At 50.3% G+C, this 71,400-nt stretch overlaps 2 long non-coding RNA genes across 2 annotated transcripts; both read left to right on the forward strand.

The window, feature by feature from the left end:
• Nucleotides 1-12,551: 12,551 nt before the first annotated feature.
• Nucleotides 12,552-15,463, forward strand: LOC130542443 (uncharacterized). The gene is made up of 2 exons (XR_008956996.1): nucleotides 12,552-12,692; nucleotides 13,326-15,463. It is a non-coding gene; the product is annotated as an uncharacterized LOC130542443 (long non-coding RNA).
• Nucleotides 15,464-19,892: 4,429 nt separating this feature from the next.
• LOC125281352 (uncharacterized) lies at nucleotides 19,893-25,064 on the forward strand. The gene is made up of 2 exons (XR_008956998.1): nucleotides 19,893-23,694; nucleotides 24,134-25,064. It is a non-coding gene; the product is annotated as an uncharacterized LOC125281352 (long non-coding RNA).
• Nucleotides 25,065-71,400: the final 46,336 nt, after the last annotated feature.

A 71,400-nucleotide genomic window follows, 5' to 3' on the forward strand; every position in this document is an offset into this window, starting at 1 on the left:
AATTTCAAACATTTTAGGTTCTTTTTGCACTTGGAAGGGTTTTTGGTGGTGGTGGTAGTGGTGAGTTTTTGTCAATTTCATAGCCAATAATCCATTTGCAAAGACATTTCATGCGACATTTCATCCACCCTGGAGAATGATGTCTACTTGGAATCCATCTTGGGCATTTTACAGGGCCCCCCTCTTTTTTAAAGATTATTTATATATTTATTAGAGAGAGAGAGCGAGAGAGAGCGCACGCATGAACAAAGGAGAAGAACAGAGAGAGAAGGAGAAGCAGACTCCCCACAGAGCAGGGAGCCCAATGCGGCAATCCGAGGACCCCAAGATCATGACCTGAGCCAAAGGCAGGCGCTTAACCAACTGAGACACCCAGGCCCCCCCGGAGCTCCCTCCTTATGGGCTCACAGAAGCTGTCTTTGAAGGGAGTGTGCATGTGGTGTCCCTTCGAAAGGACACGGTCCAGCGGATGTCCCAGCCAGGTCCAGCTGCCAGAGTGGCTGCCAGGGAGACCGTGTGGTAGAATAGTTTTCATATGACTCACGAAGATTTCACTGATGGTAGCTTTGCTTGTTTGTAGCTGAGGATAAACATTGATCCTCTTAGTATCTTTCAAGAGGATTTTGAAACCTTGTGACTTTTGGGGACTATGAGCCAGGGAGTGGGGAGGTGGCTTGTGGCCTCCATTCATTTTCCCTCTGGACAGCGAGGGACCCTTGACAACCGTTCTGCTGAGACTCATGCCTGGGAGATGTGAATTACTCGTTCAGAAAGCCCTGTGGGGAGGAGTGTCTCCCACCAGGTTCCGTTTACTCTCTTGCTGCTGGTGCTCTGTTCACACGGGGGCACAAACTACACCAAGCATGAACACCCATCCTTCACCGTTCACTCCAGCATCCAGCATCCAGCATCCCCGGGAATTTGGCAAGTGCCCTGAATCCCAGACCTGTCTGCTAAACCCTAAATCCTCCTCGGTAGAAACACTCTGCTGGGTTGCCTTCCAGGGGAATTGACCAACGTCTGAGCTATGCTGCTGATTTCCAACGAGCTTGGGGTCCACGCACGCCAGCGCGCAGGTCCGTCTGGACTCCTGTAAGAGCTAAAGACATATTTGACTCTTTCTCCTCTCCTCCTGACATGCAGGAGAAGTTTGGGTTTCCCACTCAGATGGTCCTAGAAATAAGTTGTTTCCCAGCTTCTTAACTCCGATAGACCCCATGACATCTTCCTCTACCTGTTGCTATTTATTTTTTATCAGTGATCATGTTTATCCTGGGCAGTGTTGCCAGGAAAAATATTATTTCATTGATTTTAACATCTGTTCACATGAAATCTGATCTTCGAATTCACCAGGTCCTGTTCTCCGACAGCCAATACGTGTTCCTGTGCCTCCGGGACTGTCACACCCATGTCTACAACCAGCAGAAGGTGTTTTGCACCTTCGTGGTACACGTGCGTGTCTTTGTTGTTTTCCAAAGCGATGCCTGCTTGCCTTAACACATTTACGTGGTGCCAAAATACAGGCACATAGGAAAGATTCTCTGTTCTTCCTCTCAGCACCTCCCCTCTGCAGGACCCGCGAGGGTGAGGTGTTCTGGAAGGGTTTCTGCTCTTCCCAGACATTGGCAGCTAGCCAGGATTGTGGAAACCTGACATCCCTGTTCTCTTAGAAGCCGAGTGCGTTTTTTCGGCGGACATGATAACCGATACACTACAGTCGTGCTTTTCTACTTGGGAGGGGCGAGCAGGCCGAGCCAGGGGAAGTTGGCTCAGGCCCATGTCTGCCCTGCTGCCCGGCATCAGACACCAGGGTCCCTCTCAGGGGCATCCTGGGCAGGTCCCTCTGCATGCCTGAGAGCACATCCCCTCCCACCCCCCCCCCCAACAAAAGGGCTATTGGAGGGTGGAGTGAGTGGCAGTGGTCATGTCACATAGGCCACCATGTGTCCTGGGCAAGGAGAGTGATTTATAGGCTTCGTGACCTGGTCCTGTGACCTGGACAAGAATGGACTCTTGTTCCATTTCTTTACTACTCAATGTCATGTGACCATCCTCAAATCCCAGCTCCGTGAGAAAGGACGGCGCTTGTCCCCATGGCGGGCCCTAAGACATCCATGGAGCAAGTCCCAGGTGGGAAGGAGCCAGTCACAAACAGGTCACAAACACGCAGGGGCATTTTGCTCCTGGGCTGTTGGCTGGTCCTGCTGTCACGGGAAGACCCATGCTTACCTCAGCCTGACCCCGAAACACGTGTTTTTCCGTGGGGTGGGAATCCACTTGACCTGCTGAAGCTCTTCTGTAAAAGGCTTGGCTCAAGAACATCTTTAAAAATTATCCATGTGAGCCATGTCCCGCCTGAAGAAAATGTTGATCTTTGCCTCCCTTCATGGAAGAGGCTGGTCTGTGGCCTTACGCATGGTCTTCCTTTTCAGGAACTGCTCCGTCATGCAAATGAACCCCAAAGCTGCCGTCCCCTGGAAATGACCTTCCATACTTACCCAGAGGTCTGTGTGTGGAAAGGACACTAAAAGGCAAAGGGAAGAGCAGAAACCTTACCAGACATTTTGTAAAATTTTAAAAAATTTTAGTTGTGGTAAAATACATGGAACAGCATTTACCATGTGAACCATTTCTAAGTGTTACCTACATTCAGACGGCTGTGCAGCCATCCCCACCACCCTTCTCCAGAACTTTCTCATCTTCCCAAACTGAGACTCTGGACCCACTTAGCAACTCCCCGTGTCCCGTCCCCCCAGCCCTGGTGACACCATTCTCCTGTGAATTTGACCCCCTACGTACTTCATGTCAGTGGAATCATGAACTGTTAGTCATTCTGTGGCTGACTTATTTTGCTTAGCATAATGACTTTAAGATTCATCCCCGTCCAGGTACGTGTCAGGATTTCTTTCCTTTAAAGGCTGAGTCCTACTTCATTGTATGGATGGACCACACTTTGCTCGTCGGTCCCCGTCAGTGAACAGTCCGATTGCGTCTACTCTTTGGCTCTGGTGAACAATGTTGCTGTGAGCCTGGATGTGCAAATACCCCTCAGAGACCCTGCTTTTCATTCTTCGAGGTACACACCCAGAAGTGGAATTGCTTGGATCATATGAGAGTTCTATTTTTAATTTTTTTAAAGGAAACTCCATATTGTTTTCCAAAGTGGCTACACCATTTTACGCTCCCGCCAAAAATGCCCAAGTGTTTCAATTTCTCCATGTCCTTAGCGGTACTTGCTTTCTGTTTTCTGATAGTAGCCATCCAAATGGGTGGAAGGTGACATCTCGCTGTGGTCTTAATTTGTGTTTCCCTAATGATTAGTGATAACATCTTTTCGTGTGCTTATCGGTCATTCATGTATCTTCTTTGGAGAGATGTCTACTCAAGTGCTTTGCCCATTTTTAATTACTTTGCTTGTTTTTTGTTGTCGAGCTCTAGGAAGTCTTTATATAGTCTGTATACTAACCCCTATCGGATATACAATTTGCAAATATTGTCTCCCATTCTGTAAGTTGCCTTTTCACTGTGTTGATTGTATCCTTCGATGCACAGATGTTTTTAAAACTTTGATCTAGTCCAATTTGTCTGTTTTGCCTTGGGTTGCCTATCATACAATTTTTAGGATACGGACTTCTTTTGGTCAAAACATCGAAGGGCCAGACAGAAATGAAAAAGGACCTCATGACAACAGATTTCCTGTGCCTTCTGGAGGTTGCCAAGGTAACTGAGAAATTGCTGTGTGGTGTGTGATGGGAAGCCCGTGTCTGCCTGACTCTCCGAGGGATGAGCAGTCTTCAGCTAGCATGCCCTTCGTACCAGAAAATCCACAGGGCTCAGCAACCATGACAGCCCTGAGCTCAGCTCTGGAGACTTAAAGGAGCAACTGCCCTCCCATTTCAGAACCACAGACTCCTGGCCCACCAGAGAACATGGCCCTGCTCCTGACGCGTCGTTTCCATACATCTGTGCACACGCACAGCACACACACATATACGTACGTACCCCGCACACCCCACAAGCACCGCAAACCACATAGATACCACACACACTACACGCACGTATACATACACACCTCAAACCACTAATACACACACACACTGCACACACCCCCTACGAACATCACAAACCACGTCTATGCCTCACACATACATACACACATGTTCAGGTGTAGATTATCTCCTAATTTTTTATTCTTCTGATGTAAACATGACCAGATATCCCTGGCTTTCATTATCATTAAATTTTTGAAAGTTTTATGCTGTACACCGTACATCTTGTGTTTTCTACCAAAACAGAAATTCTATCCAAGACCGCGGCTCTAATTCCCAAATGCACTTTAGGAAGCATTCTGAGACCTGACTGTTTTTCTGTTCGCACCACAGGGAAAGGATCCTCCCCGAGTCCCCGGAAGCGCTGCTTCTGTCTGGGCCCCCCTCTCGCTCTTTCCCCTGGTACTGCCTCAACCACATGTCATCGCTCAGACCTGACATCAGACATCTCTGGAGCTGCACCCTGAATTTGAGGCCGAGAACCCCTCAGTTCAGCATGTCAGAATGAGAGCAGCGTCCCTGCCCATCCTGGGTGCTCTCCTGCAGTCTGTCATGTTTCTGTGAGTGGCACAGTCACCTCTGGGGACCTGACTGTTCTCCACAGTCCCCATCCACCATCCTAGAAGCTGCCACTGTTGGAAAGTCAGTGCCTTTCTAGAAAGTTCCCTGCCTCTCGTCCCCTTTCATCAGCATTCCCACTCCCTTTAATTCAGGTTCTGGTCTCTTCCTGAGCAGATGGCCTGCTTGTTTCCCGCCTTTTCTGCCTCTTCCACTGCTACCACTGGCCACAGCTCCCTGAGGTCCTGCACATGGCCATCCCTTCCCAAGAAAGACACAACCCCTCAGCCTGCAGTCTGCCCTCCTCCTAGGAAGGGCGACAAACTCCTTTGTCCCCCTGCAGGCTGGGGTGAGAACTGCCCCAGGATGGAGCATGGAGGAGTCAAGTCTGAATAAGAAGGTGAAGCCCCCCCTCCGCACCCCCCCCCCCCAGAGGCCAGGGCAGCATCCCCGCTCACCGCTCCACGGGCTTCCCCTTGTGCCACACCAAACACTCTTCAGCTCATGTTCCAGCAGATTGGAAAACAAATCTAAAGGCTGTGGGCAGGCGGGGGAGGGGGCCCCAGCAGGTCTCAGTGAGTTCATGCGCAGAGGGTGTGGCAGAGGGAGGGGACACAGCAGGGTCCTAAGGTAACCAGCAAGTTCAGGGGCTAGACCCCAAGCCGGGCAGGTCTCACTCTACTTTTGTCCTTTCAAATAACGCTCCCCGAGACAGTGCACCGAGAAGCTGCTCTCTGTAGAGCAGAGGGACCACTTTTGCTTATTTAGCAAAATAGGGCAGTAAGCCGAGTGCTGCTGCTCATGGGTCTGCAAGGAAGAGCTTAACCCCATTTTCTTATATTTGCTCTTTCCATTTGATCAGTTTGCACACGGACTGCATGAAAGCGAGTTGTAAGAAAGCCAAGCCATTCTCACGCTCACCAAGGACTGTCGCCTTTCTTAGCTCTTGTGAGAAAGCAAACAAGCAGTGTTTGAAATACCGGGCACGAGTAACTGTTTATGGGGCAGTAACATCTCTCTCACTTCCCATGTCTCTTACATTACTTATTTCCTCATTTTCCAGGAGCTCCAAATAAATGCTTTCCTGGAATCCACAGAGCATTAGGATTCTGGGTACAAATATGCTTTATTTGATAAGGAATGAGCTCATGCAGCTCTCCACGGCCACTGGTCAGGACTTGAAATCACTGCCAGTAAGAACAAATCCCCAAAGAGGCAGAAATACTATGCACATGCCCTTGGTCTCTCATGTAATTGATTTTTAAAGAAATGCAATTAAAAAAATATCGGTTTTGCAGGGATCCATGCCTTAAGCCGCATCGTTGATACCCATGAATATTTGGCCTTAGGTATTGTTGACAAATCTCTTGACCCTGTCATTCTCAGACCCACACTGCCAGAGCCAGAGTTTCCACTGAGAAGTCTGGCCAAAGGGACCCAGATCTTCCAGATAATGTCGACTTCATCCATCCATCCACACATTCACTCAACAAATATTTCCTGAACTCTTATTATAGACAAAGCACCAAAAAATGTATTTTTTATAGGCACATGTGGTAATTAAGTCAAATGTCAAAACAAAGGCAACTTCTAGGCAAGAATCATCGCACTCTTGCTCTGAAGAGACAGACCATATGCGTGGGAGTCGCAGAGGACGGGGGTGGGGGGTTACCATCGCTACGCGCAGCCTGCAGAGAATGGCAGAGACTCGCTCTCCCTCGTGGGCATTAACCGTCCAACTCTCGACCTGGGGATTGTAGAATTCGGTTCTTTACAACGTGGAGTCAATACTCTGGTTTCTCTTCAGATAGTACAAATCTTTCGCCTTTTACAACGTGGAGTCAAGGGGTCTGAGTCCCATTCGGAGTCAGCAGCTGCTTGTCCATCATCAACGGTGAGCGTTTCCTGAAAGAGAACAGATGAAAAGTAGACGCGTCTGATCTCTCTGCTGCCTTATTTGTGGTCTCCTTGCGTGGAGCTGCCTGGGTCATTTTGTGCCTTTGTGGATAAGGAGGCCCTCCGGTGTCAGCATGTTGGGGTGCTGGCTGCTCCCTGTTTTCTCTGCTGACAGCTACACACAGTCAGTACCCCAGGTGGGGGAGCTGTCTGGATAAAAGCCACTAAAAACCCAAAGAATCTTCGCACTGGATAAGGCTACAGGGACTGTCTAGTCCCACACTTGAGGTCACACAGCCAGTAAGGGGGCCAACAGCCCTTTAACCCAGTATCACAGCCGTCGGGGTGCAGAGCATGGATACCACAGCACTGACCACTTCTCCAGGGAAACCAAAATTACAGAGGCTCCTTCTCAGGTGCTTAGAATATTCCCTTGATTCTTCTCTTTGGCTCAACTCTCACTCCCTGGCCGATGGAGCAGTTCTGTCATCTCCATGTGTAAAGGACCCTCTGATCCAGCCACCCCTTCCCTAGTCCACCCATCGCATCTCTGTGCTATTATGCCACTTCCCAATCTCCCTCCCAGGGGCCACTCTGTCCCCTTCCAGCTCTTATCCAACAGCAGCGTGGTGGTTGGGGGTGGGGAGCGGATTTCCACGGTAAAACAGGTCGTAGCACTTCCCCAAGCAGAATCTGGCTCAGAGGCGCATTCACTCGGCCCTACGTGACCTGGACCTGCCCATCTCTCCCCGTTGCTCACTCTGCTTTCTCTTCTTGGAATACGCCGAGACTATCTGTGCCTCTGGAATTTTGCACTTGGTGTTTCCTCTTTCTGGATGTTTTTCTGCTCTTCTCCCAGATGTTTACAAGGCTGACTGCTGTTTCTCATGAGTCTCCTTCCAAGTGGCCTTCCCTGACCCTCTAGCCTCAAATACCCACCTCCAGCAGCCCCCCAATGGCTGAATCATATCACCTGGTGTTACTGCCTTTGTAGCAATTCTCACTGATTGATTTATTTTGTTCAGGTATTTGTTTGTCTGTTTTCCATGACTTGTTTCTCGCGTTCACTTCTATATCCCCTACGGCTCTGTCTTCCCATCGCATGGTTTGTGTTCAACCAATACTTGCAAAATGTATTAGCCAGCTTTTGCTGCTGTAACCCATGACCACTAACTCAGGGGCTCACAGTAACACAGATTTATTCTCTTACAGTTCCGGAAGTCAGGGGTCCTATCATCAAGTGTCAGGAAGGCTACATTTTTTTCTGGGGGCTATTATGCCTTGCCCTTTGCCTATATCCCACAGCTTGTGGCCTCTTCCTCACATCACTTCCACCTCTGCTTCTGTCCACACATCTCTGACCCTCACACTCCTGCCTCTTTCTGATAAGAACCTTGGTGGTTATACTGAGCCCATCTACATAATCTCTATCTCAGGGTCCTTCACTCAATCACACCTGCAAATCTCTTTTGCCAAGTAAGGTCACGCATTTGTAGGTTTCAGGACGTAAGATGTGGCTATCTTTGGAGTCCATTATTCTGTCTACTGCACTAAGAAAAGAACACGATGCATGCATGTGCTGGTTTTAAAGTTTGTCCACAAATTGGTATTCCTCCCTACGAGAGGTGGAGCTTACTTCCTTTCTCTTTGATTGTAGGCCAGACTTAGCAACTTGTTTCTAACAAATAGGAGATGGTGGAAGTGGGTTTGTAACTTCTTGGAGATTAGGTCTACACTGTGAGACTCAGTCATAAAAAGCATTATGACCTCTCCCTTGTTCACTCTCTCAGGTCACCAGCTCTGGGGGAGGCCGGCTGCCATGTTGTAAGGATTCTCAATCAGCTCTGTGGAGAGGCCCAACTGGTGAGGGGCCGAGGCCTCCAGCCAACAGCCATGTGATGTGACAGAGTCTTCTTGGAAATGGATCCTCAGTCCCAGTCGAACTCTCAGATGACTGTAGCCCCAGATAACACCTTGACTGTAAGCTCATGAGGACCCTGAGCCAAAAGCACCCAGCTGATCCACTTCCAAATTCCCCACCCAATGAAACTGTAACATAATACATATCCTTATTGTTTCAAGCCATAAATTCTGGGGCAATTTGCTGTACAGCAGGATAACTAAAACAATAAGCTATGTCAGAATCCCCCCCCCCCCAAAAGAAACACATTATTTTGTGCTTCGATCGTCTTTGGAACTCTCTTATCTGGTCAGGACCCCACACCACTCCGAGGGACAAGATGAATAGAGTCTGGTTCTACAAGCACACACACACGGGATGATGGTCTCTCCAGGATCATCTTCAGAGTCTCCCTGGAACTTCAGCATAGCCCACGTAAGTCGGCTGAGACCCTGACTCAGAACTATCCAGGCAGGTACATTTGTCAATGCAGTTCTTTCTTCTTGCTGTGATCACTGTCATACCTTCCTCCAGATTCCCTTTCTCCTGTCTCCTTCAGCTGACGAGTATTATCTGATGCTTCCTGGCTACTGACAAACCTGTCTTTCCTCCTATTGTTTCTTTTACCTCCTTGTTGTAACAACATCCACATGACTTATCTAATGGTCTTTTGGAGACTATCAATCTTCAAGATCCTCCTAGATGACATAGCTGACCACCCAAGAAGGCCACCTTGCCTGATTTCTGCCTGGGCTCTCTCTGCTGCCCCCTAGGTGTTTGCACCAGTCAGGATCAGATAAACCAAGCTGCTGTAGCAGACAAGCCCCAGATACCGGTGGATTAAAGAGCCGTTTCTGTTCGTTTGTCCCCCTGACCTCACTCATGCTACGTGTTCATCACTGCCTGGCTGGGGACACAGGCTTATCTAGATCTCATGGATTCAGGCTGAGGGAGATTCTGTCTCTATGTTCCCATGATTGGCAAGGCAGGAAAAAGGGAATATATTGAAATAACACATTTGCTTGTAAAGCTTCTCCCTGGAAGTGATTGATATGTGCCCCTCTGATCACATTTCATTTACCAGAGTAAGTCCCATGGCCACAGCTAACTTCAGAAAGAGTGGAGAAGTGCAATCCTAATATGACCCTGGAAAATCGAGAAGTGGGCTTTTGGTGAGTGTCAGGGCTATCTGCCACCATGCTTTGGTCCTTGGCCTGCCTGACCTGTTTCTAAGCTCTCCAGTTCTGCAGAATGGTAATCAGATACCATTCTTTTAGTTGCAACAGACAGAACTATAACTCAAGTTGGCCCAAGAAGAAATGAGTTTATTGGCTTATATGGCTGAAAGTCCCGGTGGTTGTTAAATCAACCTTTAGGGGAAACCACTTCCAGATACTCAGAGAACGTTGACAGAAGTTGGTCTCCATCCCTGGGTTCTGTTTTCATCTTTGATGGTTTTATTCTCAGACAGAGTCTCCCAAAGGTGGGCTCTCCAGGCCCAAAGCAGAGAGAGACACTCCCAGCGATCTCAGCCAAGCCCAGGGCCAGGGCCCAAGGTGGTTGGCTGCACTGAATCAGGTGCTGCACATCTCAAATTAATTAACTGGCTGAGCAGGTGTGACATCTCACCGGCCAGGCCTATTTTATAGCCTTTGTCCAAGCGCCAAAGGTGGGTCAGCTTTGCATGACCTACTTGGTCTAAGGTAGGGTAGGATGATTCCGGAAAAAAGCCAGTGCCCTACAACCTAAAGAGAGGGAAATGGATGTGGGCCAGATGGAAATACCAGACAGATATGGCTCATGCATTTATTTTCTTTTTCAGGCCATAAAGACCTCACGTGGCCCTCGCCTCTCCCACCAGCCCTTATGGCTGTGGCCTCCCTTCTACCAAGAGCCAGCTCTGATTTGCTCTGGGTTGCCCTTGGTGGCAGTCACAGAAGCAAAGTGACCCCAGCTCACCATGTCCTGGACAGCAGGGGAGGCCAAGAACTTGATGGTGGTCTTTCCTTTATTTGGGTTCAGACATTGCACCTTCTCTGGCCATGAGCAGCCAGATTCCAATATAAGCCCTGAGTCTTCTAGAAAACCAAGTCCAAGAAGATGTTTTAGAAGTCACTGTTGTGAAAAACTCATGTCCCCTCTCTTCTAGCATTATAGATGGAGACAGGATTCTACTTCGAGCCAAAGCTGTCCAGATAATCCGGATAGAGAGGCAATGCTGGGCCAGGTTTAGCCAGCTACACCTACGTGGTGTTATTTCCGTAAAGCTCGTGGGCCCTGCGAAAAGTCTGACACAACGCTTTCTATAAAAAGAGAAAGATGAAGGATCTCCTCCAACCACAGACCTCTGAGCTGGATCCGTGGCAAGAATTTAGAAATGACTTTTGAGTACGTGGTTTATAAGCCTCCGGAGAGGGAAGGTGGTCATTTGAAGTCAGTGGGAGTTCAGTGAGGGCCAATCACGCAACATTAGTTTCATTTCCTTGTTTTGACAAGGAAATTGGACTCACAGAGCAGTGGCCTTCCATAGACATAATATATCTGGATCGAAACAGCGTTTTTGGAAGTTTCTCATGACATCCTTTGGACGTATAAGCTGGGGGATCACACTGGATTGGTAAGGGATTAGTGGCTATACCAAAATGGGGCTCCAATTAGGGGTAGCCTTCAGCTTTCCACAGGGCTTTGCTGTTTATCCTCTATCGTGAAATATCTCTGTCTATAGTTTAGATGACTTCGATGGCACACTGGGTATTATTATTATTAATAATATCAATATTTCTTATTAATGAAAACAGTGACCGTGGTGACGGAACTTCCACTAACAGTTCCTGAGTGCTCACGATGGTCCAGGCACGGTGCCTGAGGCGTCACAAGGATTCTGTTATGAAGGCCCCATAATCCAGTAAGGTAGCAACTATGACTTTCCCGTATTACCGAGGAGCCAAAGGCCGGCACCGGGAGGGAAATAATTTGGGAAAAGACAATTTAGCCTGTCTGACCCCAAGAAGTTTAAGGCCCAGTGCCCAAGACAGGAGGGGGTGGGCGTAGGGAGGATGGTTGACCTTGTTTCATTTCCCAGGGGGTCTCATCCATGCAAAGGGGCTTAGCAGCTGAGAGTCACGGTAGAAGCCCTGCTCTCAACAACCCTCCCTTGGGAGAGATCATCTTGATCCTGGGGAAAGCCTGCCTGGTTTTAGGAAGACCTCCAACCACAGGATAAGGGGGAAGTGGCAATCCAGGACCAGGGAGGGGGCTGGCAAGTGATGAGCAGAAGTCGGGGCCTGTACCAAAGGGTGAGCCTCGGGGCAGCAGGAGAGAACCCCACACGGGGACTGGGCACCCGGGACCCCCATCACTGGGGGATACTGGAGGCCTCTGGGTTTGGGCTGTCAGAGTAGTTCCTGACCCCAAGCCCTGATGGCAGGGGATGGCGCCATTTTTGTGTTTCAGTGTTTGTTGTACAGGGTTCTCTTTAAGAAAGAGGAAACAATTACACATACTAAATTAGGTAAATGAGTATCGTTTGTGCTTGAAAAGAAATCACCTCAAATGACACACCGTGAAAAGCTGACATGTAACATGTAAATTACAAATCAGAAAAATGATCCTGTTTTATGTCGTTTGGAATTATAGTTAATATTAGCACTAACTGCCTGACCGCTGTCTGTAGTACTTTGCCCTTCCATCTGGCTGCATATCCTTTGATTGGGTCTGTATTCGACAATAGTTTTGGATTATTACGTTCTGTAGAGAGACGAGACAATCAGCTTAGGTCTTCCCTTGGCAGGGTCAGTCAAAATCATTTTGTGTTTTTGATGGTCTAGAAATGTTTCCTTTGGTTTCACAACCAGTCATTGTTCACAGGTAAGGTTAGGGGGCAGATACTGAAGACTCGGGTAAACTTTTAGGCTTGCTGTCAAATTTGGAAAAGTGACTGTCACAATTCTTTCCTGTGTGATTTCAGGGCATTTCCCCGTCTGTAGTAGAGGGCTGTCCCTCAGGACGCTCTGTGTCTGTGACACCGGTAGCCAGCTGGTCCAAGTCAAGGCGTGAGCAGGCTGGATGGGCAGCCGAGGGGCGGTAGGAGGAGTCCCAGAAGCTATTCCTCCACCGGGATGGTGAGCAATAACATAACTGTCCACAGAAACGGACACAAACCACAGAGATAGCTCGTGAACACCAATCATTTTCCCAGCTCAACATCCCTCTACATGGATGCTCCAGATGCCTGGGCCCCTCCAACAGCAGCAGCAATCCGGAGGAAAGGAAGGAGTGGAAAGAACATGGTGAGTTTAACCAGTGGTGCAAATACTTTACTCTGCAAATTGTACAAAACGAATGCCCGTGGGAACACAGCTAGGCCCCCAGGGCCCTGAACTGGACATTCCACCTTCATACATCAGTCCGCCTTGCTGATGGGCCAGGGGAGCTGGTTGGCGCAGTGCCCAGGCAGGGCGAGCATCCAAGTGGCGGCACGGGGCTGGCAGAAGCGGGGGCAGTTGCAGGCAGGCATGTGGTGGACAGGACCCTGAGCGGGCAGGGTGGGCTTAGCTCACAGCTAGGTTCTCTGCTACCACCTAACGTGCAAGATGTCATGCAAAACCCATGTGCTTGCCTCTGCGTGTCACACATACGGATCGAATCTATCCTCGATTGGTTAAGCTTTTCGAATCTTTGAAACCATTATTCATAGCTTAATGATCTGTACAGCAGCCAGAAAAGAATCAATGTGAGATTTGGACACTGTTTTGTTTCCCTAGACCCAGGAGTGCTTGGTCCAGCTCTGGGTGACCATGAAAGTTTTGGATTCCCAATCAGGTGATAGGGACAGCTCTTCCAGAAGGCTCACTCTGAGGGAAACAGAGAGGAACAAAGGGTGGAAGGACATTGCTTATTTTTATTTTCTTCCTCTGCTGCAGGGTCGAGCATGTTTGCCTGCTGTGAGTGAAGAGCTGGAGAGACAGGGGGTGGAAGCTGCAGGAGCTCCTGGAATATGGGAGGGGCCGAGCCCCAGGCACGAGCCTTCCCACTCAGAGGCTGTCAGGCTTCCTTGTTTTATTCTAATGCTGACGTTCGGAAGAACAAGACCTGTTGTCGGAACGATGCCTCGTTTCTCAGGTTCACACGTAGGAATGTGTGTTGCACGGCACAGCTGCTACCCCGATGAAAGGTATTTGAGCTCCGAGCCCATTATCGTCAGTTTGATTGACTGAGGGATGCACTGATAGACCTCGCTCTGTTCACAAATGGTTGTAGGCGCTTTTCACAACATGCATGTGTGAATCAGGAAAAAATAATAATACGTTAGGACCGGGGGCACCACACTTGGGAGAGGAGCTCAAGATGGCAGAAGCGTGGGGGCCGAAGAGGCAAAGTGTAGGAAGACAGACAACCGACACGGGACCCGTGGTATTCCCCGCACCAAAGCTGAGACGCCAGTTTGGCTCTCAGGGGCTTGATGGTCAGAGCAAAAACAGAAACATGAATCTGTTATCAAGTTTCAGCGTTCACAAAGAGAAAACACGTGAGTCCCTCCCTCAGGGAAGCAAATTTTTCCTGGTGTGTGTGTGCGTGTGAGGGCACGCATGTATGTGCATATGTGTGTGATGCGTGTATGTGCGTGCATGCATAGGTGTGTCCTTGTGTGATGTGTGTTCATGTTTATGTGTGTATGCCTGTACGTGCATGGCGTGTGTGCACGTGAGATGTGTGCATGCGTGTGCATGCATGGGTGTGTGCATGTATGTGATATGTGCATGCATGGGTGTGCGTGTGTATGTGCACACACATGGGTGCATGCATGTGTGATGTGTGCGTGAGTGTGCGTGCATGGGGGTGAGTGTGTGCATGTGTGCGTGTGTGTCACACCATCTTTCACATGGGCTTTGTAAGTGATGTGGCGCACAGTGTCCTCAGTCACTCAAGGCTCTTTCTCGGGTCATCGCTACATTCAAGTGCAGAGTTTAGCAGCCAGGTGACTCTGACAGAGAAGGAAACCAGCTAATACAGACCTTAGTTCATGTGGAAAATTCTAGAACCTGTGGAAGACTGCATGGACTCCATGTCTCTCAAACATTTCAGTGGAGGCTTGGGTAAGAGTTGCTCTGGGGATGGATGGCTGCCTTTGAAAAGCGCACCAAACTCCTTTGTGTTATTCGCTGAGGTTAGACCCAATTACCTCAGAGAGCTTATTAGACGGTCACATTGCACATAAGTTTGGGGAACTGAGGACTCAAACTTAAATTCTCCCCTACAAGTAAGCAGAGGGGGATTAGGAGCATATTAGGAACCAGTGGGTTTCCCAAAGTGTACCCCCATACAGAACATTGGAGAAATTACTTTAGCTGGAAGTTTTCTGAGGTAGACTCATTATGACCAAGGAGAAAAATTCTCAGTAATATTCCCCTAGAACATCAGTTTCCATTCCATACGATTTCTCAATGAAACCAGCAAGAAGAAACTATTGCAAATTGTCCCCTTCAAGAGCTCCATGCGATGACATTTTTTATGAACATCCGCTGGAACAAGGATTGTAGTTGGAGACAAGTTGATACGGCACTAGAATCTCTGGTAATAATTAACCAGCGGGAGGTTTCCTGACCGAGATTACTCCCAGCTCTTGCCCTGAGTTTCCAGCGCTGCTAGAAGCCGTTCCAATGATAAAGGGCGGTGGGCACGACAGTCTTGTTTCAGGGCATCGGAATTGCGGTTTGATTTGCTGGGAGACTCGATGCAAGCAGTGGTGTTTAGATGCAGCTCCCGCAGAAACATGAACCCCGAAATCCACGCTGCTTATCCCGCAGCCCGGCTGGGTCCTCAGTCGGAGGCCGGGGCAGGTGGACAGGAGTGATAAGCGTTGTTTCGTTGATGAAGAATTCTTGATGGGCGCCTGGGGGGCTCAATCCGTGAAGCGTCTGCCTTCGGCCCTGGTCATGATCTCAGGGTCCCGGGATCGAACCCCGCATCAAGCTCCCTGCTCAGTGGGGCGTCTGCTCCTCCCTCTGCCCCTCCCCCCTGCTCACGCTCTTTGTCTCTTTCTCTCAAATAAATAAATAAAATCTTTAAAATAAGAATTCTTCAAAATGGCGGAAGGAGTACAACCAGGCTCAGTTAGAACTGGGGGAGCCTTGTGACCATCGGGCCATCTCCATCGTTGTCTTGATGGGTCTTTCAGCGGATTGAGCCTGCAGCCGATCTCTGCTCCGAGAGTTCAATACCTCAGGCAGCATTCAACCCAGAGCAATTTGTGGTAGCTATGCCTCCTTCCTTCTTCTTCTCCCTTTCCTTTGCCTTGAAAAACAACCAACAATCTCGTTCTTTTCAGAGAGGATAATTGCCCATGATTTTGGAAGAAAGCAGGTTTTGTGCCAAATTTAGAAGCTCACGTGACTGCCTTGGGTAAGGCAGCTGTCTGTGCTACCAGGATTATCTGGAAGCTGGATTTGCATATCTAGCTGAGGGGACCCGCCGGGACGCCGGCAGCTTGCTTTCAACAGTGTTCTTACGTGTTAAGGAGTTTGAGTCCTATCCAGTCCCCCTCGGCTACCTTAGGCTGGACCTTGGCAAAGAAGCCACAGTGCGCCCCACCCAGCATGCCTGTCCTTGGAGCCCGGGGCCAGGTCATGAACATGGGGAGCCCAGCGCTTGCTCTGCCTGCCTGCACCCTCTCTTGTGCTCGCCGTGACCCTAGTGCTAGGTTACGAGCCGAATAGTGACCCCTCGAAAGGGTATGTTGGCGTCTTAACCCCAGGACCTCAGGATGTGACCTTATTTGGAAATTAGGTCTTAACAGAGGCAACTGATTTCAAATGAGGTCGTTAGGCTGGGCCCTGATCCAGTGTGGCCGGTGTCCTCATAAGAAAGGGACATTTGGACACAGAGGCAGGACAGCGTGAAGAGCCACGGGGAGAAGGCCATGTGGAGATTGCCGTGAGGCTGCCACAAGCCGGGAACATCTGGGGCCACCAGAAGCAGGAAGAATCTTTTCCTTCCAGATTTCATGGGCTCCTTAATTTCAGACCTCCGCCCCCCAAACTGTGCGATGATAAGTTTCTGTCACTCTGAGTCACACAGTCTGTTTTGGCAGCCGTAGGAAACGGATGCAGTAAGCAACAATATTATCTTCATTTTGTGGAGGAGGAAACGGAGCGTAAGGACTTTCTCCAAGCTCACGTAGCCCGAGTTATGGAAGGGGTTCAAGGATGACGTTATCCTTAGAGTTTCTTGGTGCCTCCCATCCCCTGGACGGGGAGGTTGCCTCCTGATGACAGCTGCGAAGGGTACCAGCAGCCTTGCTTTGGGAGGGTGGAGGTGTGGACATCGGTCCACATACTTTGCATTGCTGCACAAATCTGCTTTCTTCATGCTTCACCACCTATCCTGTGGACAGACTCAGACACTATGAGTGGGCAGAATGGGTGCGACTATAAATGATGAAAGCCCTTCCCGGAGATTCTGGCCTCCAGCCAATATACGGGGGAAAAAAAAAAAAAGGAGCACTGAACATCCACCCTTGGAGGGCATGGCAGGAACCAGCAGGTGTGTCACTTAGAGGTGAGAGGTAGAGCCCCCTTGCAGAGCCAAGGGAATAACTCAGCCCGATGGGCTCAGGAATCAGAAGGTGGCATCTCGACAATCAGCTTTGAGTAAAGGATTGCAAGAGCAAGGTAACTTGTCAGCATCTTTCCTGATTACAGCCCAGGAAAGCCTGAGTTCAGGTGCTCAGGGAAACCGATCCCAGACAGCGGGCAGGACTCCTCGGAGGGGATCAGCATCGTACGAAACAGCGGAGTTTACTCCTGCACTGTCGTATTTCCGGCAGCTTCTGGATCACGGCACCCATCTGCATAATGCAGGCGCTCTTAATCCGTAGTTCAGTAATTGCAGCCATAGATCACAGAATTCATTCCCATGGCACACAAGATAAGAGATGAAGAAACTGCTTTATGCATGCAAATCAAAACCGCTTGTATTCCTGAATATAATGATGAAAAAAAAAGTGAGCTTCCAGATGTGCCAGAGAGAGATTTTCAAGACGTACAGTCACTCCGTAACACATTCTGATGAATTTTTCAGAGATGAAATATGCCTTTGATTAGGGAAGGTTTTTTTCCCTTTTTGATAAGTCCTGTGCGCACTGGGGTACTCATTTAGTCATGATGTCCTATGCAAAATGAAAGGATAAAACCTTCACTTTGATTTATGATCATGGTTATTAATTTCTGATGCAGCTTTTTGGTTTGGATTATTTGGGGGTGGAGGGATTTGGCAACATATATGAGAAGCCTGGGAGATTTACTGGCATAAACATCACAGCAGAGGTCTAGCCGTAAATAATAGAACTTCTAAAAGAAGTATTAAACCCCACATTATTAGCAGGTAGAGGAAGAAACTTTAAAATGTGAAAAATAAGTTGATACAGACTAGGCTTTCTGCACAGGTTACTTCGGAAGGGAACCGATGCACATGGACTAGACGTACTGGTTTTGGTTTCTCGTGAGAACTGTGATTCCAAACCATTCAGTAGCATGGGGGCGTCTCCCGGATCCTGGTGCAATCAGCAAACTAAAACCATGCCTGTGGCACATTTTGCTAATGCCCAGGGGTCACAGGATCAAACTTTGGTAGGTAATGTTCCATTCCCTCATGCAGAAATGCACAGTAATGAGCGGACTCTACCAGATTCCAAACTTTGGATACATGCTGAATTCGCATAACCTTGAGTCTGTCTGCATCAGGTGATGTCTCGTCCTTGGCTTGGGCAAACAGCCTCAGCGGCTGGGGCTGAAGGGGTCAAGCTGGCCTGCCAGACTCAGAGAATAGGGAGTGAGGGGCGCTGGGAACCTGGTGTAGTGCAGGGCAGGGCCAGCTGCCCCTCGCAAGGCCTGCTGTTCTCGGGGTGGTCTGGCTGCTGTCCGTGGCCATGGGATGTGCTGGCCTCGGGTTTCAGGGCAGAGACATGATTCTAAGGAAGTTCCATGATTGCTTGGAGAGCAGGTCTGGTCTCTAGGGGTGGGTTTGGCTGGCTACAAATGGGATCCAGACAGGATCCAGAACCTTGAGTGAGGCCCGGGGGGACTTGGGGTGGATGTCAAGAAGCAAGATGTCAAGCAGGGGGCAGAAAGCCTAGCGAGGCAGGTGGTGGCGCCATGGGACAGGGGTGGGGGAGGCGAAGGGAGAAGCCGTCTGCCTGTCTCAGGATTTGGGATTTTCCTCTGAACAGCAAGAGTTGAAGGACCCGGAGAGCAAGAGGTGCAGAGGCCAGTGTCCCCTCTCCCTTGGGCGTTTCTGGAAAAGCCAGGGAAATGGCCCACACTGCGGTGGAATTGTGCTGGGCCCCAGGAGCCTCTCGGCCAGCCTCTGCTCGGCCTCCTGAGTGTGCCGTGGTCTCCCCCGCCTCGCTCTTGGGCACTGACAGCCTGCTAACTTTTGCCCTTCTGCTCAGCCAGACAGGAAAAGCATGCTTGCCTGGGATCACTTATCCGATATTTTCCAGAAAACCAGCACGTGGGGTTGTCTTTTATCAGCTATGAACCAGAACGGGGCTGGGGGGGGAGGGGTGAGAGCATGAGGTGTAGAAGCAGAGGGAGCTCCTGAAAACCTGCCCAGGGTGCATCTGAGGAGGGAGGTCTGAGAACACAGAGCTGCTTCGAAGAGCTGAGAAAATGTGCAGAAGGACCTCCAGGAGAAAGCAAGACCAGGGGGACTCCTTGTTTTACCTGCCGATGCTCTTCTAAGGTTGTGGCAGGGAGGGAGGGGCTCGTCTCCAGTTTCTCTCTGGCCGCTTTTAAATTGCCCCCCCCCACCCCCGAGCCTGCGGCCACCCCGAAGCTTGGCGAGTCGCCTGAGCCGGGAAGCTCTGGGCTGCCGCTGTCCCTGCAAACTGGGCAGCTCAGGCCCCTGCAAGTGTTTCTGTCAAGCAGAGGAACAGACCTCTTTCCTCTGAAATGCGAGTTAGGATTCGATCTTTGAGTGGGAGAGAAAAATGTAGGAGCGAGGAAATAAACTTTAAACTGTCTCAAGCAATTAATCATAAAAGTACCCTTTATTCCCTCCCAATTTCCACCTAAGTCAATTAAATTTAATGCAACAACTGGTTCAAATTACAACTAAAATTTAGGCAAACCAGATTTTTCTTTTATTTATTTATTTTTTTGAAAAAAAATTTTTTTTACTTTTTTTTTTATTATATTATGTTAGTCACCATACAGTACATCCCTAGTTTTTGATGTAAAGTTCCATTATTCATTACTTGCGCAAACCAGATTTTTAATGATTTTTTTTTTTTTTTCAAACAAGCCGATGAGTCATAGCCATCATCGTTCAGTCCAAATTGTTAGGCTGGGGCCCAACTGTGAACCCCGGAGCCTGGAGCCTTTGAGCGGTCCCACACTGACACATCTATAGAGAGGATTCTTTGGGGTTTTTTTGTTTTTTAAGTGTGACGCATATTCACTTTGGAATTCTTTGCAGTTGTTAAGATTTGGGGAAGGGTTGGGCGCCTGGATGGCTCAGTTGGTTAAGTGACTGCCTTCTCATGATTGAGTCCCGCATCGGGCTCCCTGCTCAGCAGGCAGTCGGCTTCTCTGACTCTCCCCCTTCTCATACTCTCTCTCTGTCTCTCAAATAAATAAAGAAATAAAATCCTTAAAAAGAAAAAAGATTGGGGAAGGGTGACTTTTAGAAATAGGAGCCCAGCAAATGTTTTGTTGGAAATGCGGGGGAAGGGCTTGCAGATAACTGTGTGATGAAACAGAATCACGAGTTCCTCAAGGGGAGGCCACTCCTTCGAAAGCTGTCTAATGCATCACCGTAAAGCCCTGGGGAGAGTCTTCTGGATTGTTCTTTCACCGCAAGCGCACACAAGCCAGACAAGCTGTGCGTGCAGAAAGGTCAGGGAGGTCGGGCAATCGTCTCCAGGCCAGCAGCGCTGCAAGAGCAGTGGCCCCAGCTCTGGCCTCGTGTTGTGCTCGGCATGGTGCTTCCAGCCACCACCCCAGCCACCTGCCAAAGGGCTGACGCCAGACTCTAAGGACATTTCCATTTTCTTAATCCTAACACCTGGGCTTCTCATCTCACGTTCACAGGTAACTAAGGGCAGCTTTCGGGTTCTCTGCCTTTTCCCTTTTCCTTGGATTCCATCCTGCCAGGGTGTGAAGACACCCAGCCTCCGGACTCGTGAGGTGCTGACAGCATCTCTGTGCCAGAACCATCCATCCCATCTGTGCTTGGACAGACTCCCACCTGTTTTGTCTCCACGAACGCAAAGCTCTCCAGGTCCTGACCGTGGAGTTACCCCCCCGCCCGAGGCTGGGGTCCTCAGGAAGCCTGCTTGATGGGCAAGGTGACTGCCTCCCCAGAATGCCACCCACTCCAGGACCTGAGGCTCCGTTGCAGATAAAAGGCTGGCCTTGTTAGCGCCTGTCAGAGGCGCGCGCGCCGAGCGCCCGATGCCGATTCAACTTGGCACACAGGTGCTTTGCTCCTAAGGATAGTTTGAATACACGGAGTTTGGGAAATTGTGCCAAAACCACAAAATGAATCAGCTCTCTCTGATGAAATCATCTGATTTTCTTTCTCAGGCACATGCCAGGAGGTGAGGGAAACGTGTACTGAAATCAGGGGCTTTGAGACATCTGATTTGATGATGGCGCGGCATCAAACAGCGTGTCAAGGACGTTTGGCGATGCCCTCTCCAAGAATAGCTAGCTGGCGCTTTCCTTCTTCTAGGATATAAACACGACCTTCAAGTTATGACGGATCCTGTTGCGTCTCAGGAATGTAAGGAGTGTAATCAGAACGAGCCATCCCTGCAGAGATGCGCAGAGTGCAGGGAAGTAGGAGCGGCACCCGTGCGACTTGGGGAGCGGAGGGGGGGGCACGCCTGCAGGGCACTGTGGCAGAGGCCCGTCCTTTGGGTGCAGTGAGTGCGGGGTGTGTGGACAAATCCCGAGACAGAGCCCCAGATTGCCCACATCTGTCATCTGTGCTGGGGCAGGTCTCGGGGCCAGAGGTGGACAGAGCTCAGGAACCATCGCAGAAAGAAGCAGGGTCTGACATCCCCCCAGAAGCCATGACCAATCTCTGGATCTGAGCCTGAGTGGTCGGGTCACAGGGCAGGAGGCCAGGAGTAAGGGCCGCGAGACCAGGTCGGAGAGACGTGTGCAAAGGAGGCAGCGGCCATGGGCTCAAGGGGTTGAGACTCCTCCCGGGTGAGAGCGTTTAACTCCACTTTATTTTGCATTTCCTATTCCCCTGTTCTGTACTTTTGTAGAAAAGGACACACCGAGAGATTGTCCAGTGCTTTGATACAAAAATTTAACTGTCCCATTCCTACTTTCTAGCCTATCAATTCTCTCCTTTTATTACTATTTTTAAAAGAAGATCTTGCAGTACGACGCCTTCTTTGTGCTGACAGCGGTGCTGAGCGACCCTCACCCCTGTCCATGGGCACAGACGTCCGCTCCATCGTCTGCTCTAAACGCTCCTGTTCCCACGGGACAGGACGAAGCGGAGATGTGGAATCCTGCACACAGAGAGATCGCGATTTCAAAAACTACAGATCTAACACAGGCTGGGGGGAAATGCAGAAGAATGCACACAGTAGGCGTTAGGTGCCAGAGCTTTTAGTTGATTTCCTTGCCTTTTTTCTTCTTTTCATTTGCTTATTGAAAATTTCCACAAATGACTTTGCTCTGCCTCTATAGTGAAAACTAACTCAATGTTGAAACCAAGCCAGGGGCGCCTGGGTGGCTCAGTCGTTAAGCGTCTGCCTTCGGCTCAGGGCATGATCCCGGGGTCCTGGGATCGAGCCCCGCATCGGGCTCCCTGCTCTGCTGGGAGCCTGCTTCTTCCTCTCCCACTCCTCCTGCTTGTGTTCCCTCTCTCACTGGATGTCTCTCTCTCTCTCTGTCAAATAAATAAATAAATAAAATCTTAAAAAAACAAACCCCAAGGCTAAGCAAACCAGTGATCGTGAACAGCACGAGGTGGTCAGGCGGTGGCCCTCCCTGGGCAGGTGGGCACGTCGAAGGGAATTCTGGTCGCTGGAGGCTGGTGAACACCATGCTGTCACTGTTCAGTCTCCTTGGAAGAACGGGGACGCCAGCCCCATGAAGGCGTGTCCTTCCTTGAAAGTTTCCACTTTTGGGTCTTGCCTCTGACCCCGTCCCTTTCACACAGAGGCCAGGAAGAAGTGGTCAGACCAAAGGAACCGTCCTTCTGTGAGCAGCTGTTTTGCCCCATCCTCGCCTTATAAAATCGTAGAAATTCATGAAGTCCCGGAGTATGAGATCATCCATTTCAACCACTTCGTGTTACAAATGAGGCTGCACGGGGATATTAAGCAGCGTCCTTCAGATTACAAGAGGGTTTGGACGGCGAAGACGCATTTACTTTTGTTTACAGTTGGCTTCTCCACATCCATCACTTCCACGCTCATTCATTTCGCCATTTTTGTGGGACAGACGGTGGAATATTTCATCAGAAAATAGGACGTATCCACTCATGTACAGTCATTAGGAATTAAACCGCAAATGCCATTCCTCAAATTAATTTGGTTTAGACTTAAATAGGCAAAGTGCCTGCCTGGGGCTTCATTTTTCACTGCAGAAGAGATGTCGCTCATCCCCTCTGCAGCCTGGGAGGCCTGGGCAGGGGGCGCTGAGGGCCAGGGAGGGGCTGCCAGCGAGGCGCCAGGGTTGGGGATCCCGTGGAGCACAAGCTGGGGTGAGGACCCCTTGTTAGGATTTGGGACATTGGAGCTGAGCGTGAGCATGAGCAGAGGAAGGGGGGCCTCTGGAAGGGGTGCGTGCGGTGACGGGGAAGGGTCAGCAGAGCGCGCGGTGCAGGAACCCGTGTGGGAGAAACACTCGCAGGGACTCCCTGCCTTCAGCTGTGAGCAGGTCCGTGTGACATCTTCTCTGTGCTTACAGCAGAGGCTCATCGACTCATCAAGGTGAAGTTGAAACAAACTTTAATACTCTCTCCATTTGCCTCCATGACCCTGCATCTTTGTCTCTTCTCCCCTCTGTCTCATCCCTTCCCCTTCCCTCAACTCTGGGGCTCTCCACCGGCTCTTTCTTCTACAGGGTCAAGCCCAGCCCCAGGGATGCCCGGGTTCTGAGGCCTCTTCTGTGTCCAGTGTCTGACCCCAGCCCTGACATGTCACCTCAAAGTCAGCGTGTCCCAAACCTGGGGATGAAGGAAGCAACCGAGCACGTACCGTTGGCAGAGCTGGGTAGTTGGAAAGGCGGTGGAGGCCGAGGAGGACATGGAGGAGGGGAGCCGGTCAGAGTCCCCCAGAAAACAGGCACTGTCGCGGTCAGATGAGCCCCAGAGGGGTTCGTTTGCACGAGGTTGCCTGGAGTAGCCAGAGCTAGTAGCCGCTCACCTGGCACCTTCTCTGGCCCGAGGGGAGGAGGGAGAGAGAGTAACCGGAGGCTGGAGGGAGCGCAGGTGTGGAGCCTCTGAAAGGAGGCCCTCGGAGCTGGTTCGACACCCACTCTGAGTGACTGGAAGGGCGAGGGCCACAGTGCACACACCTCACCAGGACCTCTCAGAGTGGACTGTGCTTTGAGCGGTCAGGGTGATGACTCAGGTGTCTGAGGAGGGGTAGGGACCCTCGGTTGAGGGACAGGGACGGTTCACGGGTGGCGACCTCACTGGGGAGGAGGAGGCAGACGGGGGGATAACGCCTAATCCCTCCCCCATTCCCTTCCTCTCTCAGATCTCCGGATGCTCCTCTTTGGCCGAACCCAACCAGCGCTTGTGCGTGGGAGTCCAGCTGGTGCACATCCCAGGGCCCAGAGCGGGTGACAAAGCATGGTGGCAGGAACCACAAGGGAAGAGACTACCTGGGGCCCAGTCACAAAGCTCGAGATGGTCCCCTCGGTGCAGCTGGTGTTTTCCTCTCTGAACACCTGCGCTCTGCCCCGGCCGGCCCCAGCTCCGCTCCTGCTCCAGCGGCCGGCCCGCTCGTGCCACCTGCGTGTTCTCGGCACCGTCCCTGGGCAGCTTGCTTTCAACTTTGCCGGGGCCAGGGCAGACAGCGCCCAGAGACCCTGCCCAGATCTGCAAGCCCAGACCTGGGAGCTGAACTGTCCGGTTCAGAAGCTGAAGAGTTTCTGCCTGCTCTAGAATCCTCCTAGAGCTCGGCCCCCAAGGGCGCTAGGCTCCTGGGAGAAAGTTTCTATCCTTTGTTCGCGCAGGCTTGCTGTGGCCTTGCTGTGTGGGCCGCACCTCTGCATTCCCTGGTGGAAGTGTTGACCTTGAGAATGGGCCGGAGAATTCTGGGACGGACACACAAAGAGGCCGTCCCAGACCAGGACTCCTTACTGGTCATTTACTGGGTACAAAGCACCGAGGGCCTAAGGGGCGCCTGGGTGGCTCAGTTGGTGGGACGTCTGCCTTCAGCTCAGGTCATGATCTCAGGGTCCTGGGATTGAGCCCCGTGCTGGGCTCCTTGCGCGGTGGGGAGTCTGCTTCTCCCTCTGCCCCTCCCCCCGCCGTACTCTCTCTCTCACACTTTCTCTCTCTCTCAAAGAAATAAAAAAAATCTTTAAAAAAAAAAGCATCAAGGGCCTATGACTTTCTAAGCAGCCCTCCACATCTCCCCTCACCAAAAAAATTATGGCAATTTGGGTGAAAGATAGGTGAGCTCTGAGACATGAAAGGAAAACTGAAAAAAATCAAGATCAATAAATTAATAATTTAATAAACTAATAAAATTCGTAGCCTTTCAATTTTATGAAATTCTATTTTCTGTCCTCTAAATAATGCCAGTCGGTAGTCTCAATTCCCATTTCCCCTCCTGAAATTGCCTTTCTCATAGGGTCAGCCAAATTTGACTCCCTCTGTTTTCTTTAGATTCCTTAGGATTCAGTAAGTCTGTGTCTAAGGGCCTGACCACAAGTCCTAAGCTGGCCGGTTGTCTGGGAAGTTGTGCTGGAGATGGAGGTAGGGATGAAGAGTTCGTTGGGGGTAATGGCTGTGACAGCTAAGAGGAGAGTGCAGGATTGAGCAGGTGGAGATGGGGTGGTGGGGGCATCAGGCTGTGGTGCAGACCCGCAGACCCTACTCCCCACCCAGGAGGGAGAGCTGTAGCTAACATGCCCAGAAGAGGAGCCCTGCGTTGGGTGGGAAAACCAAGCCCTCGCATGGCTTTGCTGGGTCATTGGCCGGGGGCCGCCTAAAGACAAGCATGATCTTGCCTTGAAGATGAGGTGGACCCTGAAGGAGCCCACAGCTGGAGGTGTCAAACGAGCCCCCACCCCAGCCTGACAGCGAGTCCCTCCTCCAAGTTTCATCCTAGTGGCACTTCTCCATGTCAGCAAGCCCTTCCTTTGAACCTTGATGAAATCCTGCTTTGTTGGCCGCCATGTTAGTTGATGAAAAGCAGACGTTCACAGATGGAGGGATCACATTCAGGAAGTTAAGACGCCCACATCCGGAACCCAACTCCTGCCAGGTTATCTCCTGATCCTACTTGCCACTTTTATTCTTGCTGGAGCTTCCTTGGGAAGAACTTTTCCATGCTGACCTTTTTGGAAAGCTGCAGATCTCTTTCTACTCCGGGACCTGAGAAACCCCAAGGGTTCGTCAGGAGAGGGTCTCATTTCCAGAAAGCAGTGGCCTCTGCAGACAGGAGATGGTAGTGCACCACGGGTGGGGCGCGGGGCTCGCGCCGCTCCTCCGAGCAGCTACTGACGAAGAAACCAGGCCTGCCAGGCGCACATATGTAGTTTCGATGGGTCCAGGCCAGGGTGACTGTCACAGAATGATTAGTATCCAGAACTATGCTCCCTGGGATTGGTGTTTATTCCATAGTTTTCAACTCGGTGGATGGTCTTTAGTTCCCATAGTCGGGGAGAACTTTTCTGATTATGAATTATTATGAAGTGGTGTTTTCAAAACTTCACTCTAAAAATAATGGATTTGGAATGGTTCAGAGCAAGCTTCTAAATATTTCAACACGGCCTTGCATCTTTGTTTCAACTTTTGCCTACTCAGGCTGAAATTGCTTAAGATTTATGAATCGGGTAAAAGAATGCACTGGTGTTAAAGACTCTATAGAAAAAAAATTACTAAAAATAGCATTAATTTGCACAATTTGGTAATTATACCATGAAGCATTGCGGGAGATTACAATGATCTCATCAAGGCAATCAAAGGATTTCATGACTGGAAGGGCATCGATTTTCCACAGTGATTTCAGAAACACATGTCCTGATATGTCAAATCCCTCTCTTTCCACAACGGTCTCAACTGTTTAGGCTGGGGACCCACGGCCCATTGTGGAGCTTACAACTTACAACAAGAGGAAAACACAAGGTCTGCTTTCCCCAGTTTCTTTTTTTTTTATAAAGATTTTATTTATTTATTCGACAGAGATAGAGACAGCCAGCGAGAGAGGGAACACAAGCAGGGGGAGTGGGAGAGGAAGAAGCAGGCTCATAGCAGAAGAGCCTGATGTGGGGCTCGATCCCATAACGCCGGGATCACGCCCTGAGCCGAAGGCAGACGCTTAACCACTGTGCCACCCAGGCGCCCCTGCTTTCCCCAGTTTCTTAACCACCACACGTGGGTTGTGAAGTTAAGAAAAAAAGCTTTGTTCTGCTTGCTGATAAATGACCCCATTTTATTGCATTTTCTCTCCTTTCGGTGCAGGGATTCTACGACGGGACCCTCCCAATCTTGTCTTTGAATCTCCATCCCCCTCAAAGACTGAGAGGCTAAATACGAGGAAAGGGCTCATCACCGCGGCTTGTGTTATCACCCGGACAGGCAGGGTGGGCGTCCGCGAGGGTCCACGCAGCGCTGCTCCCCACAGGGCCACTGAGGTGCCACTGAGGTGCCGCCGAAGGCCTTCGGGGGCCAGACAGGAAAGCTGGACTAAGAGGAATTTTCCAGAGTTGGTGTTGGCCAAGGGCAGACAAAAAGCGTATTTCTGTTTCCAACATAGCAGGCATATATCAAATGGATGTTATTTGTGTCCAAATAGTTTCATTGAAGATTAGCTGTGCAGTATTATGCTCCTTTAGTCAGTAAAAAAGTGGGTATTTTTGGCATGTTGCTATACAACCCTGGGCTTACGTTCTTCGTTTATTATTGAGTGTGTGTGTGTGTGTGTGTGAGAGTGTGTGAGTGTATACATATGAGCGTGAGTGTGTGTGTGAGTGTATACATATGAGCGTGAGTGTGTGTGTATACATATGAGCGTGAGTGTGTGTGTGAGTGTATACATATGAGCGTGAGTGTGTGTGAGTGTGTGAGTGTATACATATGAGCGTGAGTGTGTGTGTGAGTGTATACATATGAGCGTGAGTGAGTGTGTGTGTGAGTGTATACATATGAGCATGAGTGTGTGTGTGTATACATATGAGCATGAGTGTGTGTGAGTGTGTGAGTGTATACATATGAGTGTGAGTGTGTGTGTGAGTGTATACATATGAGCGTGAGTGAGTGTGTGAGAGTGTGTGAGTGTATGCATATGAGCATGAGTGAGTGTGTGTGAGAGTGTGTGAGTGTATACATATGAGCATGTGTGTGTGTGAGAGTGTGTGTATACATATGAGCGTGAATGAGTGTGTGTGAGAGTGTGTGAGTGTATACATATGAGCGTGAGTGAGTGTGTGTGAGTGTGTGTATACATATGAGCATGAGTGTGTGTGTGAGAGTGTGTGAGTGTATACATATGAGTGTGAGTGTGTGTGTGTGTACATATGAGCGTGAGTGAGTGTGTGAGAGTGTGTGAGTGTATGCATATGAGCGTGAGTGAGTGTGTGTGAGAGTGTGTGAGTGTATACGTATGAGCATGTGTGTGTGTAAGAGAGTGTGTGTATACATATGAGCGTGAATGAGTGTGTGTGAGAGTGTGTGAGTGTATACATATGAGCGTGAGTGTGTGAGTGTATACATGTGAGTGTGTGTGTGAGCGTGTGTGAGTGTATACATATGAGCGTGAGTGAGTGTGTGTGTGTGTGTTATACCCGTTGCCCCCACTGGCTCTAAAGTTTTCCACTCTATAGGAAGGAATTGGCAGGAACAAGAGTGTCTCATTTCCTGTGGTTGCGGGATCAAATGGCCACAAGCAGGTCACAAAGACGATGATATAAAATAAAATAAGTGTATTCTCTCACAGTTCTGGAAGCTGGAAGTCAGAAATCAAGGTCTTGAAGGCTCTGAAGGCTCAGGGAAGACTCCCTTGCCGTGTCTCCCAGCTTCGGGCCATCCCCGCGCTCCCCGGCTCACAGAGGCCTCGCCACGGCCACGCCTGCCTCCACCGTGCCTCGGCCACCTTCTCTGTGAGTGCGGCCCCTCTGGGGCTCTGCCCAAGTTTTCCCTTCTCATCAGGACACCAGTCACGAGGGCCCACCCTGATCCAAGATAACCTCCTCTTAACTTGGTAAAGAGTCTGCAGAGACTCTATTTCCAAATAAGGTTCCATTCGCAGGTACCCGGGGGTGAGGACCTGAACAGACCTTTCTGGGGGATCCACTTCGACCCACAGTAAAAGGACAAGCATGAAATTTAAAGGTGGACAGATTGGGAGCCCCCGTAACAACTTCGGTCTTAGCTCATGGCCCTCCCTGCTTCACGGAGGGGGCTGCCTTGCCCTCGCGTGGGGTCCACACTCAGACTTGGGGGGCAGGTGTCCTGACGGATAAGCAAGGTATCCAGGTGTGCTGTGGACATGGGAGGGGGACTGCCAACCTGGTGCATTGTTTCTTGGCTGCAATATTCGCTCCTGAGTGTTACGCACCTGTATTCAGGAAGTGAACCAATACCTCAATCCCCATATTCAAAACCAAGCTCTTCAGTTCACTCCGATTTCACCCCAGCTCCCAACAGAGATTCGCGAAGCTGTACAAACGAGCGCCGGCTTAGCCAGTGTCCCTGGGGTGTGCAGGGCCACATTCCGGTCAACCCCCATGCGGGTACAACACAGCAAGTGCATTTTTCAAAACAAGATGTGGCCTTCCTGAAATTACATCATAAATCCTTGACTGGGATGCTAAGAAATTTAAAAGTTTCCTGGAAGGGCAAACAATTGTGTTTCTTTTACTCTTCTCTAGTACCTTACATTCCAGGGTTCCTGAGAAACCCTAACGAAAGAGGACATGTTATGTCATTTATCCCCGAATTTTTTGAGACTTATTCATAGAGTTCACCTCCAATCTTGCAAATAGAAGATGAAACTTAGAGAATATTAGGGTCATTGTATTTGTGTGCTCAGCCTGTTGTCACAAAGTGCCACTCACTTGGGGTTACACAACAGACGTGTGCGTGTGGCACTTTGGGGGGCTGCAGGGGCGAGGTCGAGCCGGCAGGATGGATTTCTTCGGGGCCTCTCCCCTGGGCGGTCTCCTCGCTGCGCGCTCTCGGGCTCTGAGCTCCGTGTGCCTGCGTCCCCAGAGTGTCTTCCTCCTCCCAGGGACTCCGGTCGCACTGCATCAGGGCCCAGCCTTAGGACTTCATTTAACCTGAATTATCTCTTTGAAGCCCTATCTCCAAACAGCGGCACATTCTGAGGTGCTGAGCGCTACGGCCTCAACATGAGGATTTGAGGGGGACACAGCTCAGCCCTTAACAGTTTCAAAGGACCTTACAGACAAACGCATCAGCTACTCTTTTCTAGAAGAATGTGCATTCTGTGATTAGTCAAGCTAAGCAAGTCGTGGTAGCAGATTAAGAATTTCTGTCTCAGGGGCTAAAGATAGCGAGAGGTTTCTTTCTTCTCACGTCACCGGGTCAGGGAGGGTCTGACGGGGTCTCCGGAAACTGTCTGCACCTTCCGGAATGTGAGTCCCTGTGTGGCTGTGGTGAGGACAGCACGTAGACAAGTCACTCTCACATGCCCCTGGAAGGGACGCATGGCCCTTCTGGCCACTTGGCCCCAGGGGCCGGGAAACGTGGGGAGGCACCAACACTGAGCACAGACCCCTGAGGCGCCGCTTGATGGGGCGGGCGAGTCGAAACCTTTGTCATATTTTGCTCTCTATATTCTGTGTGGTGGGAGGGGTCAAAAATGAATGAAACATAAAAACAAAAATATTTTGTGTTAAAAACTCCCAAAGAGTTGTCGTAGTGTGTTTTGTTCTGTAATGTGTTTTCCCAACAACACTGGACTAGAGGCTCCCTTGTTAGGTCCCCAGGATGTAATGACAAGACACAATTCCAGACTTCGGGGAACTTTCATTCTAGAGTCGAGAAAGCTAATAGTGTGGCAAGAACTCTCGAGACGAACGTGGAAGGTACGCTAAGCAGAGGGAAGCTGCTGATGCTTTCCAGAAAGATGTTCGGGCAGATGCCTAACACTTGTGGGCAGAGAAGGGAGTGTGCTCTCAGCGAAGACAACAGGTGTGTGTGTGTGTGTGTGTGTGTGAGAGAGAGAGAGAGAGAGCTGTGTGTCTACTGTCTTGTCACCCAGTTCCAATGTGGGGTGGGACCTTTCCATGCCACCAAAAAGTTCTCTGACACCAGTGGGCGTCCTATAATTCAACTCAATCCGACACTGTCTGCTCAGAGACAGCATCAGATCCCAGAGGACAGGGCTCAGTCTTACAAACTGCCATCTGTGTCAGAGACCAATTTCAAGTTCAGGTCCCCCGGGCTGTCACCGGTCACCTGTGCTTCTCACCTACTAGCTACAGATCAGAAGTTCCTACAACCCTCTCCTTGGGTTCGATTAATTTGCTAGAGCAGCTCACAGGAGTCAAGAAGCCCGTTTACTCACTAGATTGTCAGATTATTACAAAGACTATTAAAGGATACAGATGAACAGCCAGATGGAGAGATACAGAGGGGGAGGCCCCGAACAAAGGAGCTTGTGTCTCCATGGAGCTTGGGGCCCAGCTCGGTGGTCTGTGGAAGCATACTGGAAGCTCTCTCCCTCTTGACCCTTTGGGATTTTATGGAGGCCTTATTACACAGACCTGATTGAGTAAATTATTGGCCATTGGTCATTAATGGAACCTCCAGATCCTCACCCCTCCCAGGAAATCAGGAGGTGGGACGGAAAGTTCCAGCTCTCTACCCCTGGTTAGTTCCCCTGACAGCCATTCTCCGCCATAGTCAGGGGATTTCCAAAAGTCACCTCATTAAAATAAATTCATTCCTGGTGGAAAGGGGCTTGTTATGAATAATGAGACACCCGTTCACCTTATGGCTCTGAATGGACTTCGGGAACTGGGGACATGAGACCAAATGTTCTAACAAATATGCTCCCATTGCTCTCGTTGCTCAGGAAATTCCAAGGGTTTGGGGAGCTGTGAGCCAGGAACCTGCAGGAAGACCAAGATAGGTATTTATTATAAATCACAACAAGACGGTGTGGGAGTGAGGGTGAGTATGTCGGCAAGTACTGTGCCGAGCCCCGCGGCGCCGCACCCCTCCTTCTGCACCTGCCCGTTCGTCTGCACCTGCGCAGCCATCCTGGGCTCCTGGGCCATCTACAAAGGTGCGGGTGACGTGGGAGGAACCAGAGGACGGGGGCAGGGGATTGGGATTCCAGACACGACTTCTGCAGAGCTGTAACTGTTCGAATATCCCACCTCTGTCTACCCTCCGGCTCCCTCTCTCTCCCTCCAGCTGGCTCGAAAACACCGTACTGAGGTGCATTGGAACAGAGCTGTGGAAGGTTTTTGGGTTCCTTCCGGAGTCGAGCCGGATGTAGTCGTTGTTTGGACTCATCTTCCTTAATTAAAAGAGCATCTGAGAAAATAGAATCGCTATATGAATCCGTCCTACCTCTTACCAGCTGCACAGAGAGCTAACCCACTGTGGCTCATTTGTCCCTTCTAGCTCTAAAAGCCGAATTCCAGGTTCCAGAGTAGCTAATATAATTAAATAATGAGGGAAAAATATAGTAACACATGAAACTCCAGCTGGCCTGGGAGTCTTCTTAAGGAACTGCTTTCCTCGAAGGGTTACACGAGGATTTAATGAATAGAGAACGTGGAACAACGCTCGTATGGCCAGTCTGTACTCAGTGTGGGCTGTTATTTGGGAAGGTTGTCCCGCGTGGCCAGAAGAGGAGGGGGGATGGGAGCAAGAGGGAGAGAACAAGTGAGCGGGGAAAGGCAGGCCTGGAAGGGAGGCAACAGGACATCATGGGTTTGGGGTCACCGAGCAGCATTCTAGAAGGCCAGTGTAAGTGGTTCATCTGGAATTGGGTGTGTTGAAATCATTAAATTCTGTCCTCTGTTTCTCATTTTCCAACCAACTGATGTGATGGTTGGTCAAAACCACACTACGCCTCCAGATACTTCGGGTAAATGGTTTTCTTCATTCGTGTTGCCTATTCATTGAGGGAGGAATGGGGGTGCGTGTTATAGAGGAAGAGCTGATTCCAGCTGTAGTTTTGAGGAGGACTTTGAACTCCTACAGGTCACGGCACTGGAAGGGTTGTCCGTTATTCCTGGATCTCAAGGCATCATGTTTTGGTGACATTTGTATCCGCATGTGAGTAAGTTGCTGACTTGATAAGTTCTCAAAGCAGAGACAATGCACAATCTATCTGAGACTTCCCCAGAAGCTCAGGCTGTGGGGACGGCTCTCGGGAACGAGCGGCAGAAGAGGTCTGGGATTGTGTACTGCTGTCGGGGGGGGGGGCGCCCCAGGCTCTAGTCTCCCAGCTTTACTTCCCCCATCAAAGGCTGGCGCTTCAGGGGCGCCTGGGTGACTCAGTCGTTAAGCGTCTGCCTTCGGCTCAGGGTGTGATCCCAGCGTTCTGGGATCGAGCCCATCAGGCTCCTCATCTGGAAGCCTGCTTCTCCCTCTCCCACTCCCCCTGCTTGTGTTCCCTCTCTCGCTGGCTGTCTCTATCTTTGTCAAATGAAGAAATAAGAAATCTTAAAAAAAAAATAAAAAAAGGCTGGCGCTTCACGTTAAGGTAAAACCCAGAAAAAAATAATAACAATTTTGAGATTAACCTAAGGCATCCTAGTTCACCATCACATCTCAGATGATTAGGGTATTTGTTATCAATCATATACGAAGTATTTGTTATATTTTAAATATACGCCAATTAAAGAACAAAGGGAAAAGTGGTTTTCTTATGATTAACTATTTTACTTATGATCAGGTTGCATACCTTCTCTCTCTTTTTTTACTTTTGAAAACAACTCTACTTATTATAAAAATAATATAGGTTCACTGCAAGGGGGAGAAAATCAGAACATGAGGTAAGCAAAGAAAGGACGGTAAAATGTCTCCTGAAAGCTCTATCCCTCATGATATCTACTGCTTTCATGTTCGTGAAGGCGCTTGCGGATAATTTTCTAGTCTTCCTTCTGTTTCTTTACAACAGTTAGATTTCAGTAGACACACTGGTAATGGGCTGTAATCACTGGGCAGTAACAGCTGGTAGACAATCATCCGTGGTGGTTCCCGAGGATTCCGTCACGCGGATGGTCCACAGTCAGCCAGCGAAGGCAGAGCTGCTGACGTTCGGTTGTGGCCCCAGTCGTTCTCTGTTATTGCTGTCCTGATTAAAAAGACCGTGATAAGCAATAAATTGATCTTGATGACTAATAACCAAGAAACACATCCTTAACCACGTTCTTTGACAAGGAATGCCAAGGAGCAAAAGTCTAGGGCAAAAGACATGCACATTTTAAAACGGTGGATACGTATGGCTAAATTGTCTGCCAAAAAGTTGCACCAATTTATATTTTTGTCTTGGGGTGGGGGAGGGTGGGGAACTTCCCACTGGGTAAATTCACACAGTTCTTTGCTTACCGGGAAGTTTACCTTCTTTTTTTTTTCATGTCTTCATTATCCTTTTGTCCTTATTTTATAAGAATTTCTTCCTCAAGAGTTAAACAGTTTCTCAATTCGTGTGTTCATATTTTTAACTTTTTAAAAATTCTGCATTTATTATTCATACTCTATCTTAATAGAGGTTCTGACACGGCTTATTTTTTTTTAAAGATTGAAAAAATAAAAATAAATTTAAAAAATAAACATAAGACCAGGGCGCCTGGGTGGCTCAGTCAGTTAAGCGTCTGACTCTTGGTTTTGGCTCAGGTCACAATCTCAGGGTTGTGAGATCGAGCCCCAAGTCAGGCTTCGCGCTCAGTGCAGAGTCTGCTTAAGATTCTCTCTTTCCCTCTGCCCCTCCCCCCACTTGTGCGTGCGTTCTCTCTCTCTCTCTCAAACAAATAAATAAAACCTTTACAAAGACTAAAAATAAGACCAACATAACATAAAAGGAGAGAAAAACAAAAAAAATCAAACATACATAGTATGCCCAATACGTTGACTCTAATGGAGTGTTTAGACCTGACCTTCCTGCGGGACAAAGCAGGTAGGGATAAGCAACATTCTCCTCGGAAAAGAGAGCATTTCTTCAAAACAGACCAAGCGAATTATTCTATTAAAATTTAAAAGGATTTATCACAAGAACATATTAAGAGGTTTTGAAGATCGTTGCCGAAAAGGTCTTCCGACAAGGGTATTAGAACCCTCGTGGTTATAGTCAAGTAATTTCTGTAGTTGTACAAATGAAAAGTTACAAAAAGCATTGAGCCCATTGCTTTCTGAAATCTGGATCTGGAGACCATTTAAATACAACAAACAAAATAAAGTGGATCGGCAACAATACGATCACCAACTTCTAACCTTCTCATGTAAAGATGGTCAATAAGCTAAAAACTTAAATAGTCATCACTTAAGATAATAATAATTTCAATACTGAAAACGCTCGATCACTCCTCCCCCGTTAATTCGACTGGGAAGCTGATATCAGCATAAAGGAGAGACAGCTCGAAAACCAGCACAGACTCTCGTCCCCAGTGTCTTCATTCAGCTATGCGGTCACATCATCCTTTCTGTCGACTGGCACCAATCAGGCACCAGTATTTCAGACACATTCTGACTCAGGAAGCGGAGGCCAGGAAAACACGGAAGCGTTCCCTGAGGTTGCCCAGCTAATGACTAGCAAAGCCGGAGCAAAAGTTGCAAACTTCAGGTCCCCAAAGCAGGAATCTTCAGATTGCAGGGGAGGTGAAATGAATCAAAAGCACAAACTTCGATACATAGTCGCTGAAGAGGGGAGGAGGGTGGGTTCTGCAGTCTGGGGTGGAGACCGTGGACTGGCACCCAGGACGTGGGGAGCCTTGCAGGTGCGGGGTGCAATCCCACGCAGCAATAACCGACACGTCGGGTCGTGGGAGGTGCCAGGGGCCTGTGCAGAAACTGGAGGTCGAGGGACAGCTGAAGAGCAGGACCGTGCAGGCCCAGGGAAGCTCCAAGGGTCCGCTCTGTTCCTCTCTGCAGTGACCCGCGGCTCCCTGATGCCACGGAGAGGGGGGTGTGGTCCTCAGCTGTGTGCGGGCTGCTCCAGGAGCCCCCGAGAGAGACGACCCTGGGGTGTCTCTACTCTGCAGTGCTTCGGCATGAGGGAGGGACACTCAGCCCCCAGGTGGTTATGCTGCCCCCAGGGAAGGGACTCCCAACCCTGGGGCAGTGCCAGCTAGCAGTGCTGGTATCACCTTCCCTCCTGCTCCCAGGCTGGGGAGCAGCTGCCTGGGGGAGGGGCAATTCCCTCTCCCCTGAAACCTTGTCCCTTCTGTTTGTTTTGAAAATCATCCTACCACCTGCAGAATCAGGGTTACCCACATCCCTCCCCCTGCACCTGGAGATTTGGGGATTGGAGTTCACTGTAGCGGGTCAGGGGAGCCCCAAGCACTGGGAGGCACAGCAGAGGTCAACCTACTGGGGAAAGGGAAATGCCACCCATGCTTTTGCCTTAAACCTTGAGGTCCCACAGTTAACAGCTTAGTTGGCCATTCTACCCCTTTGTAACCCTTTCCCTGGAAACAATGTGTCTTCTTAGATATTCACTCTGGGTTTTGGGGGGGGGGGAGCCTTAACGCCTGGGTGGCGGCATCGCTGGTGGGGGTTACACTTGGGAGTTGGCTGCAGGGGGACAGGCCTGGCTGGGTGACGGCACAGATTCCAAGTGCAGGACTGTGGACGGTTGGGGTGGGTACCAGGATCACGGCACTGGCAGCCCACAAAGCTGCTGCCCGAAGGGAGAACAGGGAAAATACACTTTAGCCATTTAGAAAGAAGTTATTTTTAAAAACAAAATAATGCACTTTTAGAATTCTCCCATCTGTTTGGTTTATTTGTTTGAAGTGGCTGTGGCTTCGTTCATCAGAGGGGAAGCAGGTGAAGAGCAGGGCAATGCAGGCCTGGGGCGGGGGTCTGTCCTGTCCTGTGCAGGGCGGCTCAGCAGATAATCCCCCGCAGGAACAACTCATGGTGGCGACTGAGGCAGAGAGCCTGGGGCCTGGGAAAGACCAGTTACAGCATTTTCATACAGGAATGTTCCCGTTTCAAGTGCCGATACTAAATATAGCCCCAAATAAAAGTCCGTGTCTAGCAACACACAACGGAAGAATGATTTTTTTCAAGCAGAAAAGGACCTTGGAGGATGGTTACTTTCCTCTTCTAATTTTTCAGAAGAGGCGGCTGTGCAGGGAAGTTCCCGGAGAGACTGAGTAATAGGCAGAATTTCTAGCACAGAAGGGGCTTTAAATGACTGCCAGCTCCTCTTGTCCGATTTCAAATCCTCTTCCAGGTCAGAGTTGAGCCAGGAGGACCTGGCTGCTTGTCAGCGTTCAGGAAGAGGTGAGAATGATTTGCAATGAGCTTATGTGCGTGTAAGGGCTGCTTTCTTGGCCAGCACGTTGGCTTCGCTCCCCTGGAGCGCCCGCCAGGACCGGCACCCACTCGATGCGCTCCGTGAGAACTTTCCCTAAAAGTAGAGTTGATGTTAGCCTGCATTCATCTGAGTTCTCCCTCTCCTGAAACGGTTACTACTAAATTAATAAAGGTTTTTTTTTATCCTACTCACCCCACTTCTCGGAGTTGATCAGTAATTAGCAATCAGTGATTTGGGTCGGGAGGTGTTGTGAGTGAAGCAGTTCACAGCCTCAGGGTTTCCATGAGCCTGAAGCTGGAAACAACCCGGATGTCCAAGCTGGGACTCCCCTGGCTTATGTGGTGTGCCCTCTGGGCAGCCAGTGCCCAGTCTCATGGCCTGACAAGCACCCCTTCTTCCAAGAAGACACAGCCCCAGCCAGGATGCCTGGCTTGGCAAGTTCCATGTAAGCTGAATTCCTCTCTCATGGGCCCCTCTACTGGGGGCTATTGTGCAGTGAACAACCTATACAGCCGCACCTGGAAACACTGTCCAACCACAGAGACACACATATCGGGATAAATTCATGGGGTGGAATATTATACAGCTATGAAGAATCATATTGCAGGTGGATGTTTCTTGAGAAAAGCAAGGCTTTTAAGGCAATACTGAAAAACAAAGGAGACCACAGTGTAAAATATACTTACAAACATCGACACCTTGAAGAAAGAAAAGGCATAAATCAAAATGTTAACCATCTTCTTCCCTAGGAGACTTAACTTTTCCTTAGCAATCTTATACTTTAAAGTTTCTGCATGATAACTTTTGTAATTAAAACAAACACGGGTCCAATCTCATTGTTCACGGTAGCGATGTTCTATAAAGCACCAGGAACACCAAATTGGTGGATAAGAGACAACGTTCCCAGGGGAGACGCAGGGCTGGGCTCCCGTGAGCCTCCGTCACAGCACTCCTAACAGCTGATCAATTCGTAACCTTGTTTGATGTACGTTTCTGGATAAAGACACTTTATATTTCTTGTCCATAATTGATTACATGCAGTATTTCTTTACAATGAAACACTGGCCGAGAGGGTTTACTGTCTTCACGACCGTGGGTAATGTGACCATAAATTTCTCTGGCTCGCCGCCTCGCACCAGGCTCCTGCTGCCACATTTGCTCAGCTCTGTCAGCATCTCACGAATCCGCAAGTCTAGCTTCTCGCCGGTCTTTTCTATCACTTCCTCGGTCACTGACTGCGGATGTTACCTCGGCACTTTCCGGAGCAGCTTCGCGTGCCGATCGGTGAGGTCCTCTCCCGCACTAACCTGTCCACCCTGAGCCCTGGACTCACGGCCAACGGCTCTGCGACTCACGCCACTGACCGAGCACACGCATTTGGTCCCGAACACATCGCAGCTTCCTGGTGCCTGGGAACAGGGATGGCACTTCGGGGCTACACTTGGGGGCCATTTTCAACAGTGAAATCACCAACAAGAGCACGAAAAAGCAAAAGACACGGCACCAAATAGACCACGAGAGGGACACGTGTCTGCAGCGCGAGAGCTGGGACCTGGGGTGGCACGTCCCTGGTTCCTCCACAACTGGGAATGGGGACTTTGGGCGGTTCTAAGTTTTTGCTGCTCTGTGCGTGTCTCCAGATGACCGCAAAACACCACGAGTATTGATTGTGGAGTTACAAATAAATTCTAGTGAGAAAGTGAACTGCAAAGATGAAATCAGCAAATCAAGAGGGTCAGCAGTAATTAAAAACTAACAACTCGGATTTTCATTGCATCTGTACCAAGAGAAGTCATTTTGATGACATTTCAGGTCTTCTAGATAAATCATGCAGATCCAAACTCACTAAATTACCGTTTTCTGAATGCAGGGCTAGCATGCCATCCACGAGGGAGTCATAATCCATAAAATTTAATGACATTTAATATGTTTTATGTTAGAGAGCAGTAATTTCCAATCAAAATCATTATGTCTAGGTTTTATTTTTCTGCGTGGAATTTTATGCATAAAGCAATGAATTGAAGCAAGATGTGCTGAAACCCATGTGCAGCCTTGGTGACAGAGGGGCCTCCGGCAAGAAGGGCAGGGTTACTCTGGGGAGTTCCACACTTGGGGGGGATCATATTTCACTTCCCTTGGCTTGAGCCCCACCCAGCACCTGGGAAAATAGACCCCCTCTACCCCACCAGGCAGCCCTGCCTGCCAGCACGGCTTCAGAAAGAGATTTAATTTAATTAACAGAAAACAGCATCAATAAACATTAGCTCAGCGAGGCTCTCGCGGTGACTCTAGGGCCGCAGGCTCCAGCCGTTGCAGAACACGCCCTCTGTCTTGGCAGAGCTCCCCGACTTGGTGCCTGTCTTGCGTGGCCCTCTGGAAACCTCCACCGTCCCGTGAGAGGCAGACACCGTGGATCCCTCCAGCCTGCCCTCTGTTCTGTCACGTGCTGGAGTCATCACCTCCTTGCAAGCCAAAGTACGGCTCCCCGCGGTGCTGGGATGCGGCGGCGGGGGGGGGGGGGGGGGGGGGGGGGGGGAGGACCCGTCAGCCCGCACAGCGTCCTCCTCTCCAGCTGTCCCCCCCCAGGGGGCTTGCATTGTCCTCATTTAGGCGGGACTGACGAAATGGGGCGTCTTCAGCAACACCCCAGATATAGAAAGGAAAGGATCAACGTGTGTGAGCAGAATGGTTCTTGCAGATCCTGCGTTCACTGTAGCAAGACGAATGGCCGCTGTAGTTTGAGAGGGTCGGTGATGACAGAAAGGAGAGGTTTCAACCAGGTTATCCGCTCCAGCGGGGACAGCAGGGACTTGGCAGGGAGTCTGCCTGGGACCCGCTGAGGGAAGCGCAGGAACACTGTTCCTTATAAAAAGGTCTAGATAGAGTCTGGCCTGCCCGTGTGTGTGACTGGGACCCCACGATCAAGCAAGAAAAGGGAAGAAGATGCTCTGAGAACAAAGGGGTGTCGCTCATGTGTGAGGCTCATTGTCGGCAAACAGGACTCCGTGCGGGAAAACCGGGAGCGAGTCTTCCAGTCTCATTATTGCTTGTTAATAGTCATTGCGGTGTTATTCTCTTTAACAGTTGACATTGGCACACACGAACGATTGTAATATATAAGAAAAAACATTATAAGAAAAGCCACAGAAGAGATTTAGAAACTGCATTTCTGTGCCTATTGAAACAGCCTGAATGTGCAATTTCTTCGGCTCTCATAGACACCAAGGCGTTTTGAAGACAACACTCAGGGTTGCCAGTAGGTAAATGGGTTCCAGGAATAACAAGGCAAATGGATGTGACACATTGATGCATGTTGAAAATGGAACATGGCATGTTCGCGTTGCGAGGAGGTGCGAAGATTGTCACCCTTCACTTTTCCTCGGAGCCAAGAAGAGCCAAGTCTTCCTGAGCCACGCTAAGCAGGTTGCCCGTGTGGTGGGACATTGCCAGGAGAACCAGGCAGCCCAGAGCCCCTGCCCAGTGCAAAATGGCTGAGAGCTGGTTGGTGGACCAGTTCTAGAAGGATGTTCCATCCAATTTGAGAACATGGCTAACACACCTACCCGAGTGTCCCTCTCCTTTTAACTCCAAACTTTACGAAGACACCAAAACAATTTCATGGTGACTGACTCACTAAGAAAGGGACTAAATATATACATATCTATATCTATATCTATATCTATATCCGTACGTATAATGTATGTGTTGTGAGTGCTACGTACACATGGGCATGCACACGCACTCACCTCTCGTCCTCTCAGACCAGGCTTTCCATCGTTGCTCCCCTGTCTGACGTCTGCTTCCATCTTCAGGATATAACTGCTATTTCTAGAAGAGACCTTGTGTGTTGTGTTCACTACTGAAGCTCCAGGACAAGTGCTGTAAACTGAATGTTTGTGTCCCTCCCAAATTCACACTTGGAAATCCGGCATTTGAAGTTGGGGTCTTCAGGAGACGATGTGTTCAGGAGGTCAGAGCCCTCAAGAATGGGATCAGCGCCCCTTATCAAAGAGACCCCGCAGTGCTCCCTGCCCTTCCTGCCATGTGAGGACATGGGGGGAAGACAGCTGTCTGTCCACCAAGCAGACACCTGACCAGCTGGTGCCTTGATCGGGGACTTCCAGCCTCCAGAACAGATAAATTAATTAATTTTTTTAAAAAAGAAATACATTTCTATTGTCTACGAGCCACTGGCTTGTGTTACTTCTGTTGCAGCAGCCCGGACAGACTAAGATAGCCTAGACCAGTGCCTGGCACACAGCAGGTGATTAATAAGTGTTTGTTGAATAAACTAATGGACAGAGGAATGACAGTTCTGGAGTTGACTTGGGTCCCACCAGGACCGTGGTTACAAACGGGGGCACTTCATGGACCACATTCTTCGTCTTCCCCACTCCTCGGACCCCTGCCAATGCAGGGAGAGTCCCTTGTCCCTGGAACGACCGGGCCCTTCCCAGCATGGCTCCCAGACCTCCGCCAGGTCTGGCTGGCTGCCTGACATGAACCGTCTCTGGGCCATGCTGCTGCCCTGTGGGGTGGGGTGTGCCTGAGCCCCTGGATCGCGCTGGTTTCTGCTGCTGGCTGTGGTGCCCGCTAGGGCTGGCCTTCCCTGTCAACCACTGCCGGGTCTCCTGGGCCTGGCATGTGGGCTCCAGAGTTTCACATGGACTCTGCTGCCCCTGCCCTCTCTTCCTGGAACAGCCCGGCTCTGCCAAGGCACTGGGCAGTGGCGTGTCCAACAAAGGGCCGGGGACGTCCCTTCCAATGTGTCGTGTGGAGCCGGGCAAGTGTTGGGTGGCCTTTTCAGCTTTTGTCCCCATCCTTACCTTTCCGTGGGTCCCCAACAGGAGTCCCTGGGGCTCACACCATAAGCTGTGGTGAAACTGTGGCTGTGTGCCCAGGCCGCCACATCAAAACGTCACAGACTGGGGGGATTAAACAACCGGCTTCTAGTTCTCACAGTCCTGGAGGCTGAAGTCTGAGAGCAAGATGCCCCGGGTCTGTTCCTGGTGAGAGCTCCTTCCTGGCGGGCAGATAGATCCCTGCCTCCCCCCTGAGTCCTCGCGTGGAGGATAGAGTCTTCTTATTGGGGCCCTGGTTCTAGTGAATGAGGACCCCACCCTTATGACCTCATTTCCCCTTTACCAGCTCCTCACAGGCCCTGTCTCCAAATACAGTCACAGTGGGGGTCAGGGCGCCAGCAGAGGAATGGGGGGGAGGTACCACATCCAGCCCCCAACATGCTACCCCCGTCCTCCCAAATTCATGTCCTTCTCACCTGCAAATCCACTCGCTCCATCTCAACGGTCTCAAAACTCGCACCTTGTGCAAGTCTCGTCCGAATCTGGTCTGAGTCAGGGGTGGGCGAGGCTCCGGGTGGGAACCAGCGGGACCAGGCGAGCTGCGGGTTTTAGACAGTCCCAAACTGAAGGGCAGAAAGAGGAAGGAAGGAAGGAAGGAAGGAAGGAAGGAAGGAAGGAAGGAAGGAAGGAAGGAAGGAAGGAAGGAGAGACAGGCCCCAGGCAAGCCCACAGCCTAGCGAGGCGGATTCCAGTAGGTCTTAACCATTGAGAATAGCTTTCCCCGTCTCGACGCCCCCCTTCCAGACCCTCTGGGGCAGCAGTCCTGCCCTCACGGTTCTGCTGGGCCTGAGTCCCACCCCTCGGGGTTTGGGCTGAGGCGGCTTCTGGTGGAGGACCTGACATCTCTGTGCCAGCCCCGGGGTCATGTCTCCCTTTCCGTAAGGGTAGCACGTATTCACAGCCCAGGGGCTCTGTGGTCCCGCCATGCAGGATCTCGGCCCATGGCCCTGCATCTTTTCCTCCCTCCTCCACTCTCTTCAGCCCCAGCGGGTGGTGTTTCTGCTGGTGTGCTCGCATCCGAGGTGGCGGGTCAGAGGCGAGGTTCACACCCACGCTCACCGGCTTGTTCAGCCACAGCCTTAGGCTTCTCTAGAGCAAGTCTTCTCGTTGTTTGCAAAGGGAACAGACAGAATTTTCCAAATCTTCAAGTTCTGGTTCCTTTTTGCTTCAGGATTAATGATGGGAACCGCTGACCTCATTTCCTGACGGCATCCTCCAGGTCACGCCTGGGTGTGCCTAGCGGGACAGAGAAGGTGTCTTCCCAGATGCCCCTGAAAGGGCAACCATGCATCTTGGGAGGCTCCGGGCAGTGGCTCTCAGCTTTTAGTGGCCACCCGTGTCACTGGGGCTGTGTTAAGGAGGGCAACCACTCTAATCCAGGAGAGCCACTGGTTCCGAGGTGGCCCTCGCTCGGGAAGGGGGGCGGAGTTGACAGACGGTGTCTCTGTGCCTCCCCAGGGTCGTACACACGTGGGCGCAGCATTTAGTGACATTGCTTTGACTGTGGGTGGAAAGCAGCTCTGGCGGCGTCTGTAGGTGACGGCTGGGCCTTCTGGTACCAGCTCCTCCGCCGCCACTTCTCTGTCCTGCTGGCTCTTGTCATTTGATCAGCTGATAAGAAATGTCTGATTAGAGCATTTCAAGGAGGAAGTGGCAGTGGGAGGAAGAGGGACACCACAAGTCAAATAAGTTGACATCCTTGACATTAGTAAGGCAAGAAATGACTTTCAGTGAAAGCTGTCTCCCCCAAGAATGCCAGATTCTAGACAGAAGCAGAGCCAGAACCCAAACCTAGTGCATCCATCAGCCCAGAACCTAAAGACCTTACTGCCATCTGCACTCTGGAGGGCAGTGTCCTTTTGCCCTGGGAGGACGAAGGCTTGGGAAGCAGCAACCAGGACTCATGCATGGTGGGCATGGGAGCGTCTGAGCGGTGTCCCAACATCTGTTGCTGCTCTGGGGACATTGAGATTCTCCTGGGGCCTGCATGTGCAGAACCCATCAGGGAGGTTGATGCCCAGAAGAAGACTTTTGGAGAGGCATGACCTAATTTCAATAACACATTGAGCTTAGAAATCATTGCAAGTAGATACTGAGAGAGAAAACAAAGAATTTTAGGTCTAGGAAATAACACCATCTTGGAAAAAATCTTTTTAAAGTAATAAACAGCTGCATCTGGACTAGAATCTAGTCTTTTCTCATCCAAACAGCTCTATCTACCATACAGGGCCATGAGGTTTAGATGCCGAGGGAGCGGGGACTCGGAGCCCTGCCCCAGCTCTCTGTAGGAAGATGTCTGTGGTTTAGGGGCAGGAAGTTGCGGTGTCAGAATTGGCTGAACACTGAGAATGAATCAGAGGTAGAGTAACAAGCAAATGTGAGCCTTCAGTGCAGCGGCCCCGCGGGGATGTCCAGACAGCCATGGGCCACGAAGGGTTTTGGGAGTTACTGGCACACACATGCGTGGTGGGATGGCATGGGATTATTAACCTGGGCTTGTCACACACATAATTTAGGCCTGGGATTTCCCCCATTCAAGCTGGAAGCATTCATCTGGTATTGCCCCAAGTAGGAAAAGGATTATGAATAGAGAAACGAGAGGATGAACTGATGAACTTTTAGACATCAAGTTAAAAAATAGAGGTTATGGATTGGCTGTGTGGCCCAATTATTTGCCAATGATTGTGGTTGCCTTTTTCCCTCCCCCTCTTAGAATCCCAGTAAGAGCCCCTAATGGTGATGTGGAAATGAGCTGGAGGAGAAGCAAGAGAGTCAAAGACTCATTTTAGGGGCCCTGGTTCCACTGGACCACTTCTGGCTAAGTTCCTGCAGGAATGATCTAGTTTCAGCCACCTCAGAGGATCCCAGGCTGGAAGAACCCCATGCCTCCTTTCCCGAGGGATGCCAGGTAGACAGCAGGCCCCGCAGAGAAGTCAGGTGAGCAGCATGGCCTCAGAAAGGCAGCTGAGCTTGTGGAAACTCCCAGAGGCCCATGGACAGCATGGGGATGTGGATGGGTCCTCCTATGTCTGAAAAGGCATGGAGATTTTCTGAGAAAGAGCCAACTGGCAAGCCTTGTTGTCTGGGATGAAGGATGAGGACGTGTACCTAAGAGCTGGATTGGCACCTAGTTGCCACATACACTGTCGGTGACGCCAGCTCTGAAGGAGGGTGATTGCCCAAGGCGAGCTGGAGGGCCATATTTCAGCGGGTGACAGCAGGTGATGCCTGATGAGCCGAAGGAGAAGGTGCTTCAGGAAGGTGGGGGTCCCTACACCTGTGTCTCCGGAGATGTCACCTCAGTCATAGTGCTCGCTGGGTGTGGTGACTAGGACTTCCCTGGTGACCTTAGCAGGGTTTTGAAGGAATAGCGGGACCGGAGAGGCAGTGATGGGCTGAGGCATGAGTGAGCTGAGAGAGATGAGACAATATACAGACTACATTTGAAAGAACCTCTCAGTGGAATCACATAGATGGGGAAAGTGTTCTCTTTCATTTTTTAGTTACAAGATATTTGGATGAGCTTGTTTAGGCAAATAAATCAGTAGACTGGGACAGACTAGAGGTAAAAAGGAGAAGTGGATCACTGGCAAAGCCAGGAGGAGAAAGTTCCATGTGATAACCAGGCTTCAAGATGGCCCCAGGGAGTCTTGCCTCCTGCTGGTCACGCCCTGTGTGGGTCTCTCCATCACTGACCTGCGTAACCCAAAGGATATTAGGAAACTGATGGAGCGTCACTCTTGAGGCTAGATTGTACAAGTCATTGCGCCTTGAACCCCACACTCTCTTGGATCACACTCTGGGGGAAGCCAGCCGCCATGATAGGAGGACCTATGGAAAGGTCCACGTGCCGAGGAACTCAGACCTCTTGCCAAAAGGCAGTGGGAAACCAAGACTTCCTGGTCCTAGGCCTGTGAGTAAGACATCTCAGAAGTGGATCCTGCAGCTCCGGTCAAGCCTGGAGATGACTTCAACCCCCGCTAACACCCTGACTCACAAGACACCCTACTCCAGAACCCCTGACAGCTAAGTGCTTCCTGAATTCTTGAGCTATGTAAGAGAATACACAATCATTGTAGTTTTATGCACAGTTTTAAGTTTCAGAGCTCTCTGTTATGCAGTAACAGACACCCAGTGCAAGGCAAGGTAGGTCAGGGTAGGTCTAATTCTAGCCCTGGAGCCACCGGGGAAAACTGAGCCTCCTCGCGCTCCATGATGTCCACTACGTCTATAAAGGAGAAGGCAAGCCCGTGTCCTGGATTTTGGATGATGGCGGCAGGGTGGAAGAGAGTCGATACAACCTTTAGGAAGAAGAAAGAAGGAGTCTGGGAGGTGAGACCCTCTCTGTGCCCTGCTGTAGTTTAGGCCTGGTATTGATGAAGAGGATAATGACCTTTGGGGAGCAGGCTCCTGGTTCCCAAGGGTAGATCCCCATTACCTGGTCAGTTTTGGGTCCAGGAGGCAAAGTGTCAGAATGGAAGACGTGGGGAAAGGGAGCGGCCGAGACTGGAGGATAGGGGGGGAGGCCAGTTGAAAGGGCAGCCACCTCATCGGTCAAGAGGTCTGACAGTGACGTAACCAGACGGAGAGATGGGATCGAAGAAGTCTCTGTTCTGTTCTCTCCTTCTTTGTGTCCTCTCTCTTCTTTTTAAAGAATGAGTGATTGATTGAGTGATTGATTGATTTTAGAGAGAGAAAGAGAAAGAATGAGTGGGGGAGGTGCAGAGGGAAGGAGAATCCCTGACTCCCCACTGAGCACAGAGCCTGACTCAGGGCTTGATCTCACAACCCTGAGATCATGACCTGAGCAGAAACCAAGAGTTGGACGCTCAGCCGACTGAGCCACGCAGGCGCCCCTTGTGACCTCTCTTCTTGCTTGTTTCTGTGTCTTTGTGTCTTCCTTCCTTCCTTCTCTTAAAGATAAGAGATGTTTAAAATTATTTATTAGTTTAAGGAGAGAAGCCAGTATACAGGAAGACTTAGATAAAACAAAAAAATGTGTGTCCTTCCGAACAAAGGGCAGATGGCATCAAACCCTCCTTGTCTTCAAGGAGTCATTGAGTAATGACTGTCTACTGCGGTCCCTCCCTACTCCCGTGCCAGAGCCTGGGTGTGCAGAAGTGAACGCACATAGCATCTCAGCCCTAATCCTGGGTCTAGCGATGGCCAAAGGTCTATACAAACACGTCCTTGCAACCTGTGAGGACAGCAGTGGAGATGAGCTGGGTGCAGAGCCAGGATCAGCACAGGAGGCCTGGCCGGGACGCAGCCATGGGGTAGGCTCAGGGCAGGCCCCCGGAGCCCCCCCGAGACTCAGATTTTCACTGTCAATAGCCACGGGCTCCGGCTACCTCCTGCATGTCAGAAAAGGAGACTTTGTCTCTCCATTTTCTCCTCCCAGAAAGTACAGAGAATCCCTTTTATTAAACTTCCATGGAACAAAAGCATGAAGCACAATCCATGTGTGCTATGAGCATCCGTGGGCTTCTTTCAAATGCGGGTGAGTTCTCGCCTTTGTCACAAGGGATCTGTATCCATCTGGTTTCTTAGATCATCACAAAATCCTCCTCTCCCTAAAGAAGGGCCCTTCTCACCAAACACTCCCTCCCAGTGGAATTTGCCCCCAGCCAACAGCAGATCAGGTTGGCAACACCTTCCATCAGCTCTGCAAACAAAGACTGTCCTGAGTTAAAAGCAAGAGAACCACCTTATTAAAGGTGAGACCCTGTTACTAAAAGTCTGTAAATGAGATCGAGTTCGGGCCTGTGATCTTTCAGATCAGGGCTCCAGGAAATGCAGGTCCTGCAGGGATCCCGATGCTTGCCTGGGAGAGCAAAAGAAAGCCTCAGAAAACCCTGGGGGATGTTGTGTGGACCTCAGGAGTGCCGCACGGGCGTGCTAAATATGGTCTTGAATTTCACGATTGATGGACATTAATGGTGTTGTTCTGAATCCAGGATTTGTCACTGAGAAAAACCACTTCTGCTCTATTTTGATGGGAGGGTGCTGAGCATGTCTACACTGGGGAGGAACACTGCCTCCCCAGCCTCCTGTGCATATCTTAGCTAAGATGACTCGATAGAAAAGCCAGGTTGTCATTATTAAAAGGATATATTTTTCATCTTTTTGTGTAAGCATGTAGTTCCTTTCTTGAATATCAGGAAGGAAATGCTTTTAAACATGTGAACCTCTCGGGGCACTTGGGTGGCTCAGTTGTTAAGCGTCTGCCTTCGGCTCAGGGCGTGATCCCAGGGTCCTGGGATGGCGCCCCGCATCGGGCTCCCTGTTCAGCGGGAAGCCTGCTTCTCTCCCTCTCGCACTCCCCTGCTGGTGTTCCCTCTCTCACTGGCTGTCTCTCTCTGTCAAATAAATAAATAAAATCTTAAAAAAAAAATGTGGACCCCTCTGGGCTGTGTAAATGAGGCACTCCGTTCCTCCGGACGTGTTTGTTTCCTGTGCAAGTAGCCGAGGATGAAACATACCAGTTTGCATTTAATGATAAATCTAATCATTTCTTTGAAATACCATCCGTGGAGGGTGACAGGGAGCCTGGTGTGAGTATGCTGCCCGCTCGTATTATTCGTAAGTTTGTTGGGGTTTTTTTCCCTTGCCCTGATGGAAGGGATCTATTTTTGAAGATCTCCTGCCTCTCCTGGTTACAATATGCAAAAAGCTGCTCTTTAAATGTGCTTGATGAAAGAAAAAATAATTAGAAAACCAACTCTGCATAGAAGCACTTGGACATATCTGGGCTCATTTTCCCCGAGGTGGAGGTGGCCCTTCTCCCCGGCAAAGGCAAGATCCTGAATCAGGTGTTTGGATTAGACCCACTTGCCTGCAGAGAAGCTATCATTTGCTTGAGTAATTAAGAGTGTTTTCAAAGAGTCTGCAAATGTCAATGTTGACAGTCGTAAGGAAATGAAGTTAGGCAGGTCGTGTCACTTGCCAGGTGGCCTTTGTTTATGCAGGACTTTTGTAACCCGATAACTAAGTCAGGCCACCCCGAGGCTTGGCCATCCGCGGGCCCAGACTCATGCTGTCCTGGCCACCTGGACCTTCCTCCCCAGTCCGCACCTGTCTAAATCTCGAGTGTTCTTCAAGACCCAGTTCCGACGTTACCTCGACAATCAGATGTGGTTTACACAGTGGCTGACACCATGGGCCGCTCCTTTCTGAAACCCCCCCATTAATTCTCTGTAGTGCATGCTTTGGCTTTTGTTCTAATCTTTGTTGACCTTTAAAATACTCTATATAATTGACTTGTTCGTTTGGAGGCCGTTCTTTAGGCACATGTATCCATATTTACATATTTTGTTTTGTTGATTTGCTCATTGATTGGCTTAACATTGATTTGGGTAGAGTTTAAGGTGCAGATCAACACTGATATATATAAATATATATATATACACACACATATATCACCTAAATACATATACATTTAACCACAGAGCCAGCTTTCCTGGTGCTTTTTGGTAAGCGATCCATTTTGAATATCTTCTGTGCCACCACCGGCTCTGTCTACTTGAATCCGGTCTACAGGATTTTAATCACTTTGGCTCCAGCTGGCTCCATCCAGAGTGTTTGGCGGGACGTCTTTCCAGAGTCTGGAAAACTCCCAAATTCCAGTTCCCAAGCTTAGTTAATTTTGCAGCTTTGTGATGAGATTCTGTGTGCATTCCAATGGGCTCTGGGGGGAGAGCAGGTGAGGCGCTCTTGTTTCCACCTGGAGACCTCCCTTCTGGGCCCTCCAGCTGGCTTTTCTCTCCTGCCCCTCTGTGGCTTCCTCCCCTTCCTTGAAGCCCTGGTGGGCTGTGGTGCTCTGGGCTCCCATTCTTCATTTTATTTGGCGCTCCTGGCTTGGTTTTACGCTGTCCCACGTCTCTGGCCGGCACACCTTTATCTGCCTACACTTGATATCCTGTCCTGTGGGCCCTTTAAGTCTCTGTGTCACTCATGACACATTCCCCCCTCCCGTTATTTCTTCTATGGATTTTAGGCTCATGTCCAGCCTTGTATTCAGGCAGGCACCTAAATCTGCCAATATAATTCCCAGATAGAGCTCCATTCTAGCTTTTTCTTTGCAGTCCCCTGCTGTACCCTAGCTGGCCACCATCGGTTACCGTGGTTGGTTCCTGACGGGTCATCTCCCCTCGTTTCTCACCTTACAGTCCCCCTTATCCCCGCTGACGGTCACCTGGCACAGCTCACACCTTCAGCAGGGGGCATTTGTGACTTTCGACCCCCGTATTTGTGGAGCCCCTGTGTTGTTCAAATGCACACACAAACACACCCCATAAACCTACACATAAAACCAAAACAAGCTTCACCAAACAATTCCCCTTAATGCTTGTCATGTGCCCTAATATATCTATTATGAATCAGCCCTACTCCCATGGTTTATAAAATACTTCCCTAAAATTAGACCCCCTGGCATGGCAAATGGGGATTAGCCTAACCTGGTGCCAACTGACCCGCCCTTGAGAACCGTCTCTTCCCCACGCAGACTTAAACTCCAGCTACCATGCAACACGCCACTTCTTCCAGAAACGCAATACACTTTCAAACGTCTGTCCTCACTGTATACTCGTACCTCCCATCCACCCTTGCCCATCCAATGTTCCTTCTGGAAACCCCTACTACCATTCCAGACCCAGCTTGAAGATCTCCATGTGGACCCTTCCCTACTTTCCCCGTTCTCTAGTGACCCCAAATACCTTCCCCATTGATTACTTCTAAAAATTAAAATAATTCATATTCTAATATTTTTCAAGGCATGACTCTTGGACGTAGGCCGTTGTGATATCATAAAGACTACATTTGGTCTTTGTCCTCATCCCTAGCATAGAGCTCCAAAGCCCCTGGAATTTCATAATAGAAGTGTCTATTTATGAAGAACACCTTTTGACCACACCCAAAGTTATGTTAATGAGGTGGAAACTTAGGTAGTGGGGCCCCAGCGGGGAGCTGGCCAAGCTGGAAAGATCAAGTGTGGAATTGAGGGTTGGAACTTTGAGCCCCACACCCAGACTTCTGGGGAGGCAGGGGGGAGGGGAGCTGGAGATTAAGTTCAATCATATGGCCAATGATTTAATCAATTGTACCTAGGTAATAAAACACCGGATAAAAATTTGGAACACTGAGATGTACGGGAGTTTTCTGGTTGGTTCCGGGAGGGTGGCGTGCCTGAATCCCAGGAAAGAACATGGCAGACCATGTTGTCCTCCCCAAGACTTTGCCCTGGGCATCTCTTCATCTGGCATTAGTCTGTATCCTATAAAATAAAACTATCATTGTAGGGATAGCACTTTCACGAGTTTTGTGAGTCCTTCTGGTAAATCAACAATTGTGAGGTGGTAGGTGGTGGGAGCCCCAAATTTGTAGCCAGATTGGACAGAAGTCCAGGGAGCTTTGGGATTCCATCTGCAGCTGCCATCTGAAGAAGGGCAGTCTCGTGGGGAACTTGCCCTTGACTTGTAAGGTCCGATGGTAACTCTGAGTGGTGAGTGTCGGAATTGAATGGAATTGTAGGACACCCAGTCGGTGTCAAGAGGATGGATTTCAGAATGGCAGACTCCATACTCCTCTGGAATGCTAATAAAAATATAGACTCCAGATCCCGTAGACCAGGTCCTCTGGGCCAGGGAGTCCCCATTTTTAAGGAGTACCTTAGTGATACTTCATGTGTGTTAAAATTTGAGAGCCACTGATGTATGCATTAAAGCACATTTGCAAAATGTAAACAGCAGAACGAGAGGAAGCACAATCGTGTCTAATCTCAGCATGAAAGCATGGTGGCGCATCTCTTGTGACTCTCCGTGTGAACCCTTGTGACTGTGGTTTGACCAAGCAGTGGGCCCAGGTTGATGTTCTGCTTTTTCCACTTAACGTTCAGGCAGACATATTTTTCCTGTTGCGACGTACTCTTTTAAAATCCAAGAGCAGTAACTGCTTTGGCAAAAGAGTGTTTCCTTAACCATCGTGTCTCTTTGGGGGACGTTTATGATATTATCAGTTTGTCATTATTATGAATTATGCTGTGATGAAATTTTTTCTCTCTGAAGCTTTTACAGGACTTGTTTGCATTACCTCAGGATGCCCAGAAGTTAGATTATTGGGTCCGTCACCACAGATGGTTTGGGAGGTCTGGGGAAGTATTGTCCACTGGCAACAGGGGGGACTCCGTCTCCATACGTTCTCTGGTAGTGATGTTTATTTGTACAAGCTTTGTTAACCTGATAGGTCAAATGGTACGTAATTATTTTAATTATATTTATTCCAAACTCAATACTGCAGGAAATTTTCCCAAGTGTTTGTTTACTAATTGTATTTCCTTTGGTGAATTCTGGTTCGTGACCCCAACCTTATTCTTCCACTGGTGTTTCACTGTGAAATTAACCCTCTGTTGTCATATTTGCTGCAATTATGTGTTCTTTATCCCTTTACTCTGAAATTGTGGGTATATTTTTAATACACTGGCATTTAAAATTTTTCTCTAGTCATAATGCGACATGTCTTTCCTCAGTAATTTCTTCTGTTGCTTTGAAAAGCTCATCCTTCTCCCAAGATTTGATGACTGATGGTTGTTTCCTTGTCGTTTTGCTACTTTTAACAAAGTAAGTGACTAAATATGTCCTTCTTGAATGTATTTCTAGGATGTATTTTAGTGTACTCTATGAAGTAAGCTCAATAAATTATTTTTCTTTTTTAAAAAGACTTATTTATTTGAGAGAGAGCGAGGAGCGGGGGCAGGGGCAGAGGGAGAGAGAACCTCAAGCAGACTCCCCGCTGAGCACAGAGCCCAATGCAGGGCTCGATCCCAGGACCCTGAGATCATGACCTGAGCCAAAATCAAGAGTCAGACACTTAACTGACTGAGCCACCCAGGTGCCTCTAAATAAATTATTTGTCTAAATGTTATTGTTCCAAAATCGCATATGGAAGGATCTTTCCCGTCTTCTCTGCTGTTCTGGGACAGTTGCTTTTATGGTCCTGGTCACTTTGCAGGACAACTGTTCGTTTACATCATGACCCGAGGATAGGACTCGGTCATGTTCAGCTCTGCAACCCCAGAGCTAAGCATAGTACTCAGGCTCTCCAGGAAAGTTTTTGAGTGAATGTTAAAAAGTACATAAGTGTAGAAGGGAGGAGGGGCTGTGAGGGGGCTGTCCCAAGAGGCAGAGCTTTCTGGACCCTACAGAGCCGTGCTGATCTTAGAACTTCATGCCTTCATATAATTAATCATATTTATTCATTTATTTATATTTTGGCACAGGAGACTTTTTTTTCCCAGGAACATCTCAGTGCATTGGCATGACTTGTTTTTAGCTGTTATTTTTATATTGCTTATGTGAAAGGGATAAATATTTTTAGAAGTTCTCTTTTGCCACAAATGGAAGAAAATGGTGAGGTCCTGGAGAATTCTTACGATTTCATTGCGCTGCATAGTATGTTGGTGAGAAAAACACACTTCCAAAAGCACCAAGGCCCCATACTGGACCTATGGACAAGCTTCTAGGGCTCAGGGAGCACAGCGCTTCTTTTTCAAGGGAGTCTCATACCCTTTCCACCCCGCCCCCCACCCCCAGCCCCGTCCAGGTCTCCTGCACCCACTCCCGCTTTCCCTTCGACTCTGAGATTCCCAAGGCTTCCTAGACAGGTGACAGGTGCAGGTTTTCCATTGTGTTCCTCTTCTAAGACTAGAACTACAATGACATCCCTGTATCTGTCCCAAAGCGTGGCCAGCTCCTTCATGGGGGAACAACTCAGAGGTTGGTGTCCCCAGTGGACTGCATGATTCAGGCCCTTTCTCTACCCACTCCAGGAGCTGCTGCCCTGAGTGGTGTCCCCCTGATCTGCCCCGTCATCACTGGCAGCTGACAACCCCACCGCCCACCAGGGCAGGACTTCCGCCCTCACTCTCAGGGTCTTCCAGAAGTACCTCTCCATATAAACACGCCGAGCTGTATTTGTTCTTCCTCTGATGTGCTCATAAAATCTACTTCCTCGCCTCCAGTTATACCTTCAGTGACTTTAGTCAAATCATCGCTTCCTGTTGGCTTACCTTGACTCCATCACCCAGTGAGTTTTCAAAGGCTGGGTATTAAGGAGTCCTCCCTCCTTCTCGCCCCAGGCACGGAATCAGACTTTGGAAGGTGTGAAGCAAGTATTACGTTGAAATAAATGTGTTCTGTGCTGAATGTTTGGATAAGAAAATAAATTGCAAATCGTTTGGGTAACACAGATTATAGGAGCCAAGCCTGGGACAGCTCCCTGGCTGGAAGAGAGTCACAGTGCCTTGAACAGGCATGGGCAGGAGAGCTGATGGGTGTCCCGGGGTTTTGAGTCGTGCTGGGGGGGTGGCACGTGGAGTTTACGCTTATTGGAAGAACCCGGTTATAGAAGAGGGAGAAGCATCGCCCGAGACGGTCTCCTGTCTTCATGCATCTGTTCGTTCCTGTATTCATTCACGCCTCTGTTCCTCCAGACGCTGCTGGGGCTGGGGACACGGAGGTGGTCAAGGCGCCGTCGGGCCGGGATAGGCCGTGATCGGCTGCAGATACACTATGAGGGCATGCGTGCTGGGTCTAGAGATGCTGGTTGGGTGGCTAGCCCAGGCAGGCCGGTCCAGAAGCTTCCTGGTGAAGGGCCACCCAAGCCAGCCCTGCCAACGGGGGTGTCAGCAGGCGGAAGGGCACGAGTAACGAATCTCAGGGAGTTCTGAAGACCCTTTAGTGAGGGAGAGGAAGGGCACCAGCAGGAGAGGAAGGGCAGGTATTCGGGGTGGGGGGCCTGCGGGAGACCACCTCCTACCAGCTCTGCTGGGAGCTTGATTCTGAAATCTCTACTTGTGCTCTGGCCTGATGCGCCGTGTCAAAGCACGTAAGAGAATGCCCTTCCCCTTCAGTCCCACCTGACCTAGAACCTTCTCGGTCACAGCAGTGTGACTTGGGGCTGCTTACCCGTCACTCTGCGCAGCAGTGTCTGCATTTGTGAAAAGAGGGGAAAATCGCCAGCGTTGGAGTGGGTCCCTGCCCCAACTTGTAGTTGGCACTGAGGGGGTGAGGGTTGCTAGTGCCATTATTATTACGAACTATTGTTTTTATTGTTCCATTGTCGTTATTATTATTAGTGCCTGTGGCTGTTACTGGTATTGTTTCTACTTTTGTTTTTGGCATGTCTGCCAATACATAGGCTCCGGAGATACGGAGGACGCCTGGGCCCCGGGGCAGAAGCCTCAGAAAGAAACTTCTAGTCTTTTATTGTAGACTTGAATGTCATCTCTTCTTTTGGGAACCTGAGATGGAGTCAGAAGAGCAGGGAGCTATAGTCTGTGCAAAAGTCCCGGAATTTCCGAGCTGAAGGTAGCCGGCCGAGCGTGCCCAGGGGACAGGTTTTGGAGAACGCATGCCAAGGCTCCTTACCCGCGTGTATGTGGCCTGTAACTGCATCTTGACTTTCATCTGTAATTTTATTGCCAGGAGTGGGCTGTGCACCAGCCGGTATGCTCCCGGCTCTGGGCCAGATGATCGGCGTGAACCTGCCAACCCCAGCTGTTACCGTATATACAGCCGGAATCTCGGGAAGGAAAAGGCTTTCCCATTACAGCACGGTGGGTCCACGAGCCAGGGCTTCGCATGTGCCCCCTCCTGTCCAGCACTTTCCGTGCAACCCTCCAGACACAGAGCCCCACACCCAAGGGCCCTGTGCTTCTAGAATGAGACCCTACAGCTTCTCCAGGACCAGCGCCCCAACAAGCACACGCATTTCCCCACCGACATCAAACGCACGGTCAGAACCAATCTTGCTGCCCCTTCCTCATCAAAAAAGAATTTGGCCAAGGACAGGTTAGTGTGAATTAAGCTTCCCATAGCGGTCACGAGGTAACAAGTTCATAAACTCAGCGTCGACGTACATCCTGTTCGGCACTGTGGGAAATCGCCAGACTTAGGAGCAAGTCTCCAGCCCTGAGTCTGTCAGGAAATGATGTCGCCCTTTCTGATCGTCTGGCTGCGAAGTGCTACGGGGATTCCATTGCACAGAAATCCCGTTGCCTTCTCGGAGCTGGGCCCGAAGGGAAGAACACCAGCCCCGTCTAACTCGAAAAAACACATCGCTCCATAGAAAGGCCCTGGAACCAATTAAGAGATTTCAGAACTCAGTGGAATTCAAACGTTAGGAGATGTCAGTGTCTGGAGATCTCTCTATGCCACCAGATTTCCTTTGGGGAGGAAGAAAGCTTGGCGCGGGCCAGGCGCTCCAATGTTCCATGACGATCGTTTTAAAAGTTAAGACAGGCCAGATGCTTCTCTACTTTTTGTTTTTATTTTTATTTTTTTTTAATTTATTTTTTTTGTAGGTCACCCAGTTGTGTTTTTTTTTTTTTTTTTTTTTGAGTCAGTGCAGAGCAATTTTTCCTCTTGGGGCCAGCAGACCAGCATTTCTAACCACAAATGAAACCGCTGACTTGTGCTGTGTGTGTAGGTGGCAACTACACAACTGGTTTGACTGTCGTACACATTTCATTTTAACAAAAAAATTGCTGAGCATTTTTGAGAACATTTCCTCCTTCCCTCTGAATCAAAGAGGGTAAGAGGGTTGGGAGCAGGCAAACCCTCGTCTGGCTGGTGATAGGGCTTGGGTGGTCTCAGAAGGTGGGACCCTGTTTCCTTCCTTCCTCTGTCCTTCCTTCCTTCCTTCCTCTGTCCTTCCTTCCTTCCTTCCTTCCTTCCTTCCTTCCTTCCTTCCTTCCTTCCTTCCCTCCCTCCCTCCCTCCCTCCCTCCCTCCCTCCTTCCCTCCCTCCCTCCCTTCCTTCCACAGCATGCATTTACAAGGTAGCTGCCATGTGCCGGACACACATTTGCCGTGCTTGTCCCCTCCCCTCATTGTCTCTGGCTTGAATTTGGTCTCCAGCCAGCATCAGAGCCACGTCCATCAGCATTACACTGCGCTCAGCACCCCATCACAGCGCAAGGATGAGCAAATGTTTGTTGAATGAATGCATGGTCCTCATGACACCCACCTGGGGTCCTGCCCCAGCTTCATCACATGCCCTGCCCTGGGGCAGGACAACTGGCCAGGACACCTTCTGAAGCTTGGATTCCAAAGCAGGCCCTCTCGCGGTGTGTCCCAGGGAGGACAGGGACGGCACCTTTGGGTTGGTAGCACCCTCTGAGCACCCCATCTACAGACCCCACCAAAGCTCTCGCCAGCAGGCTCAGTCTCAGACTTTAGGCTCTGCCCTGAGCAGCCCACGGTCCTGAGAGACTGAGCCCCACTCTTATTCTGGCCTCTTTGGGCAGAGTTCCCATAAAGATTCCACTTTATAACCCATTCCTCCCCTGCTTGCTGTCTGATGTGACCCCTCTGAGCACCAGTCCCTTGTCTCCCCCAGACGCTGAGGCTCCCGGCCGTGCTTCAGTGCCTGGACCATTTCCCTGAGGCTGTAGGGCTTTTTCACCCCGGCTGGCTCCCTCCCTGCCCAGGCTCGGGCCTCTACCTCCAGGCTCTCCCAAAGGCCCGACTCACGTGCTCTCTGGTGAAGAGCTCAGCTTCACTCCTCGCCCCCCCCCCCCCCCCCCCCGTGCATGTCTCTTGACGACTGAGGACGGACAAGGGCCTTTTCCCGTCCCCTCCTGCATCTGTAAGTATCCTGCACATGGGAAGACACGGGACAAGCTTGCTGCCCTGAATTCTCAATGTGAACCCACTTTCTCCTGTCAGTGCGAATTTATTACAAGCTAGAGAGAGGACGTTAGACAATAAGGATCCTTTGTCATTTACTTATAATTAACTTGGAGATCTTAAGCAGCTTTATTGAGGACAAGTTGGAAGTGTACAATTTGCTCGATGCTGACGTTTCTATGATGCAACCATTACCACGATCCACGTGGGGAACATGCCCATCACCCCAAGGCCCCCTCCCAGTCCCTGGTCATCCCTTCTTTGCACCTGCGCCTGCCCCCTCCCATCCCCAGGCAGCCACGAATCTCATTGCCGTCAGTAACATGACTTGGCAGTTTCTAGAAGTGTAGGTAAAGGCAACACCGAGCATGCACTCATTTTTATCCTGCATCGTCTGCTCGTGATTTGGGGCTCGTCTAGCGCTCGTGTGTATCCGTGGCTCTTCCCTCTGCGCGGCTGAGGGGCGCCCCACGCCCGGAAGCACCGCTGTTGTTCTGTGTCGACCCACCTGTTGTGAACACTGGGCTGTGTCCACCTTTTGGCCACGCGAATAACCTGCTGTGGACATTTGTGTCCACGTCTTCGCGTGGAGATTGCTTTTTTTTCCTTCTTGCGTAGACGGCCTAGGAGTGAAATGGCTGAATCATATGACAGATGTGTGTTTGACTTTTAAAGAAACTATCAAACTGAGACAGTTCGGGACGATGGGAACAGGCCCCAAGTGGAAAGCCCTGTGAGCCTGCGACACATGCTGTTGGTTGTTACGGTTAAACCGCTTCTCTCAGGGAGCAGAGCCAGGTGGCACCCAGGACAGGGTCCCGTGTTCTAGCTGGACTTAAACCAGAGAACCCTGGCTCCAAAAAGCACGGAAGAGCGGCGGGAGTTGCCTGCCAGTATCGACCGATCAGGACAATCTGATTCTAAGCAATCAGAACAAGGTCCTTCCAACAATCGAGACAAGCATCCCTCCCCCTTCATTAGCATATTGGACCTGAGTGGGAAGCAGAGGGAATGTTCTGTGCATAAGGAGGGTCTCCTCTCTGTGCTTTCTGTGGGTGTCGTGTCTCCTTCAGCCGGAGCTGGAGGCCCCCGCAAGGCCTTGCCTGTGCCTTTGACTTTTGGGAGCGGCCTTGTTTCTGTGGTTGTTGGGCCCAAGAACCCGACTCAGGTAACAAAGTGGTTTCCAAGGGGGCTGAGCCGTGTCTGTTCCCACCAGCAGGGTGTGAGAGTTCCAGCGCTCGGGTTTGCACAAGTTTCTGGCTGAGTGCACACTAGTGGCATTTCAAAAAGCTGATGCTCAGGAAATTCCAAAGGGATTTGAGAGTTCTCCGGGCCCCTGAAATGTCTGGGACTGGAAGTGTGTGCACTGTTCCAGCTCTTACAGCCAACTTCGCAGGCCCGGCCCGGCTCTGGGCGGTTGGGGTGGAGTCCTTTCTGCAGCCCAGTGCTCTCCATGGGGGCTCTCTCTGCCTGGCTCCTGGGCCAAATGCAGCCTTGTGGAGCCGGGCAGGGGGTTGGAGGGTGTGAGAGGCACCAGGGAACCACAGTCTCTCTCTGTCAGATCGCACTGATCTCTCCTACTTGCCCAAGCTGCTGTATACAGAGCTGAGACTGGCATGTGCCGGCCTGTAATCCAAGTCTGGCGAGGGGATGGGCAGCTTGGTCTCTTGGACTAGTAGAAGCAATGTTTGGATTTCCATGGTGTTTTTCTAATGCTTGAAATGACGGTATTTTAACTTCTTAGCGTAGCCTAATTTCAAAACACCCAAAACAACTGGAGCATGGGAGAAGCTAAGGATTTAGAGGGCGAGCATAGGGGCTTCACCCCAGGAACACCACTGACGGATGGCATGTCGTTCCTCAGACCTGAGAACCCACGGGACATGCACGGGCTGCACTAAATGCTCGGGGGAGCAAAGCCACACGGACCACAGACAGACAGACAGACAGGCACGCTTGCGGACCCTGGGCAAGCCCGGAAAATGGATTTGGGTGTTGAGGGTTTCAAAAGAATGAAAGGCTTGTCAGATTCCCAGATCTGGGGAGATGCTAGAGAGCTTTTTGGGTTGTAGGATTGCCATGCTGAAGAATTACAGGGTTTGCAGGGTTTCACTGTGGGGGAAGTAGGAACCCCTGAGTTGGGCCAGAGTGGAGGGAATTACAAGTTGAGGGAAAAGTATGAGCGATTTCCTGGAGGTAGGGACATGACCAGCCACCTAATTTGCTGGAAGTAAGTTCCGGAAGGGAAGTAGCAGACAAAGGGTTAGAAGGGTGTTGGGCGTATTGCTGAGGTTCTGTGATTCGCAAGAGGGAGATCTGTGCCTCTGACGGCAGCCAGCAGCACAAGTGATTGTCCAGGAGGGACCGCGTGGACCGAGCTGCCCTTGAGGAGCCCTGCCCGCCTGGCGGGAGGGCTGGAGCGGGGAGAGGGGAGGAGGGAGGCACTCTGGAAGCTCCAGGTGAAGACAGGTGGAGATGCCCAGAGTCTGCAACAGGCGTCCCTCGTGGTGGGGACGTAAGAGGAGTGCATTGAGAGGAAACCCAGACGGGGACTGGGGGCCTTGGAAGGGGATTGCATTTAGGGACAGACAGCAAGGAGCCTTGAGGTTGTGAGCAGGGCGACCGTGGGCCCGGCGGGGTGTTCACCGTAATGGGCAAATCTCATACGTGTTGACTCAGAGAACGGGAAGATGAGTAGTACCGTGTAGTAAAGTGACAACCTGAACGGCCAGCGTGCGAGCTGATGTGACACCAGCTGCATCACGGACCCCAGACTTGACACAGTGTGTGAGCCCTCGTGTAGGTAGCAGTGGGGTGCGGTGTCTCTGCTCGGCAGCTGGCCCTGCTCCGTGGGTGAGGTCTAACCCCTACTGATCCAGGCCAACTACTGCTCCACCATCTTCCACCTGTTTCCATGAAGAGCAAGTCCTAACAACGTCAGTGTGTCCCCTCTGCTGTCCTTTTACCGAAGCCTTAGGAAACTTCCCAGACGAGTCCCAGACACCCGAGACCCTGGTCTGCAGCTCCTCGAGCCCACCCAATAAAATTGCGCTTATTTTTCCACGTTTGGAGTCCCTTCTTTTCCTTTATTGCATGGATACACAAAGTCCCAAAACAATGGATATTGTTGCGATTTCACACTAATTTTTCAAAACAAATACAAACCTATGTTATTAAATTAAAAACTATCAGTTATAATGTTAATAATGGCCGGATAGTCCCCTTTGTTTTTATTTCATTTACCCAGTTTCTTATCATATAGGACTTATTTTCCCACATGAATGTATCGAGCTGTACTGAATACATACTTACAACAGTTTTGTTCTTTTTTTAAAAAGACTTTATATATTTATTTGAGAGAGAGAGAGACAGAAACAGAGAAAGGGCATGAGCAGGGAGAGGGGCAGAGAGAGAAGCAGACTCCCCGCTGAGCAGGGAGCCCGACTTGGGACTTGATCTCAGGACCCTGGGGTCATGACCTGAGCCGAAGGCAGATACGTAACTGACTGAGCCCCCCAGGTTCCGCTAGAGCAGTTTTGTTCTTTACAATTCCCTTTTAGAGGGATGTTGCTCAGCTGAAAGAAGTGAACCATTGTGTGGTTCTCAGTCAATTACGCCACATTGACTTCCAGAAATATTCCCAGCACTTCTTACACTTTCATGAGCAATATAGGAGTGTGCCTGTTTCAGCACAGCCATGCCAGCAGTGCGTGTGTGGATTTTCCACTATTTTATTGATAGAACATATCTTTTTTTAAAAAATTTATTTATTTATTTATTTGACAGAGAGAGAGAGCCAGCGAGAGAGGGAACACAAGCAGGGGGAGTGGGAGAGGAAGAAGCAGGCTTCCAGCGGAGGAGCCTGATGTGGGGCTCGACCCCAGAACGCCGGGATCACGCCCTGAGCTGAAGGCAGACGCTTAACGACGGAGCCACCCAGGCGCCCCTGATAGAACATATCTTTTTTTTTTTTAATGATTTTTTATTATATTATGTTAGTCACCATACAGTACATCCCCGGTTTCCGATGTAAGGCTCGATGATTCATTAGTTGTGTATAACACCCAGTGCACCATGCAATACGTGCCCTCCTTACTACCCATCACCAGCCTATCCCATTCCCCCACCCCCCTCCCCTCTGAGGTCCTCAGTTTGTTTCTCATAGTTCATAGTCTCTCATGTTTCATTCCCCCTTCTGATTACCCCCCTTTCTTTATCCCTTTCTTCCCCTACCGATCATCCTAGTTCTTATGTTCCATAGATGACAGAAATCATATGATAGTTGTCTTTCTCTGCTTGACTTACTTCACCTGATAGAACATATCTTAAGAGCTACCTCGTTTTTTTTGTTTTTATTTTTAGAGCATAATGAACACAACTTTATGTTGGAACACCTGCAGATATTTTCATTGCACGTTCCAATGAAAACTATGACAGGAGAACAAAATGAAAGCTACCTGTAATTTTATCTTCTAGAGATCGCCCATGATACCGTCTTTCAAGAACTATCAATTCGCACGTATGTGAGGCTATAGCAGGTCGTACTTGTCTGAATGACCATGTGAGGGTTTGCACTGGCTACCAGACCTTCCCTTAATAAAGAAGCATTTGTTTTTAAACCATCAGAAAGTTTACTTATTTTAATTCCATATTTAAGACATTCAATTTAACAGTCTCAGCTCTTGTTTTGAAACTAATTATCAGCTTTGTGCCCAAGCCTTTTGCCAACTCTCCTCGTACTTCCCTATGCATAAGCCGCTGCACTGCTTTGGATGCACGTGGACACGGTTCGCTCCGGAAGGATCACGCCGTTTCCCCGACTCCCACCGCCCGGGCCTGCGTCAAGACAAGGCACTCCACGTGTCTTTAACCTTTTCCAATCTAATAGGTGGAGAACATCAATTTTTAAGGTTGAATTTCTCTGTTTATTGACAGAATTAAATATTTTCCATGCTTCGTTCCTGTGTTTTTCATACCAATCTGTCATTTTATGAATAAATTTTTGTGCCCTCTTTTTAAAACTGTTTTGAGAAGATTCCTATTATATTGTGGATTCCAATTACTTGTCCTGCATGCTGCAGATATTCCCAATATGTTGGTTTACTTTTAATACTTTATGGACTCCTTTAATATATGAATACTTGTAATTATAGGTCGGAAAAAATCTACGAACACCCTCTGTGTGTACTCTGATTTTGGAATTATGCTTAGAAAGGCCAAACCAACCCCAGGGTTTTGTTTGTTCTGCTAACATTTTCTTCTAGCTGTTTAAAATTTTTTCATTATTTTATGGATCCATTTAAAAAGAGGCTTTCTACCTCTAGTCCAGCTGAAGTGCATTTGGCTCTTCAGTCGAGATAAGGGTCTAAACAGTTAACCCGTGACCTTGTCACCCGGTTGGATACTCCATCCTTTCAACAATCCTCCGAAATGCCATCCAGGTAAGAGGAGAAATCAGCACTCTTTCCCGTGGGTGACCTGATAACCGTCTCAGATACTGCGTTGGCCGCGATGGGGGAGGAGGGCTCGCCATTCCCTGCCGCCCCGAGAGCAGGGTGGGAGCGGCGGGTGGAAGGAACACACCGATGACCCGGGTGCAGAAGAGCCGCTCGCTCGCCCGAATGCAGCAAGGAATTGCTGGGAATTGAAGTGGTCGCCTTGGCAAGAGTCACCCCCCTCCAGAACTGACCTAGGCAGCTCCCCTGGCCATGGGGGGAGGACAGTGGTATCAAGGGGCGCCAATTCCCTTCTAGTCCTGAGAGTCCTGATTCTATAGATTGGACTCAGAACACTTCTTTCCTTGACACGGCATTGGCGACAGAGAAGCCCGGGGCTGACGATGGCTTCACTGAATCAGCACACACAGACCTGATGGCAGGGGCAGGGGCTTTACCCCGGGGGCCTGGGCGCATCCGGATTGCCGAGGGCGTGGCTGACCCAGCGTGGCGCAGTGTGAGAACGCGGCACAGACCAGTGGCAGGCATGCACTCTCTGTCGTGGTGAGGGACTGCGGCATCTGGGAAACTATTTGCTGTTTATTTTGGGCTAGAAACATTGCATCTTATTTGTGTGTAGTTGTTTAGCGACAGAGAAAGATTAGAAAGTCTAAATTTAACAAATGCTAAATATATCATCGTTCCAATGAAAACTATGACAGTTATTTTCCCACCTGGTAGAGAGTGTAGGAAGTCATGCCCCCAGGATCCCACAGGCAAGAGAATGGCACAGCATTTCCTCTTTGGGGTTATTTCTGGGACGGACCGGAATTTGCGATATTCATCTAATCTGGTCAAATTATCCCATCTATTTAAAGGGCATGACACTTGATCCCAAAAGTTCAAAAGATGAGGCAGAATGCCCTTAGTTGGCGTTCTCAGCAAAAACCAACTGTGTCTGGCCAATATTTCTCTGAGAAAGGAAAGCAGCCCCAGCCCAGGGCTGTCCTTGTGACCCTCGTAAGGGCAAAGCTCATGGGCCTCTGTCCAGGGAGTGAGATCATGGGGTGCTCTGGGCCTTCCATATGGCCTGCGCACCCATCGAGGCATCTGTCTGTGTCTGGGAGAGGAAGCCAGAGAACAAGAGTGAGCCTGGAATGCCATGGTGAGCCGTGCTACCCAGCACAGCTTAATTCACGCGGCTCACATGGGCCGGGGGTCTGTGGCCACGTGTATGGGCAGGAAGGGGGTGCAGGAGACAGAGATCCATCCTGGAGGTCTGTCCTAATGTTGTGTCATTTGTTGCATTGTCACCAATCAGGACAAAAGTTCCCCATGACCCGTTCCCGGGAGGTGGCCCAGGAACATGGTGGTTAAGAACACAGGCTGGGAAGGGGGAGTCCGATCCTGGCTCTGCGCTCACTCCCCAGCTGTGTGACTTGGGCAGGCAACGTAGCCTCCCTGGGCCTCCACCTCCAATTCCCTCATCTGTGAAATGGGATACTAGCATGGGTCTCAGGGCTTGAGGGGAGTAAGTGACTCATTTTTCTCTCACACCACCCCCACCCCCGCCGCATGCACATGTGTGTGTGTGTGATTGTGTGTGAGAGAGAGAGAGAGAGAGAGCATCTGTTAGTGTTTGTTCCCAATTATGTACCAGGTGCTGGACAAGTGGAGAAGGCCGTGCCCCTGCTTTCGGGGACCTGGAGTGTGTTTAGTCCGTAACCAGAGCACTTCTGTCTAGAAGGGATAAGGAATGATATCTGCCTAGAGAGGGAACGCAGACTAGCCTTTATTTATCTCCGTCCAGACTTTCTGAGATAGATTCCCAGTGACTCCAGAAATCAGGTTTCAATTTGGATCATGGCCAAAAGAAAGAGAGGAAGAAGGAAGGAAGGAAGGAAGGAAGGAAGGAAGGAAGGAAGGAAGGAAGGAAGGCCCATGTCGAACACCCGAGAGCCCGCCTCAAGGGCCTGTAGCCTGCTGTCCTGTTCAGCCTGTTGTTCCTGACAGCCCGTCCTGGCCTCAGCTCTGTTGTTGCAGACGTGTTCCTGCTTGGATCCAATTCCCGTTCTGTTGCTGCCTCCTTACCCCATTTGGCTGCCTCTGAACTTGGGCGTTTGGGTCTGGTCCTTGCCCCCTCACGACCACATAAACCCAGTAAAATGTGAATTGCAGACACTTGGGACATACTTACCCTACAAAATTATTGTGTTTACCCAAAATTCCATTTTCACGGGCATCCTATATTTTTATTTGCTGAATCCGGTAGCTTCTTCCTTGTGTTGGGTTAATTTGGAGAATATACTAGCCCTTGCCAAGCTCCAAGACAAAGCCCTTAGCTACTGAGACTCGAGGGGTGGGCCTCACCCCACCTCAGCCCCGGCGCCCTTGTCCCATCGCCCTGTCCAGAGGAAGGACTGGGCCTGTGTAGACCAGCTTCCCTCTTCCAAGGTGGAAGGGAGAACAGCTTCATGTCTAGCAAACACTGGCTCTGTTCCCCGGGGTGCTCGGCTTCCATCCAGCTCAGCATAAAATCAGCCGTGGCTCTCGTCCAGAGAGGTTTCAGGCCAACAGATGAGTCTGAGGTGTCTGCACGGCCCACGATTCCCAATGTCCTCCTTAAGCGTGAGGCTTTCCGGATTTTTCTTTTTCAAATATCAGGCCAGGTTTTCATCCTGCCGACAGGCATTCTCCACGAGATGTAGGACATTCCTGCAGAGCTGTGCAAAGTGGGCATCGGGCCTGCAGAAGAGGAAAGCCAGCCTGGGGAGCCGCTTGACCTGTGAAGTCTGCGAAGTCCTACAGGAGTAGAGAGAAGAGACAAGCAAAGGCACTAGCTCAGAGGCCTTTTGGGACCACAAATAGTCGTTGAGCAACCAGGGGCCTGAACGCCGAGCAGAGGCCGCGGCTGACTTTCCACCCCTCACCCCCACCCCAGGGCCGCAATGCAGCTTAGCATTGCGCAGACGTCGTGATGAACACGCATCGGCTCAGCGACGCCTGCTATGATGGGCTCAGAAATCAGTCTGGCGAGAGGCCCGTACGTACGCACGTTCCGCCGGCGTCATTTACGTTCGGGCTGGCAGGTGAAGTGCAGATCTGAGGCCAGACACAGGGAAGCAGGCAAGATGGGGGACTGGGTATATTGGAGTCACATCAATTTTCTTGATATCCACGGAGGATGTGCTCACACACCCCACTGCTGTGGGACTAATAACAAGTGGATTTGTTCCTGCTGGAGACGAGAAAAGTGGATCTGGGGGGGCTTGTGTTGGTTCAGAGGTGATAGATTCAGAAGGATCCTGTCTTAGCACCATGGTTTCCAAGGATTGTTTAAAAAACAGAGGAAGGGAGGAGGCAAGGCCCTATGGATTAAGATAAATGAGGTCTTCATCCATCAGGTTAGTACCCCGTTTTTGTAGGAAAAGCCAAAGCTAGGAAGCACTTTTGTGCTTGGAGGTAGACCTACCCGTGTAGCCGGGGCGTGGGGGACCCGGAACAGCGGGGCACGCTGTGCTGCGCTCACACCGGAGTGACGGTCCTACAGAACTCTGCAGGGGGTATCCCGACCTTCCGCTGAGTTGGGACACACTGCAGTACTGCACCTGGGGCTTTCGAGGGCTCTAGGGCGTGTGTAAGTGCATCAAGAGCCCATCAAAATGCCAAGACACCAATGGCGGTAGAGAGGGACAGAATTGTCCTGGAGCCAGTTCCCTTGTGATCTACCACAGAAACCCAAGGCTTAAAGGACGCAGATGTCCAAGAGACATCCCCTCTATCCCATTGAGCTCTGCAACCTGGGGTAGGTCGAGGGGGATCTCCCAGGGATTGAGAGGACCGCTGTCTGGAGAGCATCCACTCTTCAGTCAAGAATCAGGAACAGCCCTTCTCCGTGTTCAGAAACTGGATTCAGGGGTTCCTGGGTGGCTCAGTCCTTAAGTGTCTGCCTTCGGCTCAGGGCGTGATCCCGGAGTCCTGGGATCGAGCCCCACATCAGGCTTCTCTGCTGGGATCCTGCTTCTTCCTCTCCCACTCCCCCTGCTTGTGTTCCCTCTCTCGCTGGCTGTCTCTCTCTCTGTCAAATAAATAAATAAAATTTAAAAAAAAAAAAAAAAAGAAAGAAAGAAACTGGATTCAGAAACAACTCTCAGTCTACGACAGCCATACTGTTTCGTTTCACACACGCAGAGCCACACGGCCCTAGGGCCATCAGTGAGACAGTGCAGGCCAGTGGGTAAGGATCCCAGCATTGTATTCAGAGGGATCCCCATCTGTACCATCTGAACATGGGGATATAACTCCTTCCTCTTGGGCTTGCTTCAGGCTCGAACAACATAATCTACGTCAAATGCCCAGCCCTGGATGCATTCAGCAAATACGCAACAGAACCCAAAGAGACAAAGTTCACTCCCTGTGGACAGGTGAGGTGGGCAGAAAGCATGGGGATTCAGCAGGCCTCATGCTTGCTGGATTGGATGATCGCAGTTGAGAAAGAAGGAGAGGACAGGTGAGGGAGAAGCTGTCTCAGATCGTGGGGGCGCCATCTTGGTAGCTACAGCAGCCCCTGAGGCTGGTCTCCTTCCAGAGGCTGGGCCTTTGCCGTGGCTCTTCCCATGCCTGGGATGCTCTTAACTCAGACCCCTGCAAGGCTGGTGACCTCTGCTTTTCAGAGAACAACTCAAAGTCACCTGTGCTGAGATTCCCATGGGTACCTTCCATCAACTCTCTACTGTGTCCCTGCTTCCTGTCCCTGCATGGCTGTGTCTAAAACTGTAGCCAGGATTTAACTGATCAGGTATGGTAAAATGACAGATATGGAGACAACTGCCTTGGAAAGGGCTGTATTACTCACAGTTCTCTAGACGAGGGGCATGATACTCACGCAGGGCCACACGGGGAAGTGTCGGGATTATCCAGGAGGTCCAGGGAGTGGGTGGCAAGCAAGGGACAGAACTTGGATGTGATTTTTGTGGGAAGGAATGGGGGGGGGAGGGCAGACCAGCTGAGTGGTTTAGGATTGGATCGTTTGAACAATTTTGGCAGGCTCTGGGCTTTAGGGTGATTTAGGGCAGTGGGAGGGCTGGCTCAGTGTGACAGTTGGACAAAAGAGGGGATTGTGGGTCTGGACTAAGGATTGGTTGATATGCGTCGGAAAGGTGTGCTCTCAGGCGAGCCCTGTGCCGCCTCTAGGAATTCTCTAACCCTGCGAGAGGCAGGCTGCTCCTGGGTCTGCAAAGCCTCAAGAGGTAAAAAACCCATAAAATATAGAAAAGAAAAAGTGTGGTTAATATAGGATGCCAGCATGGGCCCCTGTGCACTCTGGCTTTTGCTGAGGAGCCCGGGTAGGAGGAGCACTGCAGGAGACAGAGGAAGAGAGCACAATCAGGTGTTCACCCAACTGTCCCCTCCCCAGCAGGCTGCCATTTGACTGAAGTCACACTGCTTCATCCAGTCCTCTGCAGGACTTTCCCTTTGTGTTCTGTTCACCAACCCGCCCTCCTGTCCCCTGGGCTACTACACCGTTCCTTGTGAGCCTCATAAATCCTTCCCAAACTTGCAGGGGCCAAACATTCTTAAAACCCTCTTTGAGTTATCCTAACCTGAGCGTGCCCTCTGTTTCCTGTTGGGATGCTTACTAACACCAGCACTGCACCCAGAAGCAACCCTCTGACCCGCATAATCGATTCCGGGATAGGGCTGCTTATCTATTCAATGACCACAGGAGGAACCTCCCTGCCGGCGACATGATTAATGCATGGCACGCGGAGGCCTCGCGATGATCGTATCATCATCATATTATCATCAGTGGTAGCATGGGATGGAGTGCAGGTGGAAGGCAAGCACTAGGAGATCAAGTGGCTGTGGCACTTAGTCACCATGGCAACAATAATAATTATAAAGATTACGAGTAATCTGGCTTCTTCTTACCACCCAGGGAGCAGGCAGAGAGAAAAAGAAATTAGCGCCATGAATATGCAATTAAGAACATGTGTGCGGAGACAGCGTTCCAGAATCCTCTTCTGTGGTCTCAGGGCAGACATGGGGGAGGTCCTGGTCAAGGCACTGGTTATCTGGATGGGTTGCAAGGTGGCATACAAATTAGAAGCTCAACCAACCAGGCAGAGCTAAAGAAAGGGCAATGGGAAGGGGAGTCATGGGTGTGGAACATGGACATTTAGGCAAATCTGGAATGAGGCTCCATAATTTCCCTGAACCTCCCTTGTCAACGTGAATAGTCCCTTTGTTTAAAAAAGGTAATCATAGGGGCGCCTGGGTGGCACAGCGGTTAAGCGTCTGCCTTCGGCTCAGGGCGTGATCCTGGCATTATGGGATCGAGACCCACATCGGGCTCCTCCGCTGTGAGCCTGCTTCTTCCTCTCCCACTCCCCCTGCTTGTGTTCCCTCTCTCGCTGGCTGTCTCTATCTCTGTCGAATAAATAAATAAAATCTTTAAAAAAAAAAAAAGGTAATCATAGCAGCCTGATTCTCTTAATTGGGGTGTACCATCTGTTTCCTGTTTCCTCGTGGGACCCTGCCTGCCACACCTTTCTGAGAGCACCCTCCTCCCCACCTGGCTAAGGCCAAGTCCTGCCCGCCCCTGGCTCTTCCTGGGCACCTCACTCCGTTGTTTGATGAGTTAGCGTGCCCAGGCTGCCACCGCAAGATACCGCGGGTGGGGCAGCTTAAACAACAGCAGTGAATTTTCTCCCAGTTCTGAAGGCTGAAGTCCAGGGTCACGGTGCTGACAGGGTTGGTTTCTGGTGAGACCTTGTCCGGGCTTGCAGACACTCCAAACCCTTCCAAAGGCACTGGGCATAGTGTCCCAACTTTGCTGGGCGCAGGCAGCCATGGTTTTGATCATGGAGTGACACGGCGAAAGCAACCTGGGGAATCAATATGGCAGCAGCGTGAGGATGGATGGGGAGGGGAGTAAATGAGGTGGTCAGGCCCCTCGGGAGGTGGCTAAGCTAATGCAAATGGCTGGAGTCCCGTATCTAGACTTACAGTCACTGCAGGGAAGGTGAGATAGAGGGATGCCCTTGAGAGACGTTCAAGGGAAGAGCTGAAAGAAGGCAGCTTCCCTGGAAGGCGTGAGGAGGGCATAGCGATGAAAAAGAGGTACAGACATCTCAGTGAGTGAACCGGCCGTCCTACGGGTGGGCACGGGGCAGTAGGGAAGGGCCCTGAATGGGACACCGCCTGTGCCCTGCTCTACCATCGAGTGGCCCTACCCCTGCTCCCAGCCTTGGCTCTGGTGAAGAGCTGCTTGCAGACTTTGGTCAGCATCGTGCTGACAGCAGCTCGTCTCGAGACTGAGCCTCTCATCTCCTACTTCCCGTGGGGGATGCCAGTGGAAACCTGGCTGTCATTCCTGCCTGGGCACCTCTGAAGTTTAGGACGGCCGACATCTCATGGACCCACCCTCAACCACGGGGACATGGGCACTGGTGGTGAGTGCTTCTCCATTTTATCCCATGGGGGGACAATTCTGAGATACTCTGCTGTCTCCACACCAGGTCCCACTGGGGTGGGCCAGCGTGGTGTCCTAGGGCAGAGTGTATCACATGGACTGTGTTGGCCTTTCCTCTTTCCCTCTCTACTCTCCCCAGATCCACACTCCTCTGCCTGGTTGACTTCCCAACATAAACTACCTGCACACAGCCCTCTTCTAAAGCTGTATTTTTGGCAGGTGAAGGGATAATACCAGCACAGGTCCCTACTGGTGAGAGATCATGCCCCTGGCTTGAGGCTTGGGCCGGTGCAGATGCTGGGCAGGCTGTCTGCGATGCAGAATGAGGAATGTGGGCTAAACCTTACACATCCAGAACCGAGCACTGTTGCCTGCAACAGGTGCATTTCCTAACGGAGAGCGTAAGGGAGACGAGCACAGAATGCTAGACACTAAGTCGTGGGGCGGAGACGGCTGAGAGAGGCTCACCTGCACCCGCGTTGACGGAGTGCCCACCGGGTACCAGGCTGTGCCAGGAAGCAGGTGCATGGTGGTAAGCAGAATGTGGTTTCTGACCTCTCAGTGCTTACGGTCTAGGGGGGCAGCAGACACTAACAAAGGGCAGCCCCCAGTGACAAGAGTAATAATAGAGGCCCACAAGGGACACAAAGGAAGTGTGATGCCCACAATGCCTGGAGATGGAAGTCTTCTCCTGAAAAAAGTCTTCCTGACCCCTCACTACCAGAAATGGCCTCTCCCTGATCCAGACCCCCTTGTGCTCTACACATGACCTTCTCTGTGCATGTTTTCCACGTCGCCGTCTGTTCCTTGCTCCCTTTCACTCATGCTCGTCTTACCTCGCCAAGTACATGGCAAGCTCCTTAGTTCCT

The sequence above is a fragment of the Ursus arctos genome, unplaced genomic scaffold (assembly GCF_023065955.2).
Source record: "Ursus arctos isolate Adak ecotype North America unplaced genomic scaffold, UrsArc2.0 scaffold_1, whole genome shotgun sequence".
NCBI classification, from domain to species: Eukaryota; Metazoa; Chordata; class Mammalia; order Carnivora; family Ursidae; genus Ursus; species Ursus arctos.